The sequence below is a fragment of the Poecilia formosa genome, unplaced genomic scaffold (genome assembly GCF_000485575.1).
Source record: "Poecilia formosa unplaced genomic scaffold, Poecilia_formosa-5.1.2 Scaffold39, whole genome shotgun sequence".
NCBI classification, from domain to species: domain Eukaryota; kingdom Metazoa; phylum Chordata; class Actinopteri; order Cyprinodontiformes; family Poeciliidae; genus Poecilia; species Poecilia formosa.
Window position 1 is genome coordinate 931,405 of NW_006799978.1, and position 69,126 is coordinate 1,000,530.

The 69,126-nt window shown below is 37.3% G+C and overlaps 5 protein-coding genes and 1 long non-coding RNA gene across 9 annotated transcripts in view; 5 read left to right on the forward strand and 1 right to left on the reverse strand.

Moving 5' to 3' along the window:
• Positions 1-7,039: 7,039 nt before the first annotated feature.
• Positions 7,040-23,558, reverse strand: LOC107836098 (uncharacterized). The gene is made up of 2 exons (XR_001661940.1): positions 23,281-23,558; positions 7,040-7,988 (listed from the first exon to the last, which is right to left on the reverse strand). It is a non-coding gene; the product is annotated as an uncharacterized LOC107836098 (long non-coding RNA).
• Positions 23,559-24,628: 1,070 nt separating this feature from the next.
• On the forward strand, positions 24,629-29,796 carry tmem33 (transmembrane protein 33). 2 transcript variants are annotated; one of them, XM_007550993.2, is made up of 8 exons: positions 24,629-24,756; positions 25,417-25,483; positions 26,443-26,537; positions 26,633-26,820; positions 27,026-27,093; positions 27,377-27,510; positions 28,285-28,368; positions 28,901-29,796. In XM_007550993.2, the coding sequence occupies exons 2-8, from the start codon at positions 25,436-25,438 to the stop codon at positions 29,028-29,030; spliced, it is 747 nt and encodes a 248-aa protein (XP_007551055.1). In that variant the 5' UTR covers positions 24,629-24,756; positions 25,417-25,435; the 3' UTR covers positions 29,031-29,796. The 2 variants fall into 2 exon arrangements, with proteins under 2 accessions (XP_007551055.1, XP_016526371.1); XM_016670885.1 differs by lacking the exon at positions 24,629-24,756 and adding an exon at positions 24,780-24,855.
• A 10,642-nt stretch (positions 29,797-40,438) lies between these two features.
• LOC103137311 (transmembrane protein 33-like) lies at positions 40,439-45,606 on the forward strand. 2 transcript variants are annotated; one of them, XM_007550995.2, is made up of 8 exons: positions 40,439-40,565; positions 41,226-41,292; positions 42,252-42,346; positions 42,442-42,629; positions 42,835-42,902; positions 43,186-43,319; positions 44,094-44,177; positions 44,711-45,606. In XM_007550995.2, the coding sequence occupies exons 2-8, from the start codon at positions 41,245-41,247 to the stop codon at positions 44,838-44,840; spliced, it is 747 nt and encodes a 248-aa protein (XP_007551057.1). In that variant the 5' UTR covers positions 40,439-40,565; positions 41,226-41,244; the 3' UTR covers positions 44,841-45,606. The 2 variants fall into 2 exon arrangements, with proteins under 2 accessions (XP_007551057.1, XP_016526370.1); XM_016670884.1 differs by lacking the exon at positions 40,439-40,565 and adding an exon at positions 40,592-40,664.
• Positions 45,607-46,408: 802 nt separating this feature from the next.
• bbs7 (Bardet-Biedl syndrome 7) lies at positions 46,409-54,735 on the forward strand. Of its 2 annotated transcripts, XM_007550996.2 has the most exons (20): positions 46,409-46,626; positions 47,016-47,154; positions 47,262-47,327; positions 48,358-48,420; positions 48,510-48,685; positions 48,790-48,976; positions 49,173-49,245; positions 49,328-49,435; positions 50,540-50,670; positions 51,035-51,119; positions 51,223-51,325; positions 51,435-51,627; positions 51,736-51,810; positions 51,906-51,971; positions 52,913-53,052; positions 53,202-53,366; positions 53,793-53,902; positions 53,997-54,100; positions 54,183-54,306; positions 54,408-54,735. In XM_007550996.2, the coding sequence occupies exons 2-20, from the start codon at positions 47,119-47,121 to the stop codon at positions 54,539-54,541; spliced, it is 2,139 nt and encodes a 712-aa protein (XP_007551058.1). In that variant the 5' UTR covers positions 46,409-46,626; positions 47,016-47,118; the 3' UTR covers positions 54,542-54,735. The 2 variants fall into 2 exon arrangements, with proteins under 2 accessions (XP_007551058.1, XP_016526434.1); XM_016670948.1 differs by lacking the exon at positions 46,409-46,626 and having other exon boundaries at positions 46,694-47,154.
• Positions 54,736-56,842: 2,107 nt separating this feature from the next.
• Positions 56,843-60,088, forward strand: ccna2 (cyclin A2). The gene is made up of 8 exons (XM_007550999.2): positions 56,843-57,436; positions 57,819-58,068; positions 58,139-58,245; positions 58,315-58,538; positions 58,615-58,819; positions 58,901-59,014; positions 59,320-59,453; positions 59,538-60,088. The coding sequence occupies exons 1-8, from the start codon at positions 57,224-57,226 to the stop codon at positions 59,587-59,589; spliced, it is 1,299 nt and encodes a 432-aa protein (XP_007551061.1). The 5' UTR covers positions 56,843-57,223; the 3' UTR covers positions 59,590-60,088.
• Positions 60,089-67,488: 7,400 nt separating this feature from the next.
• Positions 67,489-69,126, forward strand: part of anxa5a (annexin A5a) — a 16,996-nt gene continuing 15,358 nt past the window's right edge. Inside the window, exons 1-2 of the mRNA XM_007551000.2 lie at positions 67,489-67,502; positions 67,625-67,650. Of these exons, the coding sequence (XP_007551062.1) occupies positions 67,648-67,650 (3 nt within the window). The 5' untranslated portion in view covers positions 67,489-67,502; positions 67,625-67,647. The remainder of the gene's footprint in view (positions 67,503-67,624; positions 67,651-69,126) is intronic.

Consider the following 69,126-nt stretch of genomic DNA (forward strand, 5'->3'; position numbering starts at 1 on the left):
ACAGTATTACGCTAAAAAGCAAGTTTTAAAAAAGTGGGTCTTAAGTTGTTTCCTAAAAGTGTCTATACAATCCAGAGATCGAATGGTACAAGGTAGCTCATTCCAGAGGCGAGGCGCCACAGCTTTAAAAGATCTGTCTCCTCGAGTCTTAAAAAGGGTCCGAGGAACCATCAGCAAGTTCAGATTGGACGACCTGAGGTCCTAGTCGAAACATAAGGCTGGATGAGGTTCTTAATATAGTCTGGCGCTTGTCCATGAAGAGCTCTAAAAGTCAGTACCAGGATTTTGTAGTGCATCCTGTAAGATACAGGCAGCCACAACTAAATGATTGACACAACTAAATGGCTAACATGCGGCTTGCGAGACACAGGACCTATGTGGTTCCTAAAAGTGGCATCAGAAAGATCCATCCATCCATTTTCTTTACCCTTGTCCCTCAGTGGGGTTGGGAGGGGTGCTGCTGCCTCTCCAGCTATCATTCCAGGTGAGAGGCAGGGTACACCCTGGACAGGTTGCCAGTCTGTCGCAGGGGAACCCAGAGACAAACAACCATGCACACACACATTCATACCTAGGGACAATTTGGAGAGGCCAATTAACCTGATAGTCATGTTTTTGGACTGTAGGAGGAAACCAGAGTACCCAGAGAAAACCCACACATGCACAGGGAGAACATGCAAACTCCATGCAGAAAGACCAGGGCCGGGAATCGAACCCAGAACCTTATTGCTGCAAGGCAACAACTCTACCAACTGCGCCACTGTGCAGCCCATCAGAAAGATAATTAATTATTTTTTTATTACGTTCAGCACACACCTGTTGGCTAATTCATGCTTGCAAGAGTTGGTTGCCAGAGATCCCATCATAGTTAAAACCTGTAGTCGAACAGGGATGGCATGGTTCCAGCAGGTTGGTCTTTCCAATACTGGACCCAGTTCTGCATGGAGATCCAAGAGCAAGACTCTAGGAGTCTAAATTGGGATATTAAACAGTAATCATCATGGGTCAGGTGATCCTTGAAAACATGTTTCTTCTTGATTCTCCCATTTGCAAGGTTTCCATCAGATGGATGCCGGTGCTTCCATCGAGCAGCAACATGCAGGAGTGTCACCATGGTATTTAAATGTTTACCTCAATCAGTCTGATTGCCTTACATGTTGTCATTTTTATGTGTTAATCTGTGGTACACATCACACTGTTGATTATCTGGGGAGTGGAATGTGAAACTCTAATGAAATGTTGTGCAGACATTTATTTACACACCCTCTTCATACTTATCTAAAATGTGTTCATCTAGTCGTATGGACCTTTGCCTTGGAGACTATTTCTGTGTGTCTGTAGTTGTCCTGTTAAACCTCAGTGCTGCTTTTGACACAGTTGGTCACAGTATTTTCTAAGAAAGGCTTGAACATGCTGTAGGGACCAAGGGAACATCTCATAAGGCTTAAATCCAATTTCACAGATCAGATTCCAGTTTGTTCACGCAAATGATAAATATTCGTCACACTTCAGGTTTACTCATGGCATAACATTTTTTGCAAAATAAAAAACTGAAAAGTATGGTTATTACTTATTGCATCTAAAGTGTCTAACTGCTTCAATGGTTAACATGACTCTGCTAGCCAACTCTAATGTACATCTAACTCTAATGTACCAAAGGCTTACCATATTTATCATATTTATGTGGCTCATTGATCCCAAACATGGAAAAAAGTTAAACTTTTAAATAACGTTTTGAAACCCTTGATTAAACAAAAAACGAATTTGCATTTTTACAACTTTATTAGAGTTGTAAACTTCATATGGAGCAGATTAATAAAGTGCTGAGTTATTTTTTGTAAGGAGCTCTGTTATGAATTTTCTCTTTACTCTGGTTCTTTCAGACCCTCGGTAAATCGACCACACAGTTGTTGAGTTTGAAACATGGAAATAAATTGCAAAACAAACAAAAAAAACAAAGTTGAAGCAATGACCCTGAGCATTTGCCAGACTTTGCTGTTTGGTGAAAAACGAGCGGTGGTGAGGGCCAGGCGGTGAAAGATGGCCGCTTTTACAAGGCAAGACAATGCAAAAGAAAAATAACTAAACTGGCCAACTTTGATGGCCCCTGAATATATTGGGCACTCTGCCTTGTCTGCGTTTATGTGTGTGTGTTGTGTGTGCTAGCCTGTAGCAGCGGGTGGGGGGCCGAAGGGTTAAGTAGGATAGAAGGCACCCATACTTCAGATTGGCAGCAAGCTGCCGCAAGGATAATCTAATCAGGGGATGCAATTCAATTAGCCAAGGTTCTCTGGGGCCACAGAGCCAGGCAGCCAGTGGCAGTGCTGCAGCTGAGGGAGCCACTGCCTCCTCAGCTGACACCCCAAAGCTTGCTTCTCCCAGGGCCCTCGGCTGATCCGCATGAATGTAGATGAAATTTGAAATATGAAAATATCTAATAATTTATGGAAGTTGTCAGGAACAGCAAACCAAGCTGCTGCAGCTGCTTCAGGTTGAGAAGAGGGGGGGAAGGAAGGGTGTTACCTTTCTGCGGAAGTAAAATTCTTCACAGCTGCTGCAGTGTGAATAATGCTGTTGTAACAGATATAGAGTCTTTGAATTGTGACATCATGAGGCCCTGCTGCACTCCAGGTTTTCCTCTGCAAAAATGCACTGCTGGTATGTTAAAGTTAAATATGATACTTTAAGAAACATTATGAAGTGAACGTAAAGAACTGTGACACAAAAATTATCTTCATATGGGTATACATTAACACACTAAGAAATTATGGATTAATTTCTATATGAATATCAGGAAAAATGAGAATCATCTTTATAATTGCATGTTTAACAAAGTATGCAAATGCTTAATCCTAAAAATCAATCAATAAAATAGATTAATTGGAACAAGTTTTGTCTTCATAAATGACAGTGGTCATTTTTTTTGTAATAACAAGTAACACATATTTTATTTGAGAGTAAGTTAAAGTCTCTTCAAATTTGAAATAAAACTCAATTTCATCTTCACTCTACCAAACTCCCCTAATAAGGATGTTGAGGATGCTGCAGCTACAAAAACTTTTTAGTGAGCACGCATCACTCTCTTCTGAGGATCTTTGCACAGGCAAACGTTTACTGAGGAATAAGGCTGGTGTTGGCTCTCTTTGTTTTAATATACCTTGTTGATAATTTAACATATTTTCTTTGCAGTTCCAGTTTATAAAGCTGCAGAAAGAGTTTAAAATAATTTTAATAGAATCATACATAAACTCCAGTGGATCCTAGTTATCAAACAGTAGAATAAACAGTATATTATTTTTAATACAAATTAGTATTAAAGAAAATTTGTTTTATCCTTTTGACCTTCCAACCTGTGTCATGGAACATATTTGGTTTGGAAATTTTCTGAGTCATTTTAAAATAATTACTACTCTTAAGAATGTACACAAGGCGACCATTAATGCCAGCCAAGATAACCTTGCTAATTGCGAATATAAGATGCCTAAAACTCCATGTTAATCCTTACAACTTGCTCTGCAGACATTTTCTCTCCTCTATTTAATCTGTGTCACAGGGCTGTGACATGCAGCTTTGCAGAAACATATAAGAAGCTGATGAGAGCTAGAGCGGAGTGGGAAGGGTGAAGGAGGAGTAGCAAGAGGAGAGGGAGATAGAATGAAAAAGATGGAGAGAGAACCTGAACAGCAGAGAGAGAGAAGCTCTTAGACAGATTATTGCTCATTAGACGCTGTCTTGCACCATACCATTATGTCAGGAGGAATCCTTTTTCATTTGCACAAATTTGCCTGGAATTTTTCTTATTTAGCTCAGCCTCCATTATCAGAGCTGGAAATCAGATTAGCCTATGATTATTCTCTGGCTCGCTTGCCAACATTTCCCCGTGTGGCCAACGCCAGTGGCTTGGGCTTGTCTTGGCCTTTTGTTAACCTCTGCCCACCAACAATGCACAACTGTAATAGGGAGTAATAGCTCCAACTGAGAATACACTGTAATGGATGTGTTCACACTGCAGATAACCATGTTCCAACCTCATTTAATGAGACAATATTATGGATGCAAAATTAATCTGCATATGGAGATATGAACATGCATTCTTTTAATTGACACATTAAAGACAAAATTGGCCTTTTGATCAAAATAAAACATCTAATTATATTTATATATACAAAACATCAATATGTTCATATATAATGTTGATGGAGATATTGAATGTTTTATAACGACTTTTAATGTATTCCATCAATGATCATGGCTGACTGCAGTCATTATCTTTCAAATACATGTAATATGAACATGAAATTTAAAACAAAAAAAAACCATTTAATAAACCAATGAGCACTGAACAAAAGGAAAATTCAAAGATTTTTATTAAAATGTGACAAGGATGATCATAAATTTTCTTTATTTATCCATTTATTTATTTTAAAAAAATCCCTAAGTTAAATGATTTCTTGCCTGTTTAGAAGAACAGTGTACCTTCTGACCAAAACAACTAGATTTATGATTGAAGCGGTAAAACATTAGTGGCAGTTCAGTGGCAAAGTTCTTAACACTGTTGTCCCAAGAAAATAATGGATTCAATTTATGACCTTCTATTACAGAACCAATAATGGATGTCGCCATCTATGGAACAATTTTAAAGTTGTTGAGCAATGGGAGTCAACAGTATCATCACAAGATCATAACAAAACAAAAGAAGCTAAGAAAAAAAGCACAAGTAATAGCTTGCTTGCTTTGTTTTCATCCAGATTTACCACAACTGGCATCTTCTACAGAATTGTGCATAAATTTGTGCATAAAATGTAAAAGTTAACTAACTTTTCTGAAAGTTAGTTAACTTCTGAACTTTCTGAATGCAGATGCTTTGTACCTGATTTAGAATCATAAATGAGAGTGGCACAGATCAGTTTTTCGGAGGGACTGAAAAGATCAGAATTGGACTATGAAAAATAAATGGATTTGGGTTTAATTGCCTGCTGTGTAAGCATAGCAAACATCTCCTTTTTAAAAACAAAATAATCAATAGATGCTGCAAACTGAGCAGCTTCAAAGTGTAATCTACAAACAGACTGGCTAATCATGACAGCTGTAAGGACAAATGACTTGTGTGTTTGGTTATTAGAAACAAAAGTCAGTGAGTATTTAAACTCATCTGGTTAAAATAGGAATGTTGGGATAGAAAACTGAATGTAAATGGATTTACAGACAAACAGATCAATAAGAATTCAGACCAGACCGTTAAAGCTGGTGTCATCAGTATCAAAATTCAACAAGTGTGTTTTTTTAACTAATAACACTTTAAATGAGCTCTTAAGAATGATTTGAATATTATATTAATTTATTTGAACAATTCGGGTGTAACTGCATTTGTCAACATCAAACATCACTGAAGCTTCCAGACGAAGAGAACAGGTGCAGTGGTTTCCCATTGCTAAATAATTAGTCCAATTAGGCAATTAAAATCAAGTCCAAAATCAAGTTATAGATACCCCATGAATGAACACCCTCACTAATCACAAATCAATAAAGACAAACGTGACTGTTGAGCTTTCATTAATCTGTTGCTTTTAAACTGCTCACACTGATTCGGTGTCTTTAATTGGCTGTAAAGCAATAAGATGCAATTTGTTGCTAGTTAGTCAGATTTAGGTTCATTAGTCAATAGTATGAGTCGTTGATTTCTATCATGAAATGATTATAAAACTTAACAAGAGACGATGAGGCTAAATGCCACACAGATTTTAGCTGATCCTGAACAAGCATGTCAGTCACTACCATCGCGCTATAAACACAGATCTATGTTTATCCTTCTCATTTTAATAAAATCTGTTTCTGCATTTCATTTTTTTTATTCTACCTGGAACTGTCTGTTTAGATAAACATCTTTGCTTTGAGTCTAAGATAATAATAATAATAATAATAATAATAATAATAATAATAATAATAATAATAATAATAATATATTAAAATAGTTTACTGCAACTTGTTTCTTCAAAGTCTTCTATTATCATTAAGTGTATTGTGTATTTTTATTGCTATATTAAATTCCTTAACTTATTTTTTGACATATTGGCTTATTCTTGAACACTTGAACACCTTTGTCAAACAATGTTGTATTTTCTAAAGCTTAATTTCCAGTCTTTCCGTTTTTCATGAAGCTTTTTCATTTTGTTTCGACTCCAGTTTCCAAACTCCAAGCGTGGACAAGGTTATTTTGGTAGATTAGACCCCACTACTACATCAGCAGCTGTTCATTAGAGCTGGATATTACATTCTTCAGAGCGAACATCTCTGATTACCTCACCTCATCTTGAACATCACTTGAATCTGCCAGGCCAAGCAGACACTGCATTTTCAGAAGAGCCTGAAGCCAACTGTTCTCCCCAACTCCATCATCCTTACATGAATCTAGAGCTGTGGTGAAGAAAGGTTTGACCAAGTGAAACATGATACTCCAGCTCCAAAGCAGATGTGAAGTCCCTGCAGAAGACAGTGAAGGGAGCTAAACAAATCTTTGGATTGTCCCAGTCTTCCATAGGGATCTGGCTCTGGTTATTATGAAAGAATAAGTCTTTCAGATTTTTGTTAAGCCTCTCATAACCATTTTGTTGTTGGCATAGAAGTCAACACCTGCAATGAAATAAAATCAGCTTGTTAAACCATCCATCCATTGTCCCTACTGGGTGGGGGGAGCTGGTGCTTATCTCCAGTGGTCAACGGGTGAGATGTGGGGTCACCCTGGACAGGTCGCCAGTCCATGGCATGTTAAACCATTTGATCTAATTCATTTTCCAATTTAAATAACTCAATTTAAATGGATTTGGATTTTGCTGTAATTCACAATTTAATATTATCTTCAAAGTGGACGTCAGTTCAATGTAAGGAAAAGTAATAATGAATGAATTCATTTTAATATTACAATGTTTTTTTATTTCTCTGGTCTTTTGTTACAAACACTAAACCAGTTTATTTCTTGTGATCTGATGCATGATGCAAGCATATCAGTGCAGGAATAAAAACACAACAAACAGACACATGTTATAAAACCATGTTAGATTTATTATCAGAAACTGCACCAATATGTTAAACTTTACATTAAAATGTCAACAGTCAGACAAAAACCCTCCCAGTTCCTGCAGAGTGAAGACGTCGTCCTTGTCATCACTCGTCTCTTTCTGACCTCCATCCTGCCAACTCCAGCCAGGAGGGTCTGCAGGACTCCGTGTAGCCATGCTGGACTCACTGAAAGCTGTCTTGGTAGGAGCAGATTGGTGCCTAATTGTGTTTTTCAGGGCTGCTGTGAGATGGGGGTTACAACAGGGCTGCATGTGGTCTGGAGGCACATCAGTGGATGCAATACCCGAGGAATCCAACGTTGCAGGGTCTCATTGATCTGCTGAACCAAAGGTCACTGCAGTTATCCATTGGCTGGCTGAGTCATGACCACCAGAGTTGATGTGTGAGGGGTCACATCGCTCACTTTCTTGTGGTCAACTTTTTTTTTTGGCTCGTTGATCATTTTTAGCATGCGTAAACAGCCAGCCTGCTTCTTCCATTTCCCCTCTGCTTCATCTTCTTCCCTTTTTTTCCCATTATGCACCCCCTCCATCCCCCACCCCTCCGTCTCTGCCTCTTTCTCCCCCTCCAGCTCTCCACCAGCCAACCCCTGCTATTTTCACCCCACACACATCCGTCGCTGCACTTATCCAGCCTCAGACGGCTGCTGGCTCGACAGCTAAACAGATTATCCGACAACAGAGCACCTCTCGTTCTCCCTCTCTTCCTCTGCCTCTCTCCATGCACTCCTCTAGCCGTGGGTCCTCGGAGGCGGAGGGGCCCAGGCTCTCCACTGGCCAGGCTCTTTATTGAGGCGTCTATGGAGCTTTATGCTGCCAGTGTCGGCCTTGCCCCCGCCGTCATCAATCATCCTCGGCTCCAGGGCTGCTATCACTACCCAGACAGCCGGCCAATCACGGCCTTGCAGGAAGCTATAGGCGATGGGAAGCGAAATAGAGGAGAGAGAGAGAAAATAGAGGATCAGTTTGTGTCTGTTGCTGTCAGTCTGATTTGACTGACATTTTCTGCAGAATAGATACATGAAAACAATGGTAGTTTGGCCTGTGTGGTATTTGATTAGGTTGAAAACTGAGTCATGAAAACACATTTATTTCTTATTTCAGCTTAAATGAGGTTTTTTCGGTGTATGAAGCACATACTGATGGTACTAAAATTGGATTAAAAGAAGGAAGAAAAGTTGAGAACTACTTCAAAACAACATAAGCAGAAGAGCCATATGTAAAATACACAGAGTAAAAATATTAAATGTAATTATGAAATAATTATATTTTAGGTGAAAAAGCCATGCCTAAATTACTCCTACACCATTTTCTTATTCTGTAGCTTCTAAATGTGGAATTCCTTAACCTTCCCTTTCCCCTTTAAACTCTGCCTTAGAGTTGCTTCAGTTTCTCACGTTTATCATTAGACATGGTCTGCAAAGAAAAATAAAGCTTCTTTGCAGCCTTTGTTCATATCTACCAGACATGGATATGAATTCTCAGCAAACCACAATTTGCTTAGTGGTTCCCAAAGTTTGGGTCTGGAGCCCACAGTGGGTCATGTAGCACCATCTGAAATGTTCTAAAAGGATTAACAGAAATATTTTTCATTTTAAAGGATTGTTAATGGTATTGTCAAATAATTCGTAATAGCCAAAAACATCTAAATGCATGTAAACTCAGTTTTTACACAAACACTTCACCTGAAGTGCAGTATTGCAGTAGAGTACATTTAGTCCAGGTTTGAACTATATTTGGCTCATTTGGACCTAATCTATAGTTTTCATTATAGATTAGGTCTATAATCTATAATTATTAGTGGGACAAACACTGCACTAATAATTATAGTGTCTATACAGAAGAGAAAAAGGAGAAGGATCTGAGAAGAATTAATATATTTCTCACCAGAATATCAATGCAGATATTTTTCTTTGTGGTTTCTGAGAGACAACTTGTCCAGATGGAAAGAACAGACTTTCCCCCACTTGTTTCTTAAAAGGAAACATCATTGTTTTTGTTTTTTTTCTGATGGTCATCTGACACTTTCTTTTAAACTGCATGTTTGGATCACTGAACTGGAATATTATTGTTGTATGTTTGCAGACTCAGTCATGACTGTGCATGGCCATTCACAGAGAGCCCTGACGGACCCCAGTGGGTGGGTACAGATGAGAGATGATAGGCTGAGCAGACAGCTGTGACTTTGGTGTCACACTCTCAGTGAAGTTTAAGATGCAGAACCATCTTTTTCCAATGATATGACAACTGCAGTCTTGAATACCTTAACCCTTCTGACCATGGAGACTTTCCCGTCAAATTTCTGCAGTTAAGATCTAACCTACTATTATGGATCACTTTATCCTGTCAGATCCTAGAAGATCAGAAACATCATCGACCTTTTGATTCTGCAGGCTTGTTGCTGTGACTGCAGAATCAAAGAGACATGACTTACAACTGAGAACTTCCACCTATGGGGTATTTTCCTTAGGATTTTCATATGGGTCTACCAAATACATTCACTGCTTCAAATACAAGCAAATGCATTGTATACAATCTGAACAAATTCTGCTGATCAATGTATTTTTCAAATTACATGGACAGTGGAGGATGATGTCTCTGCTCTGAGTTCACTTGGACACTGAACAGATGTTGCCTTTGCTTTGGACTACATTCCACTCATTCCACAATTCTGCATTACCCCTTGCAGTTTACTTAGATTATGGGTTTATGACTCTGTTTTAATGTGACTTGTTCATATTTTGAATTATTAGATATCTCAGTGTTCTGTTTTTTGTTGAAGCCCATTTTTAAAACTACAACGACTATAATTAATACTGTATTTTTGTTTTTATTTTTGTTTGACGGATCAAACTCTTTCCAGGATGTTTTGCTCTATTGATCAATTTGATCTTAAAAACTTTTGTTCAGAAGTGATTTATGCAGTACCAAGAAAAGATGTTTGTTGCTGTCAGAACTTGGATATGTAGAGGAATTAACCTGAAACTCTGTGTCTTTGCCAAAGAGAAACTCAATTCAAAGTATTTTTTATATATATATTTATTTGACATCAAATCGATTTCAAAGGAAGTAAGCTTCTCACAGAAGTTCTGAGCTGGATGTGTAAAAGTCCACAAACTGATCCAAACAGGACTCAGTTAGTATGTTCTATTAAAATTCAAATCCAGTCATATAGATGATAGGAGCCTCTGAATTGTTTCATCACTGGAACATAATTACACAGTCTCATTTGGCTTTTTTTATACCTGTACTTCAGATTGTGGAGGATGATTTAGCACACTGCATCTGCTTGTTGCTCTAATAGGGAAGATTGATTGCCTCTGCAGGTAATGTTATTTCAAGAATGAGAAATTTATCAGTCTGTGAAACTTTTGTAGACGTCACGGTGTAATAGTAACCTAACTCTTACTGTAGTGTGTATTCGCTTCACCATTCTTTGACATAGTCACGAACAAATGATTTTCTGGGTTAATTTTCTCTTACTTTCTGCTGATCATTCTTCATTCTTCACCATTTCACATAATTTGAATTACTGGATGTTGTGCCAGTACAAAAACTGTACCCGGGCAAAATGTGACCACTGAATATAATGAAGGTATGAAATAAATAACTGTTCCTCAAAGATATTTTTTTCATTAGTGAGTCGTTCAAGTCATCTGAGATTTTCTTTCTTGTGATTGAGTGAATGAAACCTTCAGTAAAGGCCGTTCTGCTGCTTACTAACCTTGGAAGAACTAATTTGTGGGGAACTCAGATTTGTTAAAAAAATATTTTGGACAATCTGTACAGCTTTACTAACTCTGTAGATATAAAGTCGCACCAACAAAGAGCAACAGTTTAGCTAAGGATCTGATATTAGAGCATTTGAATCAAGATGGAAGCTGTTGGTGTTTTATGCCCTTTATAAGTTGCCTCATCACCAGTATTTTTAGACTTTAACTAGCAATGCTAAGAATAGAACTTCTCTGGATTACTATTTTGAGGTTTAGTAGCTGAAATGACTTTGAGAACTACTGGCAGAAACTTAGTGGAAAACACATCAGCTACTGCAGTTGTAAGTGTGAAAGACATAATTTTGCTGGAAGCATTTATGAATGATTTATAATAACCTGTAGGTTTGCATTTATGGAAAAGGATATGAAAGCATTGCAAACCAATAAAGACAAACAGATTTAAAAAAGAAAACTAGTCATTGAAGAGTGTTAAACCACACTAAGATTCAGCATAAATAACAGGTTTATTTAAAGAAAAGAAACCCCATAAGAGAGCACAATATATGTTTCCTCAGCAGGCTATCCTCTTTTTCATCAAGTATCACCAGTATGTTGCATTTCTTCTCAAGGCTTAACTTTTTTAATAATGATTTCTTTCTCTCTTCTTCGCTTTCTTTTTGGCCCCCATCTCCGTCTTTCTCTGCAGCCCTGAGCTCTCATCCTGCTCCAGGAGGAATAGGCGGAATCTGATTACAGACCTATTTTACAGCAGACGCCAGGGCGCAATAAAAGGAGAGAGAGCTCGGAAACGGGACTCGGCCCATCAATTAGATCTCTATTAGCAGCCAATGCAGACCTCACCTCAGGAAACGCCAGGGCCCTGAAATTAAACAATTCTTCAAGCTCGACAAGCCAGTCAGTTCTGTTATATCTGCTGGAAGAGGATGAAGGGGATGGAATCCATACTGAAAATAAACTATATGGAAACAAGAACATTTCTGTCCAGATAGATAAAATGTGAAGACTAAAATCATTCTCCAGTTTAGAAACAAATACAGAGAATGATTCTTTCTTTTAATAATATGTTGGGATGTTGGATATATGGTGCTGTGAGTAAGTTTTCCCCTCTTACATATTGCTTCTGATTTTGTTTATTTTGTCAGTCCTATATATTTCAGATCATAACTAAAATGTTACTATCAAAAGTTTTACAAGAAAGTTCTCAAACCAACATGACTCTACAGGAAAACATCATTCTTCCACTTGCTAGATGTTTAAGGATCGAACAATTTGGTTCAATTTTCCCAGCCACAATTAAGAAATCACATGAATAGAAAATGTCTGACAACATGAAGTAGGTTAATAGATCTCAAACAACAATGCATCATGTCACAATCTAAAGAAATTCAAGAACAGATGAAAAATATAGTCAAAGACCATCGTTGTAGAAACAATTTTTAAACCATTTCTAAGACTCAAGGAAACCAAACTGAGAACCATTATTCACAAATACAGAGAGCATGGAACAGCGGCGACACAATGCTTACCAAGATGGCTCCAAGAGGACATCAATGACTCATCTTTGACATTTCTGAGGAACCCAGAAGAACATCTAAGGCACTGTAGGCCTCCTTTGCTTTAGCTACCACCAAAATTCATGTTTCAACAGTAAGAAGGAGCCTGGACAAAAATGACATCCACAGTTGAGTTCCATGTTATAATCACTGCCGACCCAAAAGAGTATAAAGCCTGTCGCATATCCTCCAAAAAATATCTTGAAGATCCACAAAACATTTGGGAAAATGTTTTACGGAATGAAACGACAAGAGTAGAAGTTTTTGCAAGGTCTGCATCCCATTGCATTGATTTAAAACTCACAATTTAAAAAGAATGTATGCACAGTCAAACATGGTAGCGGCAGTGTGATGCTCTGGGCCTGTTTTGTTGCTTCACGACTTGGAGAACTTGCCTAGATTAACATAAATTCTGCTTTCTTTCAAAGAAAATGCTGAAGGAGGATATCTGACCATCAGCCTGTGACCTAAAGACCAAGTCCACTTTGGTATGCAGGACATCAACATGTCCACTTATGAGTAGCTCAGCACAATAAGATGGCTGTTTTTGTTTGCATGTGTGTGTGTAAGAACTCTTAGCCAGTCTGCAATTACTTTACAAAGCTGCTTTTCTTACAATAAATTAAGGCACCATTATAGTGGATGTCAGGGATTCATAAGTCCTGACCTTCAGTTGAGAACTTTTAAAGTAAAATCTGACAAAAACAAATTACAAATAAATCATTAACCAAATTATAAACTAATGTAAATGTATTACAGTCACCTTTCCTTGTTTCCTCCCCTAGATGCCATTAATCTGCAACTGTTGACCTGCTGACCCCAGGCAGGACAAAATGTCAATGCTGGATAATTAGGTGTAACATTAAGGCCATTTGGAAAAAAAACACCTTGAGACATGTCCATATTAAATCATTCCTGCTTTTTAGGAAAATAAGTGCTTTTTAATAGATATTTAGGTATTAATGTGTGGTAAGTGAACTTTTGCATAGTAATAGGCGATTATGCGTTTGGAGTAGAAGCAAGGACTCTGGAGCAGCTTCATGCGTTTATTATGGGTTGTAATGCAGGTTGTTACTGCCATAGCTCAGTAAGAGGATAGTTTGTTTGTCAATCAGAGTGTGAAAAACGGAAGAGAAAACCTTTTGAATGTTGTGTTTTCAGTATAGAATATAAAGTGGTAACTCTGCTAAATGGCCACTTGGTTTCATTTCCCTGTGTATGTCCAGATCGTTTGCTATGAAGTTCCCAGATTTCCTTGGTTTGGGAAAATGCACTTGCTTTTAGAACCTAATGTCGGCCTGCTTTTTATTTCTGTCATGATCTGACGCAAGACAACACTTCCCCTCTTTCAACAACCTTAGCCTGTTTCTCAGTGCTGCGGCACGAATTTCTCTATTTGCGCAATCAAAGGATGGCCATTTATCATCGAGAAGGACAGCTTCGTATTTTCTACCTTGCTCACTCGGTTCCAGCACCAAATTTCAGCATTTTTATGGAAAACCGCAGTCATTTTGATTGATGAAATCCAAAGATGTCCAAAACAATCCGAGAGATCCCCAACCGCGGCGCACCGGCGGGGTGCTCCAGTGTTGTCATTGTTCCTGAGAAAGAAAGGAGCGCGTCCGGAGATCACCAGGGGAAAAATCACGATTTTCAGTTCAAAGGGGGCCAGAAAAGCAGCGTTTCTTTACAGACAGTGGGAAAGTTGAGGAAAACCCTTTTTCACTCGCAGACCAAAACAATACTTGCTTTGCTTTTTCCTCTTGGTGCATTCAGCTATAATGGCATGCTCTAATAGAAACAGACCAGAATAATGAATCGATCATTTTACTGTGAGAGTCGATGTTATTTGTGTCTGAGTCAGAATGACTGGTGAACACACACACCCCTCCTGCATTTATGCAATTTGTGCACATAAGCTCATTGTGCACCATGTAGCTGCGCAAAGTAAAATAACGCTGCCCTAAAACCGATTTCCCTGCGCTTTTATTTACTCACTCCTGTCTTGTTTGCGGTGATTTATAATGTCACAAGAAATGTCACCTGTCTGGCCTAATTGCGACCTTCTGTTATTAATACCAGGAGCGTGGCTCCCCTTTGCACCCGTGGAAATAAGCCTATATTGCGTACTTAATACACCGTCACCCAAAGGGAGATTCAATAAATCTCCCTTTAACGGCGTTTCCCCTCAAAACTCCTCCAGGCGAGTGGAGACCGTGTCAAGATTGCGATTGTGCACCAGTGCTTAGGACCAGCTGCTCCCAGGACAGACAAGCCCTTGTCAATTAGGCGGTGACAAGCAGGTCCTTCAGCTGCCTGCAGGCGCTCCGGCAGCCAGCAGTGTACAGTCCCCGCAATTAGTATCAATTTCTGTCGGGACCTCCGCAGAGCGCGCAGACACAGCTAGGGTAAATGGCCAGACATTGTCCGAATAACAACCGAGAGCCGCGGATGACACCGTGTAATGGGGCCGGTGTTAACCGCACTGCGCGCTGAGGAGGAGGAGGAGGAGGAAAGGCAAAGGACGATCCAAACCCTGCAACTTATCTCACCTTGTTCACTGAATATGAGGACTTCTACCAACATTTAGCTTTATGATACAAAACCCAGTGCCTGACTTCATTTTAACCAAATATTGGCGTTTACGTTTTTTCTTTTTTTCTTTTTTCCCAGTAATATGGACTCATTTTGTCTGAAATAAAGATGACTGATATTTAATCAGCAGGCCAATCACAATAAATGAGAACAAACGGAAAAGTTAAGTATTTTAAGTGAAACTCATATTCTATATTTTAACGTGTCTATTTCTACGAGTTTTAATGACTATGACTTAAGTCCAAATTTCAGATTCAGGAAATTTTGATAAGACCAAATATTAAATAAATGCATAATATAGCCAGCTTAGACTATCATCAGTCACTAACACCCACATATGGGGTAAGCCACAACAGGTCATAAATAATCGGTGCTTTTTTATATAAGCATATTGGAAAGTCAGATGGAAGGGAAAAGTAAGATAGAACAAGCTGCACAAGCAAAAATGTAGCCTTAGGATTGTGAGGAAAAGTCGTCTGATTAGAAGTTTTGAGAAGATGAACATGGTTGTGGACTGCAACTGAAGTCAGTGCATTCAAGTCCCACCACACACACATGTCGCAGTCAGGATGTGGACTCCAACTGTTGCTTTCTCTGCATTAATGCTAAACTAATTTAGGATCAATATATTAATTTAGCATTAAACTAATATACTAAACTAAGGAGAACAAGGACTGAGAAAATTTACAAAGTTTTCTTTGTAAATTTTGTATTTCACTTGGAAATCAAGAACCCAGAGTCAAGAGGAGTGGAGAGGCGCAAAATCCAATTTGCTTGATGTCCAGTGTGAAGTTTCTCCAATCAGCTATGATTTGGAGAACTGTGTCATCTGCTGATGTTAGTCTACAGAATCTTTTTTTTCCAAATCTAAAGTGATTCAATCCAATTAAAAAAAAAAAAAAACTTTATAGATCCAAATAAAGGGATCAATAAAGTATAAATAAAATAAAATTAAATATCTCATCATAATGTTCTAGTAAGAAATTTTAGAGCATTTCATGCTTAACTTGGCTGAAAAGATTTATGGAAATTCTGATTTTATATTCTAAAAGTGACAATGTCTGGTTCAATGACCTCAATATTCCTGTGCTTGATTGATCAGAAATGGATTTTGTCTACATGTGATCTTGTTTTTGCTTGGAAAAATTTTAAACTGACTTTTAAACATCTACCAATGCAGAGATTTTTTCAAATGGCACAGACTTTTTATGCTTTATTTAATTTGTATATATAACAACATATGAGTTTTAACTCTTTCCGTAGTCCAGAGCTCCACTTTTTGGTCCAGTGAGCAAATACATGTCAGTCCAGCTCTCTCACAACACTGACAGCCCTTAGAAGGATGGCTCACCAAGCTTCTTTTGTAAATGGTGTCACTGCAAGCAGCTGGTGGTGGCATTCCCGGGCCTTGGACGTTGCCCTTTGGCCCCTGGGGGGGATGGACTCCGGCCAGGGCGGTCCACGACTCTTCGCAGTGCCATGATAGCTCAGGTCAGTGGGGCCAAGTCTCCAGCAGGAGAAGCTGGTGCAAAGTAGGCGAACAAAAACCCAGAGCTCACCAGGCCAGTGGGATCATTAGTATTAGCGTTTGTTTAACTAATTAGCAAGCTGGGCAGCCAGAGGGAGGCTTGTATAGGCAACATGGACATCATATATAGCAAAGGTGTATGTGCATCTGTCACTCTCTGTCTGCAGAGGGGAGGGTTGTAGAACACGACTGAAGTACTTATCGCCTCAAGGATCAGCTGCTGACTCCTTAAAAACCTCAAAGTCATCTGGTTTTCTTCAAATGACTTCAGAAGTTCATGAACACTGAGTTGTTATTTTCAAGGAAGATTATTGTGCAGGGTTCAGAGTACAGGACGAGGACAGGGCAGCTCACTGAAGTTCAAGAACAGTGCAAACAGCACATGCCAACAGAAGGAGCCACAGAGCATTGAGCAGCAGAAGGAGCCTGCGGGAGGGAAGCCGCAGCTCCCGCCTTAAATATGGGAAAGTTTGGGGAACAGGGTCAATGGGTCAAGAAAAGTCAACAAGAGAGCAGTCTTGATGACAGAAGGAATTTAATATCAAAAATACATAAATCTTCAAGTGAGGGCAGGCACATAATGGGCACAATGGAGGCGAGTGTTAGAGTCAACACAGTTTTGTTGTTGCCGATTAAATAGATCAGGCCAAGTTGTTAACATTTAACACAAAACGTTGGCACTAGAATAGAGGTTGGGTGGGACTGAAGGGGGTTTCCTGGATGAAGACGGGCTGACAAGGCACACAGATAGACGGCTCATGTGTGGCGACACGTCTGGCGCCACTGCATGCAGCTTTGCAGCTAAGTGGGAGTCACACTTTTAAAAATGAAATCAAAGGTTCAGTTTCAGTTCATTTTCTTACTTAAATTTTCAACTACTTAAAAAATCTGTTGACTTAGTTGGATGTGGGCCCCTCGGCTAGAGTCCGTTTGGTGCCCACATTAGTTTGTTTCACAAATGTAAAAAACTATAGAATGATAATTGAATAAATGCAAGTTTTTCTAATACATATCAAATGCCTATTTAAAACCTAATGCCTACTTAAGACCTTTTTTGGGCCCCTCTTAAAAATTATTGATTTTGAAATGACTCCAATTCAGTCTACAATCCATATATTCCCATTTTATCTACTACTTCCTCTATTTTATACCTGAAGGCAAACAATTTTATACTTATGTACTGATTCAATACTTTTGGGGCAATCAATTATAAATTTAAATCTCATATATAATTTAGTTTACAGCTACATTTTTACCTAAAAACTTTTGTTTTACTCGCTTTTTAAATGTTTTTTGGTTCTAAACCCTTTTTGATGAGATGAGAGATTAGGACGTCTGATCAAACCAAAGCCTTTTTTTTTCTGAATCAGCTGCATGTTCAACACAAAACACCCTGTGGATGATGACACTGTTTTCACTCAAAGTCAGGTACAAATGAGCCATAGTAGTGATGGCAAATGTCACCACTGAATTGGATTGTCCCTTTGGATGCTCTTTGGGTGACTTTAGTAGCACCCAAACAGCAAGTTTAATAGCACATGAACTTTTGTGCGCACAAATTTTGATCAGTTTGTGTAACTGCTGAACACACACAGAGTCCAGAATCGGAGTGTCATTGCATTGATGTCCTTCGTCTTGGACAATGTGGAAATTAATCTTCCCATGGTGCAGCAAATAGACCCGCATTTGTCTGCACATCCCCTCTGACTGCTGCACCACACTGGCCGCAGCGCTGAGAACTCTGGCTGACCTTCGCCCTCGCCCCCGTGAAACCCTGCAAGTCTCCCAGCAGTTGCAAACAACTCTGAATTCCATAATTCTTCACCAAAAGGCATTATTAGGGGAAAATCCTTCCTTTTTGACAATTTAATAGAGCAAACTAATCATCTGGTTGACACGGGCCATTCGTCTTGGTACAGGCAGACAAAGACAAGGCCTTTTCCATAGGTTCGTCTGGATCCCGCAGTCAGACCAGCCTCTATTTTCAGATCAAGTGCACAATAAAAGCATTGTGACTCCTTAATGGCTATGTTTGTGAAGCCACCCAAAACCCAGTGTATTAAATGCATTTTTTTTAAACAAAGAATGAAAAATAGGCAAACACATACAGACGGCCGCAGAAGTGAGAATAAACAACAGGATGCTGCAAAAACTTTGGATGCTCGGAGCAATCACAACCTGAAATAAAAGAAGGAGTGAGGATTAAAAACTGGGCGCTGTGGAATTGCTTAAACGCCTCAAGTTATGAATTCGTTTCTGAATCAATTTAGCGGTGCAGGCATTTTCCAAACATCCTCTTGCGGGAGTAACAAGACAGGGAAATTGATCCGGTGAGACCTCACCTCTCAGTGCGCCTCAATAAAAGAGACATCAGCCTCTCCCGACGACTGTATAATTTTTAATATATATGCAATAAATGTTCAATTTGTTTCCAGAAATGACGGGAAATAATAACGTCAAAATTTAAAGCCATCCATTACAGCCAAACAATGCTCAGGCATAGGTGCTCCAACACAGAGAGCCTTGATTAATTCACATTTAGATTGTGGTTGATAAAGCAATAACGTTATCCTCCTGGCAAACCAACAGTGGCGGTGTCTTAAATTTAAGATATACATATAGGCTACTCATATAATTGATAAAGCTAATGGATTTGTTTTAAAGCCTTACATGTTGTGGTGATCTCCAGATGGCCTTTTGCTTCTTCAAGCATGAATAAATATCTGTGAATTAATATTTTCCAGTAGAAATGATCTAAGTTTAACAGCTAAGTGAAAATCCACACATTTCCCAAAATTCTATCACTTTTTAGAACTTCAACACATAAACAGGTTTTATTTTTACCTGAACACAAGAGGTATTACGTGCCAATTTATGGATTATTAAACAAATAAAAGTGTAGAAGAACTGCACCCTCAACAGTTCGTAAACAACTGTAGGTTTGAAAATATTCAGTCCAGAGTACAATAAGACATTTTGAAGGTAATTAAACATTAGCAATTTATACTTAAGCACAATAAGTCTGGAAATGTAATGTTCAGTAAAGGTTAAGTTCAGCATCCAACACTACAGGTACTTTAAATTTAAATCTCCTTCAGCTACAGATCTATCTCCAAAAGCCCATTGGATTTTTTTCTTCAGGAAGCTTGAGAACCTTTACAGTTAAACACAAAGAACATCTTTAACACTGGTAAAACATTACTTACTCGTTAAATTATTTCTTTTGGGAGAAAATGTCATTTTTAACTTCAAATCTACATCTTTTTGACTTTAAATCTTGCAGTTCTGTGATCCTACACTATAAAACTGACATTTTGGAAGTATTAAATATTACCCATTAAAATTTTTAGATTTTTTTTAATGAAGTTACTGAATTATAAAAGTATGTTCACCATTGCCCATGTTTGATAATAAATCTCACTTAAACGGTAACGTTGGTTCAGTCAACCATTAATGTCGTTTTTCCAGGCTGTTCACACTGGTTGTTTTCAAAATTCTTATATGAACTTATCGAATTCAAGAACTTATAATAATTTCTGTTTGCATCCCGATTTCACAATTTGAACACATTGCTACTGTAAAAGTCCAACTTAACAGCTAACTTTGTTTCTTAGCATGTTATTAAGCAAGTTTTATGTCACCAAACAGATTTGAAAAGTTGATTGTTTCAGTATATTTTTTTACATTCATTTTTAAAAATTGGGGGAAAAATCAGTTGAGCAAATTAATCTTTAGTCAGATAAAGTTTTAAAAACTTGCTTGTATGTGTTGTTTAGCTGTTATATGAACATAATTCTTCTGATTACCCAATTAAAATACCACATCATTATTGTATGTTATTTTATGTTTGTTTCATCAACGTTTACCCAAGTGTGTGGGCTCTTTGAAAAATAGAGTAAATATGTTATAATTTAAACATTATTGTACAACATAGGTGATTTAAACCTGTTGTAATTTGAACTCTTTCCAAATTTCAGTTTTGCATGTAGTTTTTGTTACAAATGCAAAAATTTAAAGATTCGTAAGTTTGAAATTAAAATTTCTTTTAAAATGGTCGAATTTAGGTTGAAATCAAATTGTATAAATTGCGTCAAATTTTAAGAAGTTCCTTTCTTTTCCTACAAGATGCCTGAAACAAGAAGCACAAAGACGATCAAAGGAGAGTTGTGGAGACTTTTTGTTGATGCCAAATGAAAAGATAACATTTTTTCACGCAACAATCTGTTTGAAATCTTTTAGCTGGATCTGATCTTTTATAGTAATTTGGAGCTGTCCCTTCAGGACCATGAGTACCTTTTCAGTCTGCAGGTACAGACAAAGATATTTCGGATCTCGGATCACTGTAGATCTCGGCATAAAGTGCATTAGGGTGCCTGATCCCTCTCAAACCATATGATTAATTCACTCCCATTGAAACCCGACCGAGCAAGGAGTGGAAGGACGTGACCAATGACATAATAGGCTCTGTCAAACAGCCCCGCAAAACGCCCAGACCATTTGTGGTGACAATCCTGATGCCATCAGTTCCATTATGGGCCCCCATTCAAGTCACAAACAAACATAGCTTTAGTACGCAAAAAGGGGAAAAATAGTGCTTTTAGGCGGAGCCCCCTTTCTCCGTGTGTCAGGCTGCTCAGGGGATCGGGGAGGCATCAGATATCATCTGATTAATCACGAAACAATGAGCTGTTCTCAGAAGAAAACCAACATCAGCCGACACATCCCGTCTGTTTAGAAGACTGACAATATATGATTTCATATAATAAAACACACTTTTTTCTTAAAATATTTTAATTGTATCTTCACCGTTCCTTCATGTTGCCTCGGTGATTTTATTTTATTTTATTTTTTTTATTTTTTTTGCACAAAGAAAATTTTGTATAAGATGCAAGATTTTCTATGCGCTGTAATATTTTCCGACGTAAGGCGAGCTGATGAAGAAAAGTCAAAGTATTTAAAGAACTTGAGCCTGTAAAAAAATAACACTTCCATGAAAACGTTTTCTTTGTGGCAAACTGGAAGATTCCTGCAGGTCTTTCATGACATGAGCCGAGGCAGGACGTTGAATTATGATGTTGTTTTTTTTTGGATATAAGTTATACAGCGACCTACAAGACGTTTTAATAATGACCAGCATTGTATTAGATTAGTCACAGTTATTTATTTATTTATTTGTTTGTTTGTTTGTTTATTTATCTAGTTGTACATTTTAAATTAAAAATAAACGATGAGTAATTTTACTATAAATTTTACTATAAACATAATAATTATATAAGATACTTTACTACTCCGTATTTTTGGGTGGTTATATACGAACCATACGTTAAAAAAGACGCAATTGTCAAACTTCATACTTGTACAGTTTTGTTGCGAAAATATTTTAAAATGTTTTCAAAACTGAAAATCGATGTAGACGATGGTTGAAATTAGGACATTTTTATATATGTATCTTAATTTTTTTATGTAAAAAAAAAAAGTAACATAGACAGTCGATTTTTAACTCGAATCAAATTAAGGATAAAATAATCTCTCAAACCGAAACGCGCCTTCTTCATTATGCCATAATATAGATGAAAACAGAAAGGCATCAATGACGGAGCAACAAAGAGGAAATAGAGCAGAAAGATCTGCTGCTGACCCGCCTGGTTTCTTCGGGGGAAATTCACAGTGTCCTTCCTCTCATCCCCATCAAACTCACGCACAAAGTTTTCACCTCCCTCTACGGCCTGTTTGTTTTTGGCTGAATTCATCGAGGATCTGAGATCGCGACACGATTTCTTTCTTTCTGAGGTCTTTTCCTTTCGTTCTTTCTATTTTCCTACTTATGCTAAATACGATTGAAGCTTTGAAGGAAAAGCTCGAAGAAAGAAAAAAAATAGCTGAGATCTGTTTTTCTTTTTGCGCGTTGTTGGTGTTGGAATGCGTAAAAAAGCTTCTGCAAGCAAATACTTTTTTAAAACGGATGATTATTTCAAATATCAATTTGAAAGTTAAATTAAATATCAACGATTGTATTATCAATTTTACAAAGTCTGTTTTCTACATTTAATCATTTTTATAAGGTTACTTTTTCTATTGAACATATTCTATTAAAACTGTGCCATTATTTTATGGCGCCACATCGAATTTGTCAAATCATATGAATATTTAGAGCGTTTTGTCCTTTCATCTTTAAACAACCCTCGATTAGGTAGGCTAAAATCGCATTTTATTCGTTATGTGTTTTCAAACTATAGGCAAAGCTCACCAATAGATTTTTCTACGTTTTTTAAAAAAGACCTGTGATCAAAATTATTAATCGGGAATATAATTATTTGTGAGAAAATTGTGCATATTTACACATTTAGATCATTATAAGTCACTGGATCTATTTCTGCAGAATTTCAAAGATGCGAGACTTTTCAGAATATAATATTAAACTATATAGATATAGATTCTTTAATTATTTAAATGTCGTAATGCTTTCGCATGGTTAATCGGTTTGCGGCGTATTCCTCAGTTTTCCCTATGGAGCAGCGCCAAATTAAAACTCGGCCAGAAAATATCTCATTTAAATTCTCACCTTGAGCTCTCTGGTGACTGTTAGCGGTCCGAAAGGAGCTGACGCTTTCGAAATCCAGCAGGCTGTATAATAATATTTGAGATCTATTTTGCTACAGCGCAGTGAGGTCTTTGATGCCCAAACATTTAGAGGAAATTTTAAAGAGAAAAGTGTTTCGCAGCAGGCAAGCAGAAGCATCAATTAAACATAGAAAATGCATGCAAAGCAGGTCGGGCGCCGCAGCTTTACTTACTCTGTGCGCTGTGCTGAGCTGAGTCTCCGCTGTTTAATTACAACCCCTAATTTTCCCAATCGGAGATAGTGTCAAAAACCTGCGACTATTTCTCAGAGATTCCCTTTAACAAGTGGAAACTTAGTGTCCTCCTGCACCATTTTATACATGATGAGCCGGCAGTAATGGGATTATTAAACAAAAACGTTTCAGGCGCTGGCGTTAACCTTTTTTAATGCCTAATTAGGTTTTGCAAAGAAATAATTAGATTCTACAGTGCTTACACTGCCTATATTTTCAAATGGCATCTGCAGCAAACACATCATCCTGCGACACTGCTGCCAATAATCTTTGGGTGTATGCCCCTCAGAATCGGCCAGATGTAAGATTTTAAACATGTTTCGACCAAATAAGAACACTAAAAGCTAAAATAATTTTCCTGGGCGGCTACAGGCCGAGTTGCTGCAGGGTCATAGTCTGGTCGACTGTGCCCCCTGGTGGTTTTAAAATGTATGGTAACAAACGCAACTGCAGGAGGTTTGAAAAAGACGTGTAAATATATACAAAAGCTTAACCAAGTAGGTGATTGTATTGTTTGGTGATAATGGCGTAGGAAATCCTTTATCGTGGGAATATGGTTTTGGAATAGCATGAAGTAGAATGAAGCTGAAAGAGGGAGGGCAGTTGGCGCAGGCGCACTCTTGAGAGTGTGGTGAACGTCATGCGCACGAACTCTAGCTTTGCAACAAAATCATCACAGTGCACAATCATTGCCCTCAATAATTTTATCTCCACAGTGACATTTTTCCAAAACCATTTCAGTTTCCATCCATTCACTAGAAATGATTAATTTCAAGCTTTTAAAAATGATTAAAAAAAATTTCAGGGTGAAATAATAACGAGAATTTCTATTAATTTTAAAAACAATTATTGTGTGAATAAGTGTAAATTAAATGCAAGTTTTCTTGATTTAAATTTAATGAAATAAATGAATCCATTAAATTAATTCAAGTCATCATAATGAACATAAATATTGGCTTTGAAACATCAGTCTTTGTGCAATTAATATATGTAATGTATTTTACTTAATGACTTACAGAAATAAACCGATTTTTCAGTATTCTAATTTATTGAATGCTACTGGCTACGTTGGACATACTTTTTAGTATATCGACATAACTGTGAAAAAAAAAACATGAGTACCGTTTTTTAACTGAATAATAAAATAAGCAGATATTTTTTTAGGTAACATGAGTTTTATTTTGAAGATGAACCGGTATTATTAACTCCGTGATCGCTTTGACTCGTAATAGAGTTCACCACCAGACGGCAATGTTCTCTGAAACTACTTACGCGGCACTAAAATATCGCGAGATGTGGCTCTGCTTTATCATTTCAGAAGGTCAGCTGATCATTTACTACACACAGGAGTGACGAGCGTAGATCTGCATGACACGGAAATATTCGACGCTGTGACCGGCTTTATTAGATCCACATGTAAGATCAAAAATATATTTTTAAGCTCTATCCAAACATGTTTGAACATCCCGGGCAACTTAAAAATATTTCGTAGTCAAAGTAACGTGACTGCCGGTGGTAAGTAGGTGCTAGTTGGCTAGCGTTAGCTGAAACCTTACAACGAAGCCAACAGAATATTCTAGACCATCTTCTGCTACCGTTAGCTACAGATGATAAATGGGCATATACTGTTGGCAGATTTTATTTTTAGAAGCCCTAACGTGGTGTATTTTCTGTGCTTGTTTTATTCATACCTTTACTACTGAAACTATTTAAAGTCATTTCGGCCGGTTAGCAAGATTGATAGCTCATCCACAGTTCATATCAAACGCAATTAGCAGTGATTAGTTCTTATGTATGTCCTGGTGATTACCACGAATATCCTTTCCTTTCAATGTGCCCCCCAGATATGTGTGTGTTCATTTTTACATACTGTCACTTTTGGTTGAATTATATTTAACAGTTTGTAAAAGAAGTGGCCAGTTGTGATGCATAATGATTGATCATTTTAAGAAAGTAACATCTATGATCATTTAAAATATGAGCTCAATTAAAGAATGGTAATTAATAATTGTCAAATAATGTCACGGTTTGACTCCAAGGAATTTCTTATGTATATATATTTTTTCTTTTCAATAGAGCAACTTTACCCTGAAATATGGCAGACAATAACCAGGCAAACCCTCCTCCCCAGCTGGGGCCTGTGGTGAGTTGGTTGTTTATAATCTCTCTCTCTCTTTTTGCCATTTTAAAATTAAGAGCATTATGTAATAACTGAAATCCAGGGGTAGTTTAATTGCCCTATTACTGTTCTTCTTTTATAGTTTAATTTTAATTGTCATGGATCATTTTCCTTATCCTTAAGTGTCTTTGTAATAATCAAATGCTGAAAGACTTATTGAAAGAAGCTTTTGGTAGAAATGTAGCTTAAATAAATCCACTCTCAGAATAAGCAAACTCTTCTACAGCAGAGCCACAACTGCACAAAAATGATCATTAAAATGGATACATGCACATGTACTGACGCATGTAAGGAGCTAGTCTTATGTGTAGATTATTGGCCAATTAATACATTCTGGTAAGCGGCATGGCACAATATGCTATAGCACAATAACCCTCAAATCCAAAGGAGCAGAAACGTTGAAGCTTTCCGTGACAAGAAACAAAAGCTGAAAACCTCTCACCAAATATTAAAAACAAATTAAAAGCACTGTAGCAATGTAGATACAGAGGAAAATTAGTCAGGAACAATAGGGTCAAAAATTCATTTGTTCCCTGTCCAAAAGTTTTTATAAATATGTGATCTTAATATTTTTTAGTTCTTTTGTTTTTGATACATTTATGCTTTTGTATTATGTGGATTGTTACACTGCTTCTTCTGGAAGACTTTTTTTTATGAAGTTTCCCATCTGGGGCAATAAGTTGATTATGATGAATCCCTAAAGCTGGTGGTGATAAAAACTGAAACCCGTCACAATATAAACTGTTCATAAGTTCTTCTGATTTTTGCTTTATAGCCTTTTTTTTAAGTTGTACTTTCTTGAACAATGACAATAAAGGATTCTTACTCTTTCGAGATTAATTCATCTTACTGAGATGATCAATTCAATGATCATCTCAGATGTGTGTTTATTTTAAAGTCATGCATATGTTTATTCCCCACAGCAATTCTTAATGAGCAATAAGCTGGAAACAGCGATGTGGCTTTCCCGTCTCTTCACAGTCTACTGCTCTGTAATGTTTATTCTGCCAATTCTGGGGTGAGTTCACCTTGTCGCTTTATACCACAGTTCAGCAGTTTCAGCACAAAGCCAGCATCACTAAAACATCTTTCTGTCTCTTTTTGTGATTTCAGGCCTCACGCAGCAGCAAACTTTTATCAAAGAGCCTTGTTAGCTAATGCCCTCACCAGCGCCCTCCGTTTACACCAGAGACTTCCACGCTTTCAGCTCAGCAGAGCGTTTTTGGCGCAAGCTCTGCAAGAGGACAGCTGTCATTACCTGCTGTACTCTCTAATCCTGGTCAACTCTTACCCCATCACAAGTATCCTTCACTTCACGTGGTTTTCATATCAGATTTCCAGCAAGATTATGTTATTTTATGGTTTAATTTTTAGTAATTGCCATGAGTTGTTCCTTTTGCATTAATTTAAGCCATTTTAGCATATCACATCACTATATTTATTACATTTATTAACATTTCTGAGTGACATGAGGAGCTTTAGTTTGGTCCTTAACTTTATGTTCAGTGAGCATCTTCCCAGTTTTCTTGTTTTCTTTACTTCATGCAACCACCTACACAAAGAAAGTTCTTGATGTGAGTATATATTATTAATCAACTGCATCTAATATGACTAAAAATGTTTTGTCCAAACACATTAGAATGCTGAAATGGGCTATTAGAAGCAGTCAAATTGAGTTTTTTCTGTCTATTCCAGCAGCCGTTGTTTGGAGATGCAAATTTCATAAAAATATAAAGTAATAACTAGAATTGTGATTGGTTTTGTATTTACTCAAGGTAAACTCTGTGCCCAAATAAAAGCAAATTGTTGCACAGCTTTGTCAACAGAGCTTGACTTTTTGTTTCTTATAAACTACAGTCTATGGGTCCAGGCAGCTTGATGTTCATCAGAAACCTTCTCGACCGACTAACGGCCAACCAGCAGAACATCCTGAAGTTTATTGCTTGCAATGAAATCTTCTTAATGCCGGCTACTGTTTTCATGCTCTTCAGGTATGTTTCCAACTTAACTGATGTTATTGTTGCTATAAGACAAAGCAAAACCTGACCTTAGTCATGTGTGTAAATATTTCATGTAATATGTCAAATTGTATCACATTATACCAGGTTTCCTGTTGATTTTGATTGTAATTTAGGTAGGAAATGCACTGATACACAAGATATTTATTGTTTATTTATGAGTCCATTCAGATTTTGAAACTTTAAGACAAACACATGCAATCACACATAAGATATGTGTGATTGAAATCACTTCTTTTTTTTTTTTTGTAAAGTGCCTCATGTAAATTTCCTCAACAGACATGTTGTGAATTGATGTTACATGTTGTTTGAGTTTTATGACCTGCTGGTTTTGAATTTAGATCTTCTTGAAGGCAGCTGTAACTCTGACTGCATGTCGCTGCAGTGAAAGCCCCACAAACAAAAATATTGCTCTGTGCTCTCACAGCCCCATTTTAAAATGGGCCTCTTCAGTACATAAGAGTGTGATTTGTAACAAAGCTGCACACAGCAACTGCATTTATTCAGATTATGAATTTTTTTTATATTAATTTGTATTCTCAAGGAACCAACAGTGATTAAAAATAGTACAAGTAACAATCCTGATGAAAGTCACTTTTGGAGGTTCCTAGACATCATTAAGTAGAATTTATTGGAAAAATAAATCAAAATTCTTATCACAGTAAGGTATTTTTCAAATAAGTGACACAATAAACCCTAATGCACTTGTATAAAACTTGTGACTGAAGTTAATTGTGTCTTCAACAGTGGTCAGGGGAGCTTGTTGCTGCCTTTTATCTACTACCGCTTCCTCACACTGCGCTACACATCCAGAAGAAACCCATACTGCCGGTAAGGTGTTAAATTTTATAATGTATATCAGAAGAAGGATCAAAACGTGATTTTTCATGTGCATATGGTGAATTTATTTCTGCTAACTCCCATAGGTTATAGATAAATGTACATTTTATTTGCTCTTTCTTACCAAAACCTTTTAAATATGCATATAACCTTTATGCATATTATCCAACAGTTCATACAGTGAGTGTTTGCTTTAAATTCAGTATTGGATTATTCCTTCTCTGCATGTAGTTTGTGTGATGGTGTCACATTAGTGTCTACAAATATACTTTGACATAGAGTGAAATTCTTGGTCAACTCAATTGTTGTGAGATGGCCAGGTAAAAAAAAAATGGCTGAATCATCACATCTCTGTCATCACATTTATAGCAGGAAAACACAATATTTTTTGATGGTGTCTGAGCTGCTATGCAGTGTAAATAAATATACCACCAACCTCAACTAAGGAAGAATATTTAGTCATTTGTTTTTCTTTAGTGACACATTTCAGATTTATTATTCTAACATGATTTTCCCTCTGTAGCACCTTGTTCACTGAGCTGCGAATTCTTCTGGAGCACTTCATCATGAAACCTTCTTGTCCTGCTTTTTTGAGGAGGATGTGCCTCAGCAGCATCGCCTTCATCAGCCGCCTCGCCCCCACAGGGGTCTGATTAGACTACGCAGATGTTGTTTCATTTTAGTTTTTCAGCCATTTGCGATGTGACTTAAAATTATGAAGGGGGCAGACATTGCCATCAGTGGAAGAAACCTTTTTTTGAATGTCAACTTTACTGTCTAACCTCCCTTTTTTACCTGTACATTGAAGACAAACCTATAAAGCACTGAAATCTGATAGTGATATTTCTGTTTTTGTTGGCTGATCAGAGCACAGCAGATATCAGCTGCACTCTGCATGTTTTGGCAGGTTTATTTTCTTTCATGTCATTATTTATTCATTAAAAATGTTTATTCTGTGATGGAAAAATAACATTCTAAGATTATAGAGACTTGAAGCATGAATATGTTTTTATTAAAGAAATGTTTTTTTGGTTTTATTTGTCAATAATTATGAAATGTCTGAATGCCTCACCTTCAACGTTTTCCTTCTATGTTGTCAAATAAGTTTCATTAACATCCATAATTATTTTACTAGGTTGTCTGATGGATGTTTAGCTGAGAAGATATCTGCTGTATTTTTAAGAATATTTTATGGTACGACAGTTTTTGCTGTCAGTTATGTATGATATCATTTGCACAATGCATGTCATCCTTACATTGTTTCTCAATTTTTATCACAGCTCTGAACTTTTTTAACTCAATGATGTTGCAGTAGGTTTCCTCCTCAAATGCCTGTTTTTCTTTACATTTTATGTGCTTCTATGCCTAAGGAGACACCACATTTTTATGACAAGAATAAAGTTATCTCTTAAAAAAAAATTCTAAAATATTAACTATTTTGAATTCCATTAACTTCTCAACTTAATGACTACGAGATTTTAATCAGTGACTAGAACACACTGCATTTCTTTAAGAGTTTCTATGCAGTTTGTTTTCCAGTAAATTAGAATATTGAAAAAGCTTTTCCCTTCTAATCCAAAATGTTAATCTTCTATTATGTAGATTAATTACACAATAACCCTAACCCAACACTCAGGTTTTCAAAAATGTTTAATATTGCACAGTACTTCAGAACAAAAAATGGAATGTTTGAAGAATTGCTGGACAATAACTGAGGATTTAAGGAAGTCTTGATTTCTTTATTGGCATTGTTGGCTTTCCTCTCTTAGCATAGATTTACTATGATTTTGGTCAGGTCACATTGGTGCCTAACTAAGTACGGATACATGGTCATTACACCAGGAGTTGGTAGTTTAAGCATAATGAGCAGACTTGTGTTAATCCCTGCTGGCAAATGAAATACTCATCCATGAGTCTTGTCAGCAGAGGGCAGCAAGAATATCTCTAAAATTTCCTCTTATCCCCGAATTTAAACATTCCTCTCAATATAAAGCAGGGGTGTCCAAAGTCGGTCTGGCATCCTGCATTTTTTAGTTCTCTCCCTGGTAGTAACAACCTTTTCAGCATGTCAGTGTTCCTCTTTGGCCTCTAATGAGCCATCATTGGATCCAGGTGCGTTAAACCAGGGACCGGCCCTCGAGGACCGACTTTGGGCACCCCTGATATAAAGCAACGAGGCTTCGGTGACCCCAAATGATGTAACCAAACTAGCTTGATTTTCATATGAAATGAATTTCTTAGTTAATTTTCTTGGATTTGAAAAGATGACTGTGGGCTTCTCAGCAGCAGTAAAGTCTTTTCTGTCCTCATGCCAAAAAAGTTCGAATTAAAAATGACTTGGATTAGACGGTTCAATTTTAACTTTTGTGGTAAGGTTGCTCAACGTTCATATGCTACAGAACTCCTTGGGGTGACATGTAAAAGCTGGATTCAAACGTAAGGAGACTGGAACCAATCAGCATTCGGCGTCATTTTCACCCGCTCTACTTTTATCCAATGAAATCACAGCTTGGTGAAAGGAAGTCAATGTTGCCGTGGCAACAAGAGTTTGATTTATACAGTTCGCCGTGGAAGATTTATCTTCAATTTTGTCGGTGGCCGAATCTCACATTTATCGCTAACAGAGATAATGTTTATTGTAGGTTGTTTTATGTTGCTCATTCGGTGTCTTTATAGTTCGTTTGTACTCACTGACTGAGACAGATGGCGGCTGATTTAATCGTGTTAGTCAATTAGCTTGCTAGCTAACGTTAGCACGTCGAGCTAATCTCTTCGCTGAAAGTAATCCCAGCCTTGAATGGCTTCTTCGTTCTCTTGTTATTCAGCTTGAAAGAAGCAATCTGAACTACTTTTAGAAGTCAAGCAAACAATTTTCTTGGTGAAAAAACAGCTGGAATATTATCTAAAATACATTGAAATTAAAAGAAGATGGAGCTCCACCTACATAGACTTGATTATACTCAGGTAACGACACCATTTAATAGTCGCTGTTTTTGCCTTGCTACATTTAGAGTAGTTTTAGTTGCTGCTGAACTAAAATTAATCAATGTTACGTTACATGTCTGCTCTAGGTTGGTGTGACATCCCAGAAAACTATGAGGTTACTTCCAGCGTTGGGAAAAAAATCAACCCAAAAGGTAATATTACCGAAGACCACAGCCACATGTAATTGGAAACCTTTGAAAAACAGTTTCACTTTCAATGTGACCAAGGTTTAATACATTTAGTTAGTTAAATTTATTTAATAAAAAGTAACAATAACAATATAAGATTTATTTGGACTTTGGAAGTTTTCTTACTTGGAGCTATCTGTGGAGTTTGTAAGTCAAGTTGTGTCTCCTGTGAAGAAAAGTGACACTGATCTCTTTAAGATGTTGCCTTATGTAAACTATTAATACATAGAAGTAATTAACATGATCCCTTATTCCTTGAAGAAAATAAATTCCGAAAGGAGTATGGAAAATACAGCACACCTAACATGCGACCTGAAACATGCATTATAATGTTTGAGGTTAATAAATTTGCTGTATGACAGGTTTTCTGATAATAGTCCTTTTTCTAACCACCTCTCTAGTCTTTTCTGGTCCGACATCTTTGCTATTTTTAATAGACTTATCAACGGTAATATGAACAAATAGTGTTTTTGTTGGACAGGCTGTTTGTGACAGACTNTCCAGTGAGCAAATACATGTCAGTCCAGCTCTCTCACAACACTGACAGCCCTTAGAAGGATGGCTCACCAAGCTTCTTTTGTAAATGGTGTCACTGCAAGCAGCTGGTGGTGGCATTCCCGAGCCTTGGACGTTGCCCTTTGGCCCCTGGGGGGGATGGACTCCGGCCAGGGCGGTCCACGACTCTTCGCAGTGCCATGATAGCTCAGGTCAGTGGGGCCAAGTCTCCAGCAGGAGAAGCTGGTGCAAAGTAGGCGAACAAAAACCCAGAGCTCACCAGGCCAGTGGGATCATTAGTATTAGCGTTTGTTTAACTAATTAGCAAGCTGGGCAGCCAGAGGGAGGCTTGTATAGGCAACATGGACATCATATATAGCAAAGGTGTATGGGCATCTGTCACTCTCTGTCTGCAGAGGGGAGGGTTGTAGAACACGACTGAAGTACTTTTCGCCTCAAGGATCAGCTGCTGACTCCTTAAAAACCTCAAAGTCATCTGGTTTTCTTCAAATGACTTCAGAAGTTCATGAACACTGAGTTGTTATTTTCAAGGAAGATTATTGTGCAGGGTTCAGAGTACAGGACGAGGACAGGGCAGCTCACTGAAGTTCAAGAACAGTGCAAACAGCACATGCCAACAGAAGGAGCCACAGAGCATTGAGCAGCAGAAGGAGCCTGCGGGAGGGAAGCCGCAGCTCCCGCCTTAAATATGGGAAAGTTTGGGGAACAGGGTCAATGGGTCAAGAAAAGTCAACAAGAGAGCAGTCTTGATGACAGAAGGAATTTAATATCAAAAATACATAAATCTTCAAGTGAGGGCAGGCACATAATGGGCACAATGGAGGCGAGTGTTAGAGTCAACACAGTTTTGTTGTTGCCGATTAAATAGATCAGGCCAAGTTGTTAACATTTAACACAAAACGTTGGCACTAGAATAGAGGTTGGGTGGGACTGAAGGGGGTTTCCTGGATGAAGACGGGCTGACAAGGCACACAGATAGACGGCTCATGTGTGGCGACACGTCTGGCGCCACTGCATGCAGCTTTTCAGCTAAGTGGGAGTCACACTTTTAAAAATGAAATCAAAGGTTCAGTTTCAGTTCATTTTCTTACTTAAATTTTCAACTACTTAAAAAATCTGTTGACTTAGTTGGATGTGGGCCCCTCGGCTAGAGTCCATTTGGTGCCCACATTAGTTTGTTTCACAAATGTAAAAAACTATAGAATGATAATTGAATAAATGCAAGTTTTTCTAATACATATCAAATGCCTATTTAAAACCTAATGCCTACTTAAGACCTTTTTTGGGCCCCTCTTAAAAATTATTGATTTTGAAATGACTCCAATTCAGTCTACAATCCAAATATTCCCATTTTATCTACTACTTCCTCTATTTTATACCTGAAGGCAAACAATTTTATACTTATGTACTGATTCAATACTTTTGGGGCAATCAATTATAAATTTAAATCTCATATATAATTTAGTTTACAGCTACATTTTTACCTAAAAACTTTTGTTTTACTCGCTTTTTAAATGTTTTTTGGTTCTAAACCCTTTTTGATGAGATGAGAGATTAGGACGTCTGATCAAACCAAAGCCTTTTTTTTTCTGAATCAGCTGCATGTTCAACACAAAACACCCTGTGGATGATGACACTGTTTTCACTCAAAGTCAGGTACAAATGAGCCATAGTAGTGATGGCAAATGTCACCACTGAATTGGATTGTCCCTTTGGATGCTCTTTGGGTGACTTTAGTAGCACCCAAACAGCAAGTTTAATAGCACATGAACTTTTGTGCGCACAAATTTTGATCAGTTTGTGTAACTGCTGAACACACACAGAGTCCAGAATCGGAGTGTCATTGCATTGATGTCCTTCGTCTTGGACAATGTGGAAATTAATCTTCCCATGGTGCAGCAAATAGACCCGCATTTGTCTGCACATCCCCTCTGACTGCTGCACCACACTGGCCGCAGCGCTGAGAACTCTGGCTGACCTTCGCCCTCGCCCCCGTGAAACCCTGCAAGTCTCCCAGCAGTTGCAAACAACTCTGAATTCCATAATTCTTCACCAAAAGGCATTATTAGGGGAAAATCCTTCCTTTTTGACAATTTAATAGAGCAAACTAATCATCTGGTTGACACGGGCCATTCGTCTTGGTACAGGCAGACAAAGACAAGGCCTTTTCCATAGGTTCGTCTGGATCCCGCAGTCAGACCAGCCTCTATTTTCAGATCAAGTGCACAATAAAAGCATTGTGACTCCTTAATGGCTATGTTTGTGAAGCCACCCAAAACCCAGTGTATTAAATGCATTTTTTTTAAACAAAGAATGAAAAATAGGCAAACACATACAGACGGCCGCAGAAGTGAGAATAAACAACAGGATGCTGCAAAAACTTTGGATGCTCGGAGCAATCACAACCTGAAATAAAAGAAGGAGTGAGGATTAAAAACTGGGCGCTGTGGAATTGCTTAAACGCCTCAAGTTATGAATTCGTTTCTGAATCAATTTAGCGGTGCAGGCATTTTCCAAACATCCTCTTGCGGGAGTAACAAGACAGGGAAATTGATCCGGTGAGACCTCACCTCTCAGTGCGCCTCAATAAAAGAGACATCAGCCTCTCCCGACGACTGTATAATTTTTAATATATATGCAATAAATGTTCAATTTGTTTCCAGAAATGACGGGAAATAATAACGTCAAAATTTAAAGCCATCCATTACAGCCAAACAATGCTCAGGCATAGGTGCTCCAACACAGAGAGCCTTGATTAATTCACATTTAGATTGTGGTTGATAAAGCAATAACGTTATCCTCCTGGCAAACCAACAGTGGCGGTGTCTTAAATTTAAGATATACATATAGGCTACTCATATAATTGATAAAGCTAATGGATTTGTTTTAAAGCCTTACATGTTGTGGTGATCTCCAGATGGCCTTTTGCTTCTTCAAGCATGAATAAATATCTGTGAATTAATATTTTCCAGTAGAAATGATCTAAGTTTAACAGCTAAGTGAAAATCCACACATTTCCCAAAATTCTATCACTTTTTAGAACTTCAACACATAAACAGGTTTTATTTTTACCTGAACACAAGAGGTATTACGTGCCAATTTATGGATTATTAAACAAATAAAAGTGTAGAAGAACTGCACCCTCAACAGTTCGTAAACAACTGTAGGTTTGAAAATATTCAGTCCAGAGTACAATAAGACATTTTGAAGGTAATTAAACATTAGCAATTTATACTTAAGCACAATAAGTCTGGAAATGTAATGTTCAGTAAAGGTTAAGTTCAGCATCCAACACTACAGGTACTTTAAATTTAAATCTCCTTCAGCTACAGATCTATCTCCAAAAGCCCATTGGATTTTTTTCTTCAGGAAGCTTGAGAACCTTTACAGTTAAACACAAAGAACATCTTTAACACTGGTAAAACATTACTTACTCGTTAAATTATTTCTTTTGGGAGAAAATGTCATTTTTAACTTCAAATCTACATCTTTTTGACTTTAAATCTTGCAGTTCTGTGATCCTACACTATAAAACTGACATTTTGGAAGTATTAAATATTACCCATTAAAATTTTTAGATTTTTTTTAATGAAGTTACTGAATTATAAAAGTATGTTCACCATTGCCCATGTTTGATAATAAATCTCACTTAAACGGTAACGTTGGTTCAGTCAACCATTAATGTCGTTTTTCCAGGCTGTTCACACTGGTTGTTTTCAAAATTCTTATATGAACTTATCGAATTCAAGAACTTATAATAATTTCTGTTTGCATCCCGATTTCACAATTTGAACACATTGCTACTGTAAAAGTCCAACTTAACAGCTAACTTTGTTTCTTAGCATGTTATTAAGCAAGTTTTATGTCACCAAACAGATTTGAAAAGTTGATTGTTTCAGTATATTTTTTTACATTCATTTTTAAAAATTGGGGGAAAAATCAGTTGAGCAAATTAATCTTTAGTCAGATAAAGTTTTAAAAACTTGCTTGTATGTGTTGTTTAGCTGTTATATGAACATAATTCTTCTGATTACCCAATTAAAATACCACATCATTATTGTATGTTATTTTATGTTTGTTTCATCAACGTTTACCCAAGTGTGTGGGCTCTTTGAAAAATAGAGTAAATATGTTATAATTTAAACATTATTGTACAACATAGGTGATTTAAACCTGTTGTAATTTGAACTCTTTCCAAATTTCAGTTTTGCATGTAGTTTTTGTTACAAATGCAAAAATTTAAAGATTCGTAAGTTTGAAATTAAAATTTCTTTTAAAATGGTCGAATTTAGGTTGAAATCAAATTGTATAAATTGCGTCAAATTTTAAGAAGTTCCTTTCTTTTCCTACAAGATGCCTGAAACAAGAAGCACAAAGACGATCAAAGGAGAGTTGTGGAGACTTTTTGTTGATGCCAAATGAAAAGATAACATTTTTTCACGCAACAATCTGTTTGAAATCTTTTAGCTGGATCTGATCTTTTATAGTAATTTGGAGCTGTCCCTTCAGGACCATGAGTACCTTTTCAGTCTGCAGGTACAGACAAAGATATTTCGGATCTCGGATCACTGTAGATCTCGGCATAAAGTGCATTAGGGTGCCTGATCCCTCTCAAACCATATGATTAATTCACTCCCATTGAAACCCGACCGAGCAAGGAGTGGAAGGACGTGACCAATGACATAATAGGCTCTGTCAAACAGCCCCGCAAAACGCCCAGACCATTTGTGGTGACAATCCTGATGCCATCAGTTCCATTATGGGCCCCCATTCAAGTCACAAACAAACATAGCTTTAGTACGCAAAAAGGGGAAAAATAGTGCTTTTAGGCGGAGCCCCCTTTCTCCGTGTGTCAGGCTGCTCAGGGGATCGGGGAGGCATCAGATATCATCTGATTAATCACGAAACAATGAGCTGTTCTCAGAAGAAAACCAACATCAGCCGACACATCCCGTCTGTTTAGAAGACTGACAATATATGATTTCATATAATAAAACACACTTTTTTCTTAAAATATTTTAATTGTATCTTCACCGTTCCTTCATGTTGCCTCGGTGATTTTATTTTATTTTATTTTTTTTATTTTTTTTGCACAAAGAAAATTTTGTATAAGATGCAAGATTTTCTATGCGCTGTAATATTTTCCGACGTAAGGCGAGCTGATGAAGAAAAGTCAAAGTATTTAAAGAACTTGAGCCTGTAAAAAAATAACACTTCCATGAAAACGTTTTCTTTGTGGCAAACTGGAAGATTCCTGCAGGTCTTTCATGACATGAGCCGAGGCAGGACGTTGAATTATGATGTTGTTTTTTTTTGGATATAAGTTATACAGCGACCTACAAGACGTTTTAATAATGACCAGCATTGTATTAGATTAGTCACAGTTATTTATTTATTTATTTGTTTGTTTGTTTGTTTATTTATCTAGTTGTACATTTTAAATTAAAAATAAACGATGAGTAATTTTACTATAAATTTTACTATAAACATAATAATTATATAAGATACTTTACTACTCCGTATTTTTGGGTGGTTATATACGAACCATACGTTAAAAAAGACGCAATTGTCAAACTTCATACTTGTACAGTTTTGTTGCGAAAATATTTTAAAATGTTTTCAAAACTGAAAATCGATGTAGACGATGGTTGAAATTAGGACATTTTTATATATGTATCTTAATTTTTTTATGTAAAAAAAAAAAGTAACATAGACAGTCGATTTTTAACTCGAATCAAATTAAGGATAAAATAATCTCTCAAACCGAAACGCGCCTTCTTCATTATGCCATAATATAGATGAAAACAGAAAGGCATCAATGACGGAGCAACAAAGAGGAAATAGAGCAGAAAGATCTGCTGCTGACCCGCCTGGTTTCTTCGGGGGAAATTCACAGTGTCCTTCCTCTCATCCCCATCAAACTCACGCACAAAGTTTTCACCTCCCTCTACGGCCTGTTTGTTTTTGGCTGAATTCATCGAGGATCTGAGATCGCGACACGATTTCTTTCTTTCTGAGGTCTTTTCCTTTCGTTCTTTCTATTTTCCTACTTATGCTAAATACGATTGAAGCTTTGAAGGAAAAGCTCGAAGAAAGAAAAAAAATAGCTGAGATCTGTTTTTCTTTTTGCGCGTTGTTGGTGTTGGAATGCGTAAAAAAGCTTCTGCAAGCAAATACTTTTTTAAAACGGATGATTATTTCAAATATCAATTTGAAAGTTAAATTAAATATCAACGATTGTATTATCAATTTTACAAAGTCTGTTTTCTACATTTAATCATTTTTATAAGGTTACTTTTTCTATTGAACATATTCTATTAAAACTGTGCCATTATTTTATGGAGCCACATCGAATTTGTCAAATCATATGAATACTTAGAGCATTTTGTCCTTTCATCTTTAAACAACCCTCGATTAGGTAGGCTAAAATCGCATTTTATTCGTTATGTGTTTTCAAACTATAGGCAAAGCTCACCAATAGATTTTTCTACGTTTTTTTAAAAAAGACCTGTGATCAAAATTATTAATCGGGAATATAATTATTTGTGAGAAAATTGTGCATATTTACACATTTAGATCATTATAAGTCACTGGATCTATTTCTGCAGAATTTCAAAGATGCGAGACTTTTCAGAATATAATATTAAACTATATAGATATAGATTCTTTAATTATTTAAATGTCGTAATGCTTTCGCATGGTTAATCGGTTTGCGGCGTATTCCTCAGTTTTCCCTATGGAGCAGCGCCAAATTAAAACTCGGCCAGAAAATATCTCATTTAAATTCTCACCTTGAGCTCTCTGGTGACTGTTAGCGGTCCGAAAGGAGCTGACGCTTTCGAAATCCAGCAGGCTGTATAATAATATTTGAGATCTATTTTGCTACAGCGCAGTGAGGTCTTTGATGCCCAAACATTTAGAGGAAATTTTAAAGAGAAAAGTGTTTCGCAGCAGGCAAGCAGAAGCATCAATTAAACATAGAAAATGCATGCAAAGCAGGTCGGGCGCCGCAGCTTTACTTACTCTGTGCGCTGTGCTGAGCTGAGTCTCCGCTGTTTAATTACAACCCCTAATTTTCCCAATCGGAGATAGTGTCAAAAACCTGCGACTATTTCTCAGAGATTCCCTTTAACAAGTGGAAACTTAGTGTCCTCCTGCACCATTTTATACATGATGAGCCGGCAGTAATGGGATTATTAAACAAAAACGTTTCAGGCGCTGGCGTTAACCTTTTTTAATGCCTAATTAGGTTTTGCAAAGAAATAATTAGATTCTACAGTGCTTACACTGCCTATATTTTCAAATGGCATCTGCAGCAAACACATCATCCTGCGACACTGCTGCCAATAATCTTTGGGTGTATGCCCCTCAGAATCGGCCAGATGTAAGATTTTAAACATGTTTCGACCAAATAAGAACACTAAAAGCTAAAATAATTTTCCTGGGCGGCTACAGGCCGAGTTGCTGCAGGGTCATAGTCTGGTCGACTGCGCCCCCTGGTGGTTTTAAAATGTAAGGTAACAAACGCAACTGCAGGAGGTTTGAAAAAGACGTGTAAATATATACAAAAGCTTAACCAAGTAGGTGATTGTATTGTTTGGTGATAATGGCGTAGGAAATCCTTTATCGTGGGAATATGGTTTTGGAATAGCATGAAGTAGAATGAAGCTGAAAGAGGGAGGGCAGTTGGCGCAGGCGCACTCTTGAGAGTGTGGTGAACGTCATGCGCACGAACTCTAGCTTTGCAACAAAATCATCACAGTGCACAATCATTGCCCTCAATAATTTTATCTCCACAGTGACATTTTTCCAAAACCATTTCAGTTTCCATCCATTCACTAGAAATGATTAATTTCAAGCTTTTAAAAATGATTAAAAAAAATTTCAGGGTGAAATAATAACGAGAATTTCTATTAATTTTAAAAACAATTATTGTGTGAATAAGTGTAAATTAAATGCAAGTTTTCTTGATTTAAATTTAATGAAATAAATGAATCCATTAAATTAATTCAAGTCATCATAATGAACATAAATATTGGCTTTGAAACATCAGTCTTTGTGCAATTAATATATGTAATGTATTTTACTTAATGACTTACAGAAATAAACCGATTTTTCAGTATTCTAATTTATTGAATGCTACTGGCTACGTTGGACATACTTTTTAGTATATCGACATAACTGTGAAAAAAAAAACATGAGTACCGTTTTTTAACTGAATAATAAAATAAGCAGATATTTTTTTAGGTAACATGAGTTTTATTTTGAAGATGAACCGGTATTATTAACTCCGTGATCGCTTTGACTCGTAATAGAGTTCACCACCAGACGGCAATGTTCTCTGAAACTACTTACGCGGCACTAAAATATCGCGAGATGTGGCTCTGCTTTATCATTTCAGAAGGTCAGCTGATCATTTACTACACACAGGAGTGACGAGCGTAGATCTGCATGACACGGAAATATTCGACGCTGTGACCGGCTTTATTAGATCCACATGTAAGATCAAAAATATATTTTTAAGCTCTATCCAAACATGTTTGAACATCCCGGGCAACTTAAAAATATTTCGTAGTCAAAGTAACGTGACTGCCGGTGGTAAGTAGATGCTACTTGGCTAGCGTTAGCTGAAACCTTACAACGAAGCCAACAGAATATTCTAGACCATCTTCTGCTACCGTTAGCTACAGATGATAAATGGGCATATACTGTTGGCAGATTTTATTTTTAGAAGCCCTAACGTGGTGTATTTTCTGTGCTTGTTTTATTCATACCTTTACTACTGAAACTATTTAAAGTCATTTCGGCCGGTTAGCAAGATTGATAGCTCATCCACAGTTCATATCAAACGCAATTAGCAGTGATTAGTTCTTATGTATGTCCTGGTGATTACCACGAATATCCTTTCCTTTCAATGTGCCCCCCAGATATGTGTGTGTTCATTTTTACATACTGTCACTTTTGGTTGAATTATATTTAACAGTTTGTAAAAGAAGTGGCCAGTTGTGATGCATAATGATTGATCATTTTAAGAAAGTAACATCTATGATCATTTAAAATATGAGCTCAATTAAAGAATGGTAATTAATAATTGTCAAATAATGTCACGGTTTGACTCCAAGGAATTTCTTATGTATATATATTTTTTCTTTTCAATAGAGCAACTTTACCCTGAAATATGGCAGACAATAACCAGGCAAACCCTCCTCCCCAGCTGGGGCCTGTGGTGAGTTGGTTGTTTATAATCTCTCTCTCTCTTTTTGCCATTTTAAAATTAAGAGCATTATGTAATAACTGAAATCCAGGGGTAGTTTAATTGCCCTATTACTGTTCTTCTTTTATAGTTTAATTTTAATTGTCATGGATCATTTTCCTTATCCTTAAGTGTCTTTGTAATAATCAAATGCTGAAAGACTTATTGAAAGAAGCTTTTGGTAGAAATGTAGCTTAAATAAATCCACTCTCAGAATAAGCAAACTCTTCTACAGCAGAGCCACAACTGCACAAAAATGATCATTAAAATGGATACATGCACATGTACTGACGCATGTAAGGAGCTAGTCTTATGTGTAGATTATTGGCCAATTAATACATTCTGGTAAGCGGCATGGCACAATATGCTATAGCACAATAACCCTCAAATCCAAAGGAGCAGAAACGTTGAAGCTTTCCGTGACAAGAAACAAAAGCTGAAAACCTCTCACCAAATATTAAAAACAAATTAAAAGCACTGTAGCAATGTAGATACAGAGGAAAATTAGTCAGGAACAATAGGGTCAAAAATTCATTTGTTCCCTGTCCAAAAGTTTTTATAAATATGTGATCTTAATATTTTTTAGTTCTTTTGTTTTTGATACATTTATGCTTTTGTATTATGTGGATTGTTACACTGCTTCTTCTGGAAGACTTTTTTTTATGAAGTTTCCCATCTGGGGCAATAAGTTGATTATGATGAATCCCTAAAGCTGGTGGTGATAAAAACTGAAACCCGTCACAATATAAACTGTTCATAAGTTCTTCTGATTTTTGCTTTATAGCCTTTTTTTTAAGTTGTACTTTCTTGAACAATGACAATAAAGGATTCTTACTCTTTTGAGATTAATTCATCTTACTGAGATGATCAATTCAATGATCATCTCAGACGTGTGTTTATTTTAAAGTCATGCATATGTTTATTCCCCACAGCAATTCTTAATGAGCAGTAAGCTGGAAACAGCGATGTGGCTTTCCCGTCTCTTCACAGTCTACTGCTCTGTAATGTTTATTCTGCCAATTCTGGGGTGAGTTCACCTTGTCGCTTTATACCACAGTTCAGCAGTTTCAGCACAAAGCCAGCATCACTAAAACATCTTTCTGTCTCTTTTTGTGATTTCAGGCCTCACGCAGCAGCAAACTTTTATCAAAGAGCCTTGTTAGCTAATGCCCTCACCAGCGCCCTCCGTTTACACCAGAGACTTCCACGCTTTCAGCTCAGCAGAGCGTTTTTGGCGCAAGCTCTGCAAGAGGACAGCTGTCATTACCTGCTGTACTCTCTAATCCTGGTCAACTCTTACCCCATCACAAGTATCCTTCACTTCACGTGGTTTTCATATCAGATTTCCAGCAAGATTATGTTATTTTATGGTTTAATTTTTAGTAATTGCCATGAGTTGTTCCTTTTGCATTAATTTAAGCCATTTTAGCATATCACATCACTATATTTATTACATTTATTAACATTTCTGAGTGACATGAGGAGCTTTAGTTTGGTCCTTAACTTTATGTTCAGTGAGCATCTTCCCAGTTTTCTTGTTTTCTTTACTTCATGCAACCACCTACACAAAGAAAGTTCTTGATGTGAGTATATATTATTAATCAACTGCATCTAATATGACTAAAAATGTTTTGTCCAAACACATTAGAATGCTGAAATGGGCTATTAGAAGCAGTCAAATTGAGTTTTTTCTGTCTATTCCAGCAGCCGTTGTTTGGAGATGCAAATTTCATAAAAATATAAAGTAATAACTAGAATTGTGATTGGTTTTGTATTTACTCAAGGTAAACTCTGTGCCCAAATAAAAGCAAATTGTTGCACAGCTTTGTCAACAGAGCTTGACTTTTTGTTTCTTATAAACTACAGTCTATGGGTCCAGGCAGCTTGATGTTCATCAGAAACCTTCTCGACCGACTAACGGCCAACCAGCAGAACATCCTGAAGTTTATTGCTTGCAATGAAATCTTCTTAATGCCGGCTACTGTTTTCATGCTCTTCAGGTATGTTTCCAACTTAACTGATGTTATTGTTGCTATAAGACAAAGCAAAACCTGACCTTAGTCATGTGTGTAAATATTTCATGTAATATGTCAAATTGTATCACATTATACCAGGTTTCCTGTTGATTTTGATTGTAATTTAGGTAGGAAATGCACTGATACACAAGATATTTATTGTTTATTTATGAGTCCATTCAGATTTTGAAACTTTAAGACAAACACATGCAATCACACATAAGATATGTGTGATTGAAATCACTTCTTTTTTTTTTTTTGTAAAGTGCCTCATGTAAATTTCCTCAACAGACATGTTGTGAATTGATGTTACATGTTGTTTGAGTTTTATGACCTGCTGGTTTTGAATTTAGATCTTCTTGAAGGCAGCTGTAACTCTGACTGCATGTCGCTGCAGTGAAAGCCCCACAAACAAAAATATTGCTCTGTGCTCTCACAGCCCCATTTTAAAATGGGCCTCTTCAGTACATAAGAGTGTGATTTGTAACAAAGCTGCACACAGCAACTGCATTTATTCAGATTATGAATTTTTTTTATATTAATTTGTATTCTCAAGGAACCAACAGTGATTAAAAATAGTACAAGTAACAATCCTGATGAAAGTCACTTTTGGAGGTTCCTAGACATCATTAAGTAGAATTTATTGGAAAAATAAATCAAAATTCTTATCACAGTAAGGTATTTTTCAAATAAGTGACACAATAAACCCTAATGCACTTGTATAAAACTTGTGACTGAAGTTAATTGTGTCTTCAACAGTGGTCAGGGGAGCTTGTTGCTGCCTTTTATCTACTACCGCTTCCTCACACTGCGCTACACATCCAGAAGAAACCCATACTGCCGGTAAGGTGTTAAATTTTATAATGTATATCAGAAGAAGGATCAAAACGTGATTTTTCATGTGCATATGGTGAATTTATTTCTGCTAACTCCCATAGGTTATAGATAAATGTACATTTTATTTGCTCTTTCTTACCAAAACCTTTTAAATATGCATATAACCTTTATGCATATTATCCAACAGTTCATACAGTGAGTGTTTGCTTTAAATTCAGTATTGGATTATTCCTTCTCTGCATGTAGTTTGTGTGATGGTGTCACATTAGTGTCTACAAATATACTTTGACATAGAGTGAAATTCTTGGTCAACTCAATTGTTGTGAGATGGCCAGGTAAAAAAAAAATGGCTGAATCATCACATCTCTGTCATCACATTTATAGCAGGAAAACACAATATTTTTTGATGGTGTTCTGAGCTGCTATGCAGTGTAAATAAATATACCACCAACCTCAACTAAGGAGGAATATTTAGTCATTTGTTTTTCTTTAATGACACATTTCAGATTTATTATTCTAACATGATTTTCCCTCTGTAGCACCTTGTTCACTGAGCTGCGAATTCTTCTGGAGCACTTCATCATGAAACCTTCTTGTCCTGCTTTTTTGAGGAGGATGTGCCTCAGCAGCATCGCCTTCATCAGCCGCCTCGCCCCCACAGGGGTCTGATTAGACTACGCAGATGTTGTTTCATTTTAGTTTTTCAGCCATTTGCGATGTGACTTAAAATTATGAAGGGGGCAGACATTGCCATCAGTGGAAGAAACCTTTTTTTGAATGTCAACTTTACTGTCTAACCTCCCTTTTTTACCTGTACATTGAAGACAAACCTATAAAGCACTGAAATCTGATAGTGATATTTCTGTTTTTGTTGGCTGATCAGAGCACAGCAGATATCAGCTGCACTCTGCATGTTTTGGCAGGTTTATTTTCTTTCATGTCATTATTTATTCATTAAAAATGTTTATTCTGTGATGGAAAAATAACATTCTAAGATTATAGAGACTTGAAGCATGAATATGTTTTTATTAAAGAAATGTTTTTTTGGTTTTATTTGTCAATAATTATGAAATGTCTGAATGCCTCACCTTCAACGTTTTCCTTCTATGCCGTCAAATAAGTTTCATTAACATCCATAATTATTTTACTAGGTTGTCTGATGGATGTTTAGCTGAGAAGATATCTGCTGTATTTTTAAAAATATTTTATGGTACGACAGTTTTTGCTGTCAGTTATGTATGATATAATTTGCACAATGCATGTCATCCTTACATTGTTTCTCAGTTTTTATCACAGCTCTGAACTTTTTTAACTCAATGATGTTGCGGTAGGTTTCCTCCTCAAATGCCTGTTTTTCTTTACATTTTATGTGCTTCTATGCCTAAGGAGACACCACATTTTTATGACAAGAATAAAGTTATCTCTTAAAAAAAAATTCTAAAATATTAACTATTTTGAATTCCATTAACTTCTCAACTTAATGACTACGAGATTTTAATCAGTGACTAGAACACACTGCATTTCTTTAAGAGTTTCTATGCAGTTTGTTTTCCAGTAAATTAGAATATTGAAAAAGCTTTTCCCTTCTAATCCAAAATGTTAATCTTCTATTATGTAGATTAATTACACAATAACCCTAACCCAACACTCAGGTTTTCAAAAATGTTTAATATTGCACAGTACTTCAGAACAAAAAATGGAATGTTTGAAGAATTGCTGGACAATAACTGAGGATTTAAGGAAGTCTTGATTTCTTTATTGGCATTGTTGGCTTTCCTCTCTTAGCATAGATTTACTATGATTTTGGTCAGGTCACATTGGTGCCTAACTAAGTACGGATACATGGTCATTACACCAGGAGTTGGTAGTTTAAGCATAATGAGCAGACTTGTGTTAATCCCTGCTGGCAAATGAAATACTCATCCATGAGTCTTGTCAGCAGAGGGCAGCAAGAATATCTCTAAAATTTCCTCTTATCCCCGAATTTAAACATTCCTCTCAATATAAAGCAGGGGTGTCCAAAGTCAGTCCGGCATCCTGCACTTTTTAGTTCTCTCCCTGGTAGTAACAACCTTTTCAGCATATCAATGTTCCTCTTTGGCCTCTAATGAGCCATAATTGGATCCAGGTGCGTTAAACCAGGGACCGGCCCTCGAGGACCGACTTTGGGCACCCCTGATATAAAGCAACGAGGCTTCGGTGACCCCAAATGATGTAACCAAACTATCTTGACTTTCATATGAAATGAATTTCTTAGTTAATTTTCTTGGATTTGAAAAGATGACTGTGGGCTTCTCAGCAGCAGTAAAGTCTTTTCTGTCCTCATGCCAAAAAAGTTCGAATTAAAAATGACTTGGATTAGACGGTTCAATTTTAACTTTTGTGGTAAGGTTGTTCAACGTGTTCAATATGCTACAGAACTCCTTGGGGTGACATGTAAAAGCTGGATTCAAACGTAAGGAGACTGCAACCAATCAGCATTCGGCGTCATTTTCACCCGCTCTACTTTTATCCAATGAAATCACAGCTTGGTGAAAGGAAGTCAATGTTGCCGTGGCAACAAGAGTTTGATTTATACAGTTCGCCGTGGAAGATTTATCTTCAATTTTGTCGGTGGCCGAATCTCACATTTATCGCTAACAGAGATAATGTTTATTGTAGGTTGTTTTATGTTGCTCATTCGGTGTCTTTATAGTTCGTTTGTACTCACTGACTGAGACAGATGGCGGCTGATTTAATCGTGTTAGTCAATTAGCTTGCTAGCTAACGTTAGCACGTCGAGCTAATCTCTTCGCTGAAAGTAATCCCAGCCTTGAATGGCTTCTTCGTTCTCTTGTCATTCAGCTTGAAAGAAGCAATCTGAACTACTTTTAGAAGTCAAGCAAACAATTTTCTTGGTGGAAAAACAGCTGGAATATTATCTAAAATACATTGAAATTAAAAGAAGATGGAGCTCCACCTACATAGACTTGATTATACTCAGGTAACGACACCATTTAATAGTCGCTGTTTTTGCCTTGCTAGATTTAGAGTAGTTTTAGTTGCTGCTGAACTAAAATTAATCAATGTTACGTTACATGTCTGCTCTAGGTTGGTGTGACATCCCAGAAAACTATGAGGTTACTTCCAGCGTTGGGAAAAAAATCAACCCAAAAGGTAATATTACCTAAGACCACTGCCACATGTAATTGGAAACCTTTGAAAAACAGTTTCACTTTCAATGTGACCAAGGTTTAATACATTTAGTTAGTAAAATTTATTTGATAAAAAGTAACAATAACAATATAAGATTTATTTGGACTTTGGAAGTTTTCTTACTTGGAGCTATCTGTGGAGTTTGTAAGTCAAGTTGTGTCTCCTGTGAAGAAAAGTGACACTGATCTCTTTAAGATGTTGCCTTATGTAAACTATTAATACATAGAAGTAATTAACATGATCCCTTATTCCTTGAAGAAAATAAATTCCGAAAGGAGTATGGAAAATACAGCACACCTAACATGCAACCTGAAACATGCATTATAATGTTTGAGGTTAATAAATTTGCTGTATGACAGGTTTTCTGATAATAGTCCTTTTTCTAACCACCTCTCTAGTCTTTTCTGGTCCGACATCTTTGCTATTTTTAATAGACTTATCAACGGTAATATGAACAAATAGTGTTTTTGTTGGACAGGCTGTTTGTGACAGACTGTGAAGATTCAAGTTTTCTGTTTGAATCTAAAATTTGATTTTAGACAAATTTTATGTCTGAACCATTTTCCAAATCGCACAAAGAAGGAAGATGACTTCAGTTATGATATATTGTTTATGCAGAAGAGAAAATACATGGTTCAATTATTGTAGTAGTATCAATCTGTGTACTCTCACTGGGAACTGTTCATCTGAAGAACAGCCTGGGGGAAGAATTTATCTTTGACAGCGCTCTGTTGCGCTGTCCTGTGTCCAGGATGTGTGGGCTCTTAGGTAAATGTTAAGTGACTTGACTAACAAATCCCCTCAGACAAAAATAATTTATTTTATGCTGTTTTATGCTTTCTATCAACTTTAGTAGCCTCTGAAATGTACTATGTAAATTGACCTCAGCTCAACATTTATTCAGTCTTCATGACAGAAAATTTGGTTTGTTGAGATGGACTCAAATAAAAGAGTTCATGTTTTTGGTCTGGTTGGTGTCATTCCTTTTCAGGTTGCCATAGCTGATCATGATGGCGTAGTTACATGCTTTGGGATGAAGAAGGGAGAAGCAGTGGTGAGCTTATCTTTTATATAATCCAGCTGTTGTTGAATTCCGAAGAGACATTTTTTTTTACAGTAAAGACATATGATTGTCTGTTTCAGCCTGTGTTTAAAACGCTCCCTGGAGCAAAGGTAGCCAGAATGGACCTCGGAGGTGCAGTGGGAACTCCTCAGGAGAAGATCTTTGTCTGTTCTGGTTCTCAGGTTCGAGGATTCACTAAGAAAGGAAAACAGTTCCTCACCTTTGAGGCCAACCTCACGGAGAGCATTAATGCTTTGTAGGAACCACCTCCTTTTATTTCTTCTTATTCTGTTTGCCTGACTTTTATAGTATGTTGTGACTTTAACATATGTGAATGATAATGACAATGTTTTTTTCTAGGCATGTCTCAGGAGCTGACCTTTTTGTGTGTGCAAGTTACATCTACAACCACTACTGTGACTGCAAGGACCAAGACTACTTCCTTTCTGGAGACAAAATAAATGACATCACATGTTTATCCTCTGAAAAGCTTCCTCACCTCATCCCTGTGTTAGCTTGCCAAGATCGAGTTCTCAGAGTCTTACAGGTAACTCAAACTTACAGTTAAATACAAAATTGTTTAACTGGATGCTTTCATGTTGTCATACCTGTGGCTAATCTAGATTTTAAATTATTTTCATTCAAATAAACGTTCAGTTTTAAACCCTTTTGTTCTATCTGTTGGCTGTTCCAACACTCTACCAAGGTTTCTCTTTAGTGATTTACTCTAACTCTAACTTCAGGGATCTGAACTGTCTTATGATATTGAAGTTCCCGGCCCTCCATCTGTTCTGGAACTTTTTAATAAAGATGGAGGCAAGTGAGCTTCTTGTCTTTAGTTTATTTAAATTATAAATCTTCCCAGAGTTTCATGTGAACACTCTGTGTTTTTCTTCAGGGGAGGAAGTCCTTTATGGAACCACTGATGGAAAAATTGGACTGGTTCAGATTGGTGACTGTGACGCTGCAACCAAATGGGAGGTTGGAAATGAAAAAAGGAAAGGAGGTATAGTTCAAAACAGAGCTGATCAAAAGTTAGACATACACTAATTATTGGCATGATAGCCATGTTAACTTAGGATTTTTAATTATTTATTTTAACTGTTCATTTTCCATGCAGCTTCAGTAAGTTTTGAAAGCAAGACTTAGGTGAAGTAGTTTGGATTTATTGTGAATTTTCTCTAAACAACAAATGTTTAAAGTTACACATAAAAGCACAAGAATATACACACATTTCATGTAAATTTTGGTTAAGTGTCCCTTAGCATGTTTTTTTTTTTTTTCCAGTCAACAATAAGCTTCTGGCATAATTTTGACCAGATAATTAATTCATCATCCCTCTTGGGAGAAATAGCAAGTTTTGTACCGGCTTTTAAACATGGCCAATACATTTTTAATATGGTTGAATCTTAATGCTTTCCTTCTTCATTTATTCTAAAATCAGTTTTGATGTGCTTGGTTTTAGGATGTTTAGGAACAACTAGGAAGCATGAAGGCTCAAGACTTCCATGAACTATAAGCGATTGGCATAACAGTGCAGCAAAGCTTTCAAACAACACTGTACCAGCTTCCAGGCATGGCAGTGGTAGCATCATGCTGAGGGTCCTTTTTCAGCCCGGTATTGGTAAATTGCACAATAATACGTACAAAAATACTTTAAATCTGAGTCTGTGCCAGACAAACAACCAGTTTAAATACTCAAATCTAAACGCTGCCATTCTAACAAAGAGGGTGGTCAAATATGCATCTGAATGCATATTTATTTATTTTTCTGCAACTTGCTAAGGGACATTTAATCAAATATTAATGGGGATGTGGGCGTTCAGTTCAAAGGCTGTCTGTATTTGAACTTTGTGTGGATTATGGGAAGTTTGCTATAAATTGAAACTAGTTTACCCAGATTGTTTTTCAGTTTAATTTTCCAAATTAATATATAAGGCAATTATTAGTGTGTGTAAACTTCTAAACTGAACAGTGATATCATGCACAATGTTTTATTAAGTGTTTCGTTTTAAAAAATTCACGGCATGACCCATTGTGGACTATTCTTGTCTTGTTGTAGTTTTGGACGCGTCTCAAAGCACCAAAACTCTTTTCTTTCTTCCATCAGGAATTCTCTGCATTGACACTTATGATATCATTGGCGATGGTGTGAATGACATCCTGGTGGGCAGGGACGATGGGACAGTGGAAGTCTATGGTTTTGACAGCTCCAGTGAGCCTACGTTACGCTTTGAACATGTGAGATTTTGTCTGCCATGATGAAAATGTCTTTACCTGTTCTAGTTTGGTTTTCTTCGTTAATAGTGGCAAACAGTTATCACAATTAAAAGCTGCTTGACCACATTATAGGTCAGGTGGCCTGCATATTGCCAATATGTTTTAAGTTTAGTTTTCAATCCTAAAGCTTTTTATGGCCTTTGGATTAATGCATACATTAACTCCCAGTATAGTGTCCCATCATGTATGCTTGCAGGGAGACACTGTAAAAACTTGCCGTTCCAGCCTATTTTTATGAGCAGATTGCCTCCACGGGCATACCTTAACTTTGCTTTAAAATGTTGGCTGGTTTCTTAATTAAAGATGAAATTTCTTCTCCTTTCAGGTGTTGACAGAGAGTGTGACCTCCATCCAAGGGGGCTGTGTGGGGAAAGAGTCATATGATGAGGTCTTAACTGCCACCTATACAGGTTACATGAAATGTGATTTTCATTTAGAAATGAAATTATGAAAATGGTCTCAAACTTAGATTTTTTTAATAGTTGTATCCTTGAATGCGGATTACATCTTCAGGATGGGTGACTGGGCTGACCTCTGAACCCCAGAGGGCTGAGGCTGTACAAGGAGACGAGGTCAGGATGAGCAAGGAGACCCAGTCTAAAATAGAAGCACTCAGGTACGAGCACAATTATCCATTTGTCTGAGCTTCTCATTTTACCTTCTGCATTCTGATTAAATTTGGATTTCGGCACAAATTTGTTTCTGGTCATATTGTTGCCTTTTAGTGCAGAGCTTGAGCAGCTGCAGGTGAAAGTTCTTCAGGGGCGTGAACAATACCAACAGTCCAGTCAGTCCAGCACGGCTGTCTCTGCTGTGCCTATTTTCAGCATCAATGACAAGTTCACGCTCTGCCAGGATGACGCCAGCTACAGTCTCACTCTGGAAGTGCCGACGGCCATCGATAACCTACTCTTACAGGTATCTGCAGCAGTTATTTGCTGCTGATACAAATAACATCCTTTATTTTTAATCATATTATCTAAGAAGCAGAATGTAACTTCAATTTGAATCTATTTTTGTCCTCAGAGTGATGTCCCCATAGACCTGCTGGATGTAGATAAGAACTCAGCCGTTGTCAGTTTCAGTGAATGTGACTCACAGGTGAGCTGTTTAAGTCAGTCTGTATACATTAAGCATGAATAAAGCATCAACCTGCTGTGCTCTTAGAGCCCTGACCGAATATGTGTTTCCACCAGCCTAATGGAAACTTCCTCCTGGCCACATACAGATGTCAAGCCAATACAACCAGACTTGAGCTTAAGGTAACCATTAAATTAACTGTGAGTGAAGGCATGGTGAGTTTTCTTTATTGCAACTCTCCGCTAATGGAACTCTTAGGTTTGTACAGTGGTTTGCAAAGGTATTATTAACCCTTAAACCTTCCTATGTTTTTTTTTTTTGTTTTTTTACATTGCGACACCACACTGTTGTATGCTAACACAAAGCGGTGCATAATTGTGACATGGAAAGAATCTTATGCAGTTTTTTTTTTTTTTTTAAACAAATAAAAACCAGAAATGGACAAAGAGTAGTGTGCATCTATATTAAACCCTTCTGGGTCAATATTTTGTAGAATATCTAGTCACTGCCATTGCAGCTGTAGATCTTTAACAGCCTTTCACATCTGCACACTCATGTTTTTCCCCATTCTTCTTTGTGAAAACAATTCAGGCTCAGTTAAATTGGCTAGAGAGCATCTGTGAACATCTACTTGAAAGTCTTTCCACAGATTCTCAGTTTGATTTCCATGATGCTGTTTGTTCACTAATGAACACTAACAAATCTTAGGGGCTTTCACAGAACAGCATACATTTTGATAAGATTAAATTAAGGCTGAATACATATTTTTATTAGTTAAAATGTAAGAAAGTGGGTATCATTTTTCTTGTCCTTCACATTTATGGAGTATTTTTGCTTGGGTCATGTAAAATCCTAATTAAGTACACTGAAGTTTATGGTTATAACACAACAAAATATGAAAAAGCTTAAAGGTGTAGGAATACTTTTGCAACACATTGTGCAACTATAGTTGGTATTTTACTTTGTATTGTATCACTGATTGGTTAATTCTTCAAAAGCAAATTCTCTGTGCAGGTTTATATGAATGCTGGGGAACAAAATTACTATCCTGTCTACTTGATGAGCTTAAATGTTGTTCTGTATAAGATGCGGCAAATAAATAATCAGTTTTATCCACAATCAGGTGAGATCCATTGAGGGACAGTATGGGACCCTGCAGGCTTACGTTACACCCAGGCTGCAGCCCAAGACCTGCCAGGTTCGACAGTATCAGATCAAACCGCTTTCTCTGCACCAGCGGACACACAGCATAGACCCAGACAGGTAAGGGCTTCATGTAAGCATCAAATAACAATTTGACAGCTTGAATATAAAAAAGCTGGTATAGAGTAATGAGTAGACATTTAGTTAGAAGTCAGCTTCCAGTTATATCAGCTGCATTGTAGATGATCTCTGTCCATTTCTGTTTTCAGGCCAATGAACCGACTCAGTCTGGTGGGGCAGTTCAGTTTTGCTGAGATTCATTCCTGGGTGGTTTTCTGTTTGCCAGAGGTGCCTGAAAAAACGCCTGCAGGGGAGAGTGTGACCTTCTACTTCCACAACACGTTCCTCGGCACACAGATTGAAGCCACATACTGGTAAACTCAGGAACACACTAAAAACAACTCGAGCTTTTTTCAGGAGTGTCATATCAAAATCAAAAATGTCCTCAAAAGACCAGTTGTCACCAAATATATTTATAAAACCCATTAGCAAATGTTAAAATATTAATAAAAAGCTCACTCTCTGCATTCTAAGAGTACTTCTTGAAATTAAATAATAATGAACATCTTTTCTCTTTGGTGTAATTTGGCACTTTGCAGAGAAAACTGCTTTGATTTGACAGATAAAATAATATCTAAGCACACAACTGTTATCTTAAAAGTTCTATTTATGTGGCCCTTTGAGGTTTAGTGGACAACATAAAACTTTGTTTAGTTCATTTTAAAAATGCACAACTAAATTTGAAATTTTCACCTGGGTTTTACAGTATGTTTTTTCAATTGTCTGATTTATCTTTTCAGCAAAGGGGAGGGTCACTTTAAGTCAGACAATATTTCTACCATCTCTATCCTCAGAGATGTTCTTTCTAAAGAGGCGACCAAAAAGAAAATAAATCTAAATATTTCATATGGTAGGTCTACTGCGTCTCTCTGAATTTCACACTGATGTGCTTTTGCATTGATCTATACAGGAGAAAAGAAACCCATTTGTTGTGTATCTTCCAGATATAAATGACGACTCAGTGAGTCACACTCTCCGGATGATCCATCCAAAACTGGAGTACCAGCTACTGTTGGCAAAGAAAGTTCAGCTTATCGATGCTCTGAAAGTAAGTTTTGGTTAAATGGGAACACATTGTGTCAGGGCTCATGTGTGACCTGGCTCTCCTTCCTTTCTGCTATAATCGTAAGGAGCTCCAGGTACATGAGGGGAATGCTGATTTCCTAATCCCAGAGTATCGCAGCATTTTGGATGAGTCTGCCAATCTTCTGGAGGAGTACAAGAAGCAGCCAGCACACCTTGATAGGCTCTACGGTAAAGTCTAGGAGTCACTATGAGGCTGATTTTTAAGTAAATTTGAATGTTGTAAGTCATTTGGATTGCAGTGACTTGATCTGTGCTTATCTTTCTTGCAGGGATGATCACTGATCTTCTTATTGACAAATTCAAGTTCAAGGGCAAGAATGTGAGAACAAAAGTGTCATCAATGCTGGAGATCCTTGACCATTATGACTTAAATTCACTATTAGACTTTTTCAGTGAACCATGAAGTCAGACAAACCAGAAATGTATATTTTTCTGTTTTATCTCTGGGCTGCTTTGTCCTGTAATCACATCACAGAATGGTAATTATCCAACACTTATCTTTATGTTGTCTCAAATTATGATCTTTTATTGTATTTAGAAACTATTTATAAATATAATATTGATATTGCAGAATAATAAAATATTTATTCAATCTTTGATATTGCTAAAAATAATAATGCATTTTTAATTAAATAATAGCTGTCTTTTAATTCAGGCTAAATAATAATAATAATAATAATAATAATAATAATAATACTGTATTGATCCCCTAAAGGGGGGAAATTTAGTTTGTCCCAGCATTGCACATAATAAGAACAATAATAAATAAGTATATAATTGCATCATCCACTCCTAAGTGGGGCTTGTATGCAAACTGGAGAGGGTCTTGGTCTGCATCCACCTGTGACCTCAGATGTACCAGAACCAGCCTCTCCATAGCCTTCATAATGTGAGAGGTCAGAGCAATGGGTCTTTAGTTGTTCAGTGTTTTTGGAAGTTTCTTCTTGGTACTGAAACCAAGCACAATGTTTTCCATAGTTCTGGTACTCTATGGAGCTTCAGGCTCAAGATAAAGAGGTACTGCAGGACTCCACTTAACTGACCAGAACATGTCTTTAGGACCTTAGGACTGATATTGTCTGGACCAGGGGATTTCCCAGGGTGAAATTTCTCCAGCTGTCTTTTCACCTGGTCAGCAGTAATTGTAAAACTACAAGCAGACAATGTGTGGGAACAGGGACTGTAACTAGGGACTGGGGAGTCAAACCGTTAAAGAACTGGTTCAACTCGTTTGCCCGTTTGAGATCCCCCCCAGCAGGGCAGTTAGCTTTCCTCTCCAGTCCTGTGATCGCTCTCATTCCAGTCCAGACCTCTCTAGCATTATTATTTTTGAATTCAGTTTTACCATTTATACAAAATTTGCTTTTGAAATGTTTCCAAAACATCAGAGCTGACATGAAGATTGTTTTTTCTCCAGGAAGGTGACTGATTTAATCAACCAATCTGTAGATTGATTTAATCTGTAGTTTTTCTTAGTCCCTTAGTGCAAGGGACTAAGAAAAACTTAGTTCCTTGTACAGTACTAAGTTTTTCTGACTCATTTAATTTATAATTAAATAACAAACATTTCCCAATAACAGCTATTTGTGTGTGTAGTTTGGGGTTGGCAAAAACTGTAATTTAATTAAAAAACATTTAAAAGCAAAACAGATGGTTCAGTCTTGACAATTTAAATAACCAGTGTAACTTAGAGCAAATCCACAACAAAGGTGCAATTTCTTAAGCAATGTATAAGTTAAATACTATCTGGTCACATGAACAGCTGGAGAAATTACCAATTGGTTGAAAGTTTTTTAACTAAAATAATTACAATAACCATAAGGATTACAACAAACCCTATTTCCATTATGGGAGAATTGGAGGTGGAGGAAGAGAAAACTTATCTCAGTGTTCACCTGGACAACAGACTGGACCATAAAGCTGCCTACAAGAAAGGCCAGACTGATTGTACTTCTTCAGGAAGCTGAAATCATTCAGTGTTTGAAACAAGAAGCTTCATATTATATAAATCTATTGTGGAAAGTATAATCTCTTCTATCATTATTCTACTTGGCATATCACAAGAAGGCTCGGCAAGGTGATAAAGGGACTATTGAACCTCTGGAAATGGCACTAAGGATTCTTGATAAAATCAAGAATATTACAGACAACCCTGACTATCCTCTTCATGAGACTGTCACAACAATAAAATGTCTTCAGTCAGAGGCTTCTTCATCACTGGTGTAATACATTGTCGTCAGCTTGTACAACTCAGAGTAACTAGAGTAAAACGCGTTACAACATACATGTTGTGTCTCTATCTATCTATTAATCATTATTATTGTTTTTAACACTGACAAAAGTTAATGAACATACAGTTGAAATCATTCAGTCAAATGAAGTATGAGCCTCCAAAAGTATTAACTTTGCACATTTTTTTCTGTCAAATGACACTTTTTTTCTCAGCAATGTTCTTTTTACAGGCAGACTCAAACTCTTTAAACTTTTCAGAAAACGTAAAATCCTAAATGTTTAACAGCATCTGAAGTGAAATACAGCGGTTTGTGTGTTTTCTGAACTGAAACAGTCGTTAAAGCTATGTAACGTTTCTCTTGAGGGTGATCTTTGTTTCAAACCGGTTTTGAATTTGCAATCAAAGCAATTTTGCGCTGTCTCGGCCGCCGTAGAAGTACAACGTGAATTGCTCTCTCTCTTCTGATTGGTCCGTTTCAATCATCGCGGGCTACTTGAACTGGGACAATCTTGCATCCCTTCATGATTCTCTGTAAATAGATCCGAGCGCAGCTGCTTTGTCTGCAGGTTGGTACAACTTTCAGGCCGCTTAAAATGACGACTTAGCGCGGTGTTCTTTCTTTAGCAAGCCTCCTGCCGTATATGGGCTTTATGTTTTTGTTTGTTTTGTTTTTAGCGCCTCAGTTCTAAGTGTTGTTGCCATCTCAACAGTTAAGTTTAGATTAGAAACGACTGTTTAGTCTCTACAGTAACTGCTTGTACACGATTTCTTGTCACTGAAAGATCATCGTGATTTATCTGAGCAGTTCTAACAGAAGAGTATCAGTTTTTTTGGGCTGTTTGAGGGGGAAACATGTCAGCAGCTAACAGACAAGGAAGCGCGGCTAGCGAAAATCACAACCAGGAGAACATGCTAACACGGCTTAGAGGCTCACTCAAACACCGAGCTGCAGCCAACGAGAACCTGGAAAATCTTCCTCCGAAGCAAGTTGCCAACAGAACCGTCCTGGGAGCCCTGCAGAACAACCACAGGAGCAAAGTCCAGAACCAGCGCGGCGTAAAGCAGGTAACAGTGCTGTAAACAGGCCCGTGTGGTTAGCTTCAGCCAACAGCTGCTGACATGCTTTGAATACAGTAAAACTTTATTCCTACAAGTCTTCAAAGAATCTCATGCAGATGAAGTGACTCCTGTTAGACTACCTTAATCGATCCATATTAAAGTTTCAATTTAGCCTTGGCTTTCATTTGGCCCAGTTGTCCGCCATTTTTATGTCGCCTAGCGTAACAGTTTTCCTCGTGTTGGAGCCAGTTAAAGTATACACTTTACAGAGCTTGTTCCCGCCATCAGTAACTAAATAGTTTTTGTAAAATGCAACATCATTATAAATTCTAATGGTTTTCTCATACTCAGTCCGAGGAGTTTCCTGATTCAGTCGTTGTTGTTCCAGGAATCATCGCAGCCTTTCTTCTGCAAAAATGAAGATGTTGCAAGGATCAACGTTGAGAGGCCACCCACCAAGCAACCTGCTTTCCAGATCCACGTGGATGAGCCTGATGCAGCTCCAACCAAGGAAGCTGAAGCCAGCAAGGTGAAGCCCACTGTGGAAGAATCTCCTCTGACCATCAGTAATGCTGTGGCACGGCTTCGCCAACCTCTGGCCACAATCAACATCCCATCATCAATGGATGTTAGCTTTGGTGGGTTTGAAATTTCTTAATTTTTCAACTGTTGTCTTCAGAACATTCAAATTGTGTTTTCTTTCTCCAGATTCTCCCATGGACATGTCTGTGGTTGATGGGGATGAAAAGCCAGTCAACGTGAATGAAGTTCCAGAATATGCAGCTGAAATCCACACATACCTTAGAGAAATGGAGGTGAGAAATGGCTGGTATATGGATGCTGGTGTATTTGAACTTCAACCAAATTGCATATTTGTCCTGTAGGTGAAAACCAGACCTAAAGCAGGCTACATGAAGAAGCAGCCAGACATCACAAACAGTATGAGAGCTATACTAGTGGACTGGCTGGTTGAGGTTGGAGAAGAGTACAAGCTCCAGAATGAGACCCTCTATCTGGCTGTCAACTACATCGATCGCTTCCTCTCCTCCATGTCTGTCCTGAGGGGCAAACTTCAGCTTGTCGGGACTGCTGCCATGCTGCTGGCTTCGTATGTACCCGTTTGCAACCTCTCAAGCCAACAAGGTGCACTTCTGTCCCTGTGTAAAAGTGATTGTTTAATACAGGAAATTTGAAGAGATCTACCCTCCTGAGGTGGCTGAGTTCGTCTATATCACAGATGACACCTACACAAAGAAGCAAGTGTTGCGAATGGAGCATCTGGTGCTTAAAGTGCTCTCCTTTGATCTGGCTGCTCCAACAATAAACCAGTTTCTCACACAATACTTCTGCCATCAGGCTGTTACCAAGCAGGTGGAAAGCCTGGCCATGGTGAGTATTGGAAGTTATTCACCTGAGACTAAAACTGACTATACAGGCATATTTAACTCATAAAGCTGCATTTGTTCCTAGTACCTTGGGGAACTCAGCCTTGTCGACTCGGATCCCTTCTTGAAATACCTGCCATCACAGATGGCGGCTGCCGCTTACGTCCTGGCAAACAATACGGTGACTGGCAGCTCATGGGTAAGTCCCATAAAGGCTAGAGAATCTCCCCTAAAGTAAACGTATCTAACAATATTCCACTTAATCTCAAAGATTTAACAATTCACTTCCAAATTCCCTTAACATGGATGCATTTTCCTCGTCTTGGGATGGTAAATGGACTGAACTTATATAGCGCTTTTCCAGTCCAGGATGAGATCTTAATCAGCCTCTGCAATAATTATCTGGTTTGGATCACACTGAACCACGTTCTATACTTTAACATGCTTTTCTGTTGCATGGATTCTTGCTGTAGGCTTTAAGTGACATTTATTTTCCCTCCTCAGCCAAAGTCTCTGGTAGAGATGAGTGGTTACACCCTGGAGGATCTCATGCCATGCATTGAGGATCTCCACCGAACCTATGTTGGTGCTGCACAGCATGCCCAGCAGTCTGTACGGGAAAAATATAAGGGCTCAAAGTAAGTGGTTGGTGTTTATCAAAACTTGATTCTGTGACTAAACACCATTCTAAATTTTTATTTTTATTTTTTTGTGTGTCCCAGATACCTTGAAGTCTCCAGCATCAGTCCACCAACCAAACTGATGTTGAACTGACTCCTTTCTCTAATGTAGAGGCATACCTCCTGTCACTTTTTTATTTTATTTTTTGTTTTTTTGTAAATGATGTGCAACATTTTCTATTACGCCCTGCTCTTTTTGGAGTAGTGCTAGATATTTTAGAGGTTTTAATATTTTTTATACTCTGAATCCCAATGTTCATGCCACATGTCAGTTTTTGGCTAATCAAGAAGTTTTAATGGGTTTTTTCCAATAAGACAAAATGGTGAGGTTTAAAACGCTATTAATGCTACTTTAGCCTTGAGTGTTAAAATACTGGGCCGTACAATGTCCCAGAACCTGACTTTTTTTTTTTTTTTTCTAAGCAGTTGCATCTACAGTTTTCAAAAGTGTAAAGAATTTGACCTCGTGGGATACAGATTGACTCTTAGTGAGTCATCTCTCATTACAACAGTGTCTTAAAATGGCAGCATTTTTGTGGCCTCTTCTGCACTGTAAAATATGGCTCTTGTAAATAAAACTCCTTTAAGCGATGACCTGTTTGAAGCATCTTTATAGTTTTGACCTCATGGGGGCAGCAGAGGATACATTTTGGTCTCGGATGACAACATGGCTGTAGGTAATTCCATACCTACAGCCATGAAACTGAAAGGACTTCAATAAACTAATGTCCTAGTGGTCAGGTTAATGACTCAATATGAAATTAATGTAACATGCTGGCTTGTAGACTATAAAGTATTGAGCCCAACACCGCTTGAGTTCAAAGTAAAATGAGATTTGATTTGCAAGTAAAACAAGAGCCATACGATTAAAGGGAGCTGTCGTGCATTTCAGTATTGTCAAATCAAGAATGTGCCAGTGGTACATATTCAATTTCCTCCAACCCCGTCTTTGTCCTTTAAACAGTGAACTGGCTGAAGGACAGAGTGCTTGTACCAGTTTTCATAAGAGAAAGTGAGCTGATTAATTGCTAGAAATATCAGTCAGCATCAAGAATGTTTCACTTAAAATTAAATCACAGAAACAAAATGAACTGTTCCAATTTTCCTGTAATGGGAGGGTAAATGCACCAAGCAACATTTATATTTGAAAACAATTTGTAAAGTTTATAAGCGACCAACTAGCAGAACCTGATTTTTTTTTTTTTTTTTTCTCAATGAGTTTCCTGACCTGTCACATTTCTCTACAACAGCTTCCTTACAATCGCCAACAGATTCCGGTCCAATGCTGGTCTCTTGATGTCAAGTCATTTTTTTAAAATTTTGGCCAGTAAAATATTTTCTCTTATGCTACCCATTGGTTGAAAGAATGTGAAAGCGCTCAATCATTTTCCATAGCTGTTTTTAGAAATTGATTTATAATTATTCATAGTAATTAAATGACAGTTGGAGTTTTTTTTTGTTTTTATATCAAAATATTACATCAAATTTAAAAATCAAAACTTTAGTGCTAATCCAGGAGGGGCTATAGCGCCCCCTGCTGTCCTGTCCTCCCAGGCACCCCACTGTTGGGGAGCACCATACAAAAAGCAGTGATGTCTCAGATCCACATCCAGTAATAATAAAACACAAAACTCTGTAGCAGACAGAATCCAGCCTCTTTACAGACAGACCAGCTTAACCAGAGAAGGCAAAACAGCTTCCAAGTGTTTATTTCATTTGAAAAATGAAGCAAGATATACTGTAGAAAAATCTTCTATTTGCCTTTGAACAGGAAAATTCAAGTGATGAGTTTAAAAAAAAAACAAAAAAACTTAAGTTTCTTTTTTCTTTCCTTTTTCTTTTTTACATCTTTTAGGGTCGTTTTTAAATGACTTAATTCCCATAATGATCCCCAATTTTTTTCAGGATAAATGTTATACTTTAAAGGAATATTTGATATTTCAGGTGGAAAGCAAATATCAAGAAGTTTATATAAAAAAAAAACAACCTCAGCCTGTTCATGATCTTCCCAGTTGCAAATCTAATTACTGTAGGCTGGAATCTGATTTAAAAAATGTGGTTTGCCTTTTTGCTGCCTCCCGCTCAGTGACTTCCTCTCTGAAAGGGAGCTAAAGGCAGCCAATGGCATTGAATTCACCTCACTCTCTCACCCTCATGATAAATAGGGAGGCTGGCTTTATGCACAGCATCTGACAGAGGGGAAGCAGAGCCCAGCTGCAGAGGATTCTTATCTTGCAAGAATGGACAGCTGAAATGCTCTGCACTCAACAGGTCTGCTTTACAAGCATGATACTGACTGACTGGGATACAGCCATGAAAAGCATTGGATTATACCAAACTGTGAGGTACTTTTCCTGAACAATGGCTACAACACAGCATCTGAGGAGACCCAAGTGTGGCTGAAGACCTGGTTCTGAAAGTGGAGAGCTAGGGCAGGTTGAAGCCAGAAACCAATGCCTGCGCCCAGAACATTTCTGGTGGCATCCACCTCGCTGCCCCTGTCGCTGGGATGGGGCTGGAACCTGAGCTTGTACGTGGGGATGCTCTTTGGGCTCCTGTTGCTGATGCTGCTGCTTCTCTGGATGCTCTTCAAGCAGCTCGGGAACTCGGTGGGGAAATAGATGCTGCAGCCCGCTCGCTCTTTCAGACAGACTTGCACTGATCAAAGGTTGCAGCGTGTGCTGTGAAAGATGTGATAAAAATCTGCCAAAAACTGTGCCAGGACTTGGACTTGGAGAGCTTGAAGGTGCCTTTTCAGACTCATGTTTAAGGAGGCTGATTTGCTCTTAAACACTGCTGTTGCCTCACAAAATAAAATAAGATGTTATTTAGAAACCCTTTTGTGTATTCTTTGACAGCTTCAGGTTTACTCTTCTCAGACATATGTAGTCTTTATTGCATGCTTCTTAGTAATTAAAAATACAGTTGATTTTGTGCTGCAGCTATTCCTTTTCATCTCACCAGTCATCTTAGGCAGCCAAACCTAAACAACTAAATTAGTGAGTACAAGCACAAGGCAGAATTAAATCTGCATCCCTATTGATGGCTATTAAAAAGAAGCTTTTAAGGGGCAATTTGCACTCCTCTCATCTTATTGGTGAAATGCCAGAAGGATATGGAGGAGGTGTGCCACTAGCTATCCTCCACTCCCCTGTCCATGTCCTTGTCCACGCCAGAGAACAGAGCAAATGACACTCTTGTGGGAAACGGATAACATCAACAGCAAGTGTTCACAGGTTTAAAGCTGTTTGATCTCCATGCAGGATGCACTAGTGGTTGTTGTGCTGTGCACAGGTGGATCAATTGTTAGAGCTGGAAATATACTCCATTAGTTTAGAGTGGCTTGATAAATGTAGCTATTAATGTGTTTTAGCTTGGGTAATTAGTTAGAGGTGGAAGATGTGTCTTTTATTTTCATGTCTGACAGGAATCTATAGACTCCTGACCCTCAGGGAGAGAACTGCCATTATTCTGACAGCTGATTTCCCTTCTGGAACAACATAATTAGTCTAAGATTCACGGATCATTAAGGTGATCTCTCAGGGTTGGAAACATTTCTCAAAGGCTGACATGTTTGCATTAACTCAGAGTAACAAAGTCAATTAATTCGAGGGGTTTAAGCAGTTGTTTAGTTCAATGACAGCAATCTCGTAATAATTGGTGACATAAAAGGCAAACATCCAGTTTAAAAGCTGGAACAATAATCCGACTCCCTCAATTCTCAAAGCTCATAAATACAGATGTGACAGTTGAGGCAATTTTCTCTTGTGACAGCTGGCAAGAAAACAACGAAGAAAATTTCCCCAAACGATTCCTGTAAACATTTTCTCCCAAGGATATTTTTTAATAGTCTGCCAGTAAACACATCATCTCGCAGCTTTTGTCACACCAGCAACTCTTCAGGGATTCCTCTTAAACAGGTTATTTCAAAAATAACTGCTGTCAGCTTATCTGCTGCCTTCAGGAGACCTGCAGATTAAAGATGTATGGCATGCTTGGATGCATGTTTTCAAACCGGGCTCTCTCACTTCAACTTATCCTCTGATATTATAACTAAACATTCTGATGCTAGATGTTTCATTTCTTTTATAAGTCAACGAGCTTAGAAAAATGAAAAGCTAAGATGTTGATTTCAGATTATCAACAACTTCTGCCAAAACTACACAATTCAACAGTTAAAAATAACCTAGATGAGGAAATTACTTTAGAGATAAAGGAAAAACAAAATTATATTCAAACTTATAATACCGATGCTGATGCATAGGCATCACACGTTTTAGCCGTGCAACTGGATTATTTTCCAAAGGCAGACAAATGTTGCATTTTATAGTTTTTGACGAAAGTAAGAGAGAGCACTGGACAAATTATTAGAAATGTCATTTGAATAATATTAAGCATTATATCAGTAACAAGCACTGCAAACAAGTATCAAACACATCAATATTGCTCTAGTTTTAATGGGGGTATTGACATGAAATTCAAACCAGGCATCTGTAACAACAAAGAGACCAAGAAATTTATTAGAATCAGTTCATAAATTAATTTATGTTCACTAAAGTGGAATGTAAGGTAAAAAAACAACTAAACAAATGTAGGTAAGCAGCTAAAAAAAGGAAGAGAAAGTTGAGGGGAAAAAAACTGCAATCAGTAATTATTTAGAGAGCAATTTTACCGCCTGTCAGTGCAAACGGCATCGCATGGTTTAATCCTAGCAGACGGCTTATAGAAAGGTTTCATTACCAAGGTGACACACAAGAAGCATCTCAAGACTGGTAAAGTGATGTCTCTGGACCTTTGCAACCTTATTGATGCAAAACATGCTTTTGGGTGTAAGCATGTTTCTGAAGGTGTGCATCTCCCACTAACCACCACTGGAATCATAATCATAAAGTGGAAAGAAGACTGTGTCACCCAAAACCAGCTTCCACTAAGAGATCTCTCACAGTGGAGTTGAAAGAAGAATTTTTAGAATTGTCCAAGTGCCTCCATGTACTTACAAAGAGCTTCAGGAAGACTTTGAAACAGCAGGTAGTTTTTCATGAAAGCAAATAATGCATTCAGCCACCATGACCTCTATTTCCACTGCCTAAGAAAAACATGTTGGAGCTCAATTATGGAATTAAAGCTAGCATTTTGCTGAGCCAATAAAATACTTCAAATTGCAGTCAGGTGAGCTGGGAAAAAAAATCAAACTCTTTTTATGCTAACCAGAATGTTTGGATCAGAAAATGCATGGACACACCCCTAAAATCACCATGCCAACAAAGAAATTTGGTGGCAGAAACATTATGATGTGGGGTTATTTTTTAGCAGTGCAAACTGATATTTAATTGAGAGATAGTGCATAAAGAAATGTTCTTAGATACTGTTGATAATAATTTGGAGCTGAAATGTGGCTACATGTTTGACCCCAAACACACGCCAAAGAAATTTCCCAGTTGGTTTCAGAGAAAGTAAGAGAAAACTCTTGCGAATTCAACCAAATCCAATAACTGCAACAGGATCAGGGTACTTCCAGGTAATTCTAAAGCCAAGGAAAGGGCTCAGATTTCCAGTTCATCAAGGTGCTGAGCTGATGAACTCAGCTCAGCTCCTGATGAGTTTAAGCCCTTTTATTTGACACTTCATGCACAGTTTACATCAGGCAGCTGTTTTCATCCGAAAGGGAAACTTTCCAAAAATACTTAAGAGTATTAAGAGTTTTAGATTGACAAAATAAATTAAAATTAAGAGGCTGATGACGAGAAAGACTATTTTTCTGTGAAAAAGTAATTTATTCACTATGACTGATAGAAAGAACTCTTCACATTGATAGTGGTAACAGTTAAGGTCATTTGCATGGGTTGAGGTCTACTTAACCAGTAAGAGAGAACCAGGTAACATTCGTTGACATGGAGCCTGCTCTCTGCTCAAAGAAGGTGGCAAACAGAGGCCATAAGTGGCAGCTGGGGAGCCATTTTGACTGATGATGGTGGTTATTGTTTGTCAGTCAACACCGGACAAATGGACCTGCCTGCAAGCAGCAGTGTTACCCAGCTGTTGAACACAGAAGCGTTCATGAAAACACTCTAGTGTTGTTTTGATACAGAAATTTTAGGAAAGTAAAACCAATCAGGCGTTTTTAAGCTTCTGTCCTTGAATTGTTTCTGAATAGCTGCTTTTTTTCTCCAAGTAGAACAAAATTCATTTTGGCTCATGAGAAAAGCACTTGAAAAAGCAGTTTAAGGATATCACCTTGGTGATATTATGTTAGGGATTCATTAAAAATTAATTTTAACAACTTCTGGGAATAGTTAATGATCTTTGCTTTGCTTCAAATCTCAGTTAATCACACATTGATTAGTTAAATTATAAGGTTCAAATGTTTCACAAAAAAATAGTTGATTTCAATTTTTCATGTCAAAGTCTAAACATCAGAACAAAAGAATGCATTTTGTCTGAAATCAGTTTGGTTTATTTCCGTTTTTCTCAGTCTCTGTGGTGCGTTTTCCACATCCCCACTAACATTTGCACAACTGCTATTGCATTTCACAAAATAATTAAAACAAATTGCAAAACCTAGTTGATAACCAGCAAAAACATGTCACTTGATCTAAATGATAGTTCATCCTACTTTTTGCAGTTTGTAATTGTTTCAAGAAGAGCACTAGCTGTTGTGCAAATGTTTATGGTGGTGTGAGATATAGATGTGCAGTGCCCAGAGAGTAGCTTGTCATCCATTGATGTTGTCCAGATAGCAGTCCAGAGACCAAATCTCCATAAAATGGAGAGATTTTATGTAAAAAAAAAAAAATCTCTCCGTAGGATCTAATATGCTTGTTAGCCATAGCTTACTTGTTTATTGTGATTAAAGGAAATTGGTTTCATGTCAGTCTGGGAGTATGTGATATAAAACGATGCGCTCTGTTACCGGATCACCTCCCAGATGGTGTTCACACTCTCATCGTCTCACAAGCCCTCACTTTAATTAAGGTTTGCTGGAAAGGAGATGGCAACCAGGATATATGAGCTATCACTGTGCTGTGCTGGGCACTCTGGTCCCATCAGGAACCTTCTGTTTCGGTCCTGTTTGCTTTAACACACGTTTACCTGCCTGATAGGATGTCAAAAAAGTAAATCATATTTAGGGAAAATGAGAAATAGCACCAAAGTAGTGACACATTGGTGATTTATTATTCAAAATATCAACAACTTCTCTTGGACTCTCATCCATCACAATGAAAATAATTATGGAATATAAGATTGACCCCCTCTAGACATTTGCTTGGGCTCTGAAGCTCCACTTCTATTCCGTAAGCATAGATTCTACATATTACCCTACAAATAAGGCATTTACAGACAAAATACATTTCCAAAATATTTTAACATTTGAAATTAGTTTGACATGTTTGGGTAAAATACACAAAACATGTATTCAATAGTGCTAGTTCACTGTGTCTGAATTTTGATAGTATTTCATAATGTTTTTGATAATAAGTCACTGATTGAACTCATATTAGGAATGTTAGTTTGGCAGGGCTTAGCCCCAAACATAATCAGGAAAGAAACAAACACTCATTCCCGTTGATGGTGTTTTTCTGTCATTTATGGTCATTATGTCCCCATCCAAACATTACATCTTGTCTTGGCGTTTCCCCATCCTTTTTGTGTCTTGTTATTCTACATTTACTTCTTATATCACTAAAAAGCAAGACATTACTTAAAAAGCTCTTAAGCTGAGCCATGCTTGGTGTGAAGTTTGTCAGACAAAGAAACATTTATGGTGTGTCTCTGGGGAATGAAGGCGTTTGTTTAATGTCTTTTAAAAAAGACACACTGAGGTGGATGCATGGGGTCATTATCTCTTGTTTCACTGATGTGGAGTGAAATGCAACACTTCCAGCAGATGAGGTGAGTGCCTCTTGCATACTTTCTAAGTTGAGGAGGAGCTTTAAAGACCATAATGATAATAAAGAGCTCACCTGAGCCACAGATCAGCTGTGAGGAGAGGAAGACACAAAGCTGTTGGTAAGAACAGAAACCTGTTTAGCTATTTTTCATCAAAAATGTTGTTGAATCAATTGTGTTTAGGCATGATAACTCACCAGGACGAAGTTTAACCTGTGTGTTTTTTTTTTTTTGCCTTTCAGTTTAAATCATCCATCCGAGTAAGATGGTAAGTGCTGTTTGCAGTTGTTTTATGTTTTGACTGAAAACAATAAAAATGTTTCTTTAGTAGCACCAGCTTACAGCAATAACTTCTGTTTTACCCAAGATCTAAGATTAGGTGTGGTGTGTTGAAGTCACACAACTGGGCTAACCTTTATGTTTGACTAATGAACTACATGTTGCCTCTGAAAGGTCGTTGCCTAATCACCTAAATGGCTCTGACACGTCAGGGTCTTCCTCATTTCCTCATTCAGAAACACAAACTTTTTTCTTTCTAACCCTGAAAGCCTGATCAGTTCTCCAGTTTCTTTTTAATTGGCTACTATTGTACCGTATATGTACAGATACACTATCTTTTAGTTGATCCCTATTTCACAGTTAGAACTTTCCACAAAGAGGTGCTCATTACTAAAACAGGGGTTTTAGTTTCCTGCTGTATACTTACATAGCAGAATAGAGAAAAGGAGCACCTAAATCTGATACACTTGATTTAAGCTGTTGAGACACCTTAGACTGTCTGATGAGGATAAGTACTAAGAACTTAGTTTCAGCTGATGACATCGGTCTAATTTGTACCATATTCAATTACATGTTTATGGAAACACTATGGGCACAATGGACTGAAGTTTACAGTTACAGTTTTGAGACAATGCTGCCCGGTAGCATTTTGGTTGACAAAGAAGTAGTTTAGTTCTATAGTAAGCATGGAAATTATACAACATTTTAACCCCAACCTGTATTCAGATCAGTTTCATGTCTGAATAGTTCATTGTGTGGTTTATGTTATAGCCTTTTTGGTTCTTTTAGGTGTAGTGTTACAATGATTAATCTTAAAACCAAGACATTTTGCCAATGTTTTGGTAAGATGACCATAAACAGAACCCTGACTGCGAGGGATAGGAGACTATATTTTCTACTTAGTCCTTCAATTTTTTGATTGATGCTGCAGCTGAGGAAAATGTTTTATTGCTCTTCATGTAAATACATTTTTTTTCTGGTCAACACTTTTGAATACAACAGAGTACATTTTTAACACCCACATGACAGAGCTAAAGGTCGAGACCTCAAACTCGATGAGTAATGGGAAGTTTAAGGAAACACCATCAATGGTTTTAAAACTTATGACAGCTTTGATGGCCATTGTTAGTGATTAATAGAGCAGCTGCCGAGTTATTTGCAATCATATTCAGCACATTAATTTTTTTTGCAGCAGCAAAGTAAAGCATTTCTGTGGGACAATTATTATTTCCAGCAAGACAAATTGTTTCAAAAGCCATTCAGGCCTAAAGTGTTTGCTCTAATGATTTGTTTGCATCATATTTAACACTTGGTGGGTGTTTCTGATTTAAAACAAAATAACGCTTAAATATTTCAGGGAAAAAAGAAAATCACAGAGTATGAACATGAGTGTTTACTTTTGTTGTAATTTTTTTTAGAATTGAGCAAATAATAGTAAACAAAGACAAGATATATATATATATAT

Excerpts from the sequence above, each read along its gene's own strand:
- LOC103137311 (XM_007550995.2), top strand. The coding sequence starts at position 41,245 with ATGGCAGACAATAACCAGGCAAACCCTCCTCCCCAGCTGGGGCCTGTG. Across the intron at positions 41,293-42,251 it reads CTCCCCAGCTGGGGCCTGTG|CAATTCTTAATGAGCAGTAA; the intron begins GTGAGTTGGTTG and ends TATTCCCCACAG. Across the intron at positions 42,903-43,185 it reads ACACAAAGAAAGTTCTTGAT|TCTATGGGTCCAGGCAGCTT; the intron begins GTGAGTATATAT and ends TATAAACTACAG.
- ccna2 (XM_007550999.2), top strand. The coding sequence starts at position 57,224 with ATGTCAGCAGCTAACAGACAAGGAAGCGCGGCTAGCGAAAATCACAAC. Across the intron at positions 58,820-58,900 it reads AGGTGGAAAGCCTGGCCATG|TACCTTGGGGAACTCAGCCT; the intron begins GTGAGTATTGGA and ends ATTTGTTCCTAG. Across the intron at positions 59,015-59,319 it reads CGGTGACTGGCAGCTCATGG|CCAAAGTCTCTGGTAGAGAT; the intron begins GTAAGTCCCATA and ends TTCCCTCCTCAG.
- tmem33 (XM_007550993.2), top strand. The coding sequence starts at position 25,436 with ATGGCAGACAATAACCAGGCAAACCCTCCTCCCCAGCTGGGGCCTGTG. Across the intron at positions 26,538-26,632 it reads TTTATTCTGCCAATTCTGGG|GCCTCACGCAGCAGCAAACT; the intron begins GTGAGTTCACCT and ends TTGTGATTTCAG. Across the intron at positions 27,094-27,376 it reads ACACAAAGAAAGTTCTTGAT|TCTATGGGTCCAGGCAGCTT; the intron begins GTGAGTATATAT and ends TATAAACTACAG.
- bbs7 (XM_007550996.2), top strand. The coding sequence starts at position 47,119 with ATGGAGCTCCACCTACATAGACTTGATTATACTCAG. Across the intron at positions 47,155-47,261 it reads ATAGACTTGATTATACTCAG|GTTGGTGTGACATCCCAGAA; the intron begins GTAACGACACCA and ends TGTCTGCTCTAG. Across the intron at positions 49,246-49,327 it reads ACTTTTTAATAAAGATGGAG|GGGAGGAAGTCCTTTATGGA; the intron begins GCAAGTGAGCTT and ends GTTTTTCTTCAG.